General features: G+C 32.1%; 2 protein-coding genes and 1 long non-coding RNA gene across 5 annotated transcripts in view; all 3 read left to right on the top strand.

Moving 5' to 3' along the window:
- The first annotated feature begins 28,938 nt into the window (after nucleotides 1-28,938).
- Nucleotides 28,939-32,367, top strand: LOC112769791 (uncharacterized). Its single transcript, XM_072224851.1, has 7 exons — nucleotides 28,939-29,162; nucleotides 29,874-29,933; nucleotides 30,069-30,614; nucleotides 30,713-30,828; nucleotides 30,939-31,124; nucleotides 31,365-31,488; nucleotides 32,129-32,367. The coding sequence occupies exons 4-7, from the start codon at nucleotides 30,772-30,774 to the stop codon at nucleotides 32,365-32,367; spliced, it is 606 nt and encodes a 201-aa protein (XP_072080952.1). The 5' UTR covers nucleotides 28,939-29,162; nucleotides 29,874-29,933; nucleotides 30,069-30,614; nucleotides 30,713-30,771.
- Nucleotides 32,368-32,634: 267 nt separating this feature from the next.
- On the top strand, nucleotides 32,635-34,170 carry LOC140181567 (uncharacterized). Of its 2 annotated transcripts, none has more exons than XR_011876386.1 (5): nucleotides 32,635-32,953; nucleotides 33,035-33,127; nucleotides 33,262-33,403; nucleotides 33,506-33,820; nucleotides 33,925-34,170. It is a non-coding gene; the product is annotated as an uncharacterized lncRNA (long non-coding RNA). The 2 variants fall into 2 exon arrangements; XR_011876387.1 differs by having other exon boundaries at nucleotides 32,637-32,953; nucleotides 33,506-33,629.
- Nucleotides 34,171-69,877: 35,707 nt separating this feature from the next.
- LOC112769195 (probable hexosyltransferase MUCI70) overlaps nucleotides 69,878-72,089 on the top strand; it is a 6,216-nt gene continuing 4,004 nt past the window's right edge. The window contains exons 1-3 of one of the 2 annotated variants that reach the window (XM_025813646.3): nucleotides 69,928-70,643; nucleotides 71,706-71,757; nucleotides 71,839-71,996. In XM_025813646.3, coding sequence (XP_025669431.1) covers nucleotides 70,373-70,643; nucleotides 71,706-71,757; nucleotides 71,839-71,996 — 481 coding nt within the window. In that variant the 5' untranslated portion in view covers nucleotides 69,928-70,372. Of the gene's footprint in view, nucleotides 70,644-71,705; nucleotides 71,997-72,089 lie in introns of both variants that reach the window. The other variant, XM_025813645.3, reaches the window with a different exon arrangement.

Here is a 72,089-nt window from a genome sequence, read left to right as displayed (position 1 = left end):
ATAACTGCTCATTACTATTTACTAGTGATTTATTTAATAGGCAATAATTATCTATTACTAGTTACTCATTACTATTTATACGTAATTTATTTAATGGACATTAACTATCTATTACTATTTATAACTGCTCATTAAATGGTACAAAAAGAGGTCATGAAATTATGACAAGCAGGGTGATCTATCCAATTTCGAATAGCTCCGTAGGTGGTGGTCCCAAAAAAGGAGGCATTACTGTGGTGCCTAATAAAAAGAATGAACTCATCCCTACAAGAACTGCCACGGTATGGAGAATGTGTATTGATTATAAAAAATTCAATGAGACCACAAGAAAAAATCACTTTTCACTCCCTTTCATGGACCAAATACTAGAAAAACTTGCAGGACATACATATTACTGCTTTTTGGATGGATACTCAGACTATAATCAGATAGTAGTTGACCTAAGAGATCAGGAGAAAATATCTTTTACAAGTCCATACGGGTAGTTACTGTCCATTAAATAAATCACGTATAAATAGGAATGGGTAACTAGTAATGATAGTTACTGACTTACTACCCATTAAATAAATTACGTGTAAATAGTAATAAACAGTTATAAATATATTTTTAATTATACATTATTAATATATTTGTTTCTTCTATATTTACCTATTTTTTTTTTGTTGTACGGGAGTACATACAAATTTTATTTGTTGAATGGGAGTACATAAAAATTTGAAATATAAAATTTTTTATGTACATGTACAAATTATAATTTTTTATGTACTCTTTTTAAGTACTAATTGATCAAACCTATCCATTTTAAAAAATTTTAAATTAAATTATGATCCAATTGGATTGATTTAAATTAAAAAATAAGAGTAAAGGACAATTTCGTCCCTGACCTTTTTTCCGCAGACATTTTCGTCCTCGAAGATTAGGAAATACTTAAATGTCCCTGACCCCGTTAAAAAGTAGGCATTTTTACCCCTCCGTTTGAGTGTCTCCGTTTAGGGTTGACGGAAAACGGTGACGTGGCTCCGTGGCGCTGACCTGGCCGTAACGGGTTGCCACGTCGGCTGGGCTTTGTAAAAGAGGACAAATATGTCCCCAGAGCCCAAAACGCATCCGTTTCTCCCCAACCTTTTGAAACCAAGCACAACTGACCCACACAATACACATAACACCAAGACGATCAAAATCCCTCCCCCTGTTTCTCCCTCCAAAAATTGCACTACGTAGAAGAGCAATCGGCGTTCGGTGAGTAAGCTGTCGGAGGCAAGAAAGAAGGTTACCGTGGAGGTTAGCACCGCCGCCTACCTTTCAAGGTAAGATCTGCCTCCTTACTCCTGAAGTTTCTGTAGTTTGTAGTAAGGGTGAAGTGATCATGCATGCATGTTGACAGTGTGTGTAACAGAGGTGTAATGAGGGCAAAAAATGATTTTTAGAGCATGGTGTCTAGTAGTAGTCGTAGGAGGTACTGTGTTAGGGCAAAGGGGGATTTTGTAATAAATTTTGAATGTAATGTAGTACTCACACATAGTTGTTTCTTGGTAATTTTCAGATGGTGGATGTTTTTGTGGTGCCAGTTTTTCACCACGGTGGTAGCTTCGTGAGAGGTAGTGATGGTGTTTTTGTTTATCAGAATGGTAAAGAGGAGAGGTTCCCGGAGATGGACCTAGATTTTGTGAACTTCGGGGACCTTGTAACCTTATTTAAGGGTTTGGGATACCAGTCCTACAAGGCAGTATACTGGTATGATCGAACAAGTGGGTTGCTTGAGTCTGGGCTGAACGAGTTAACCGGGGACGCAGGGATCAATGCAATGCGGGAGAACTTAGTGAAGTACCAACAGAGTCTTGAGTTTCACATTTATTTTGACCACCCCATTGATGCTCCGGAGGTAGTGGATGATGCTGGCAAGGATGGTGACGATGAAGTGGATGTGGATGAAATATTAAAGGAATTGAAGACATCCTCTTCATCAGATGATGGGTATGAGAGCACCGAAGATGTATTATATAAACCTCCACCAGCTGGGTTGGAGAGTGATGGAAGTGATTCTGAGAGTAGTATAGGGGCTGTTGGTGGCAAGAGAAAAAGAGTAAGGGAGCCAAGAAAGAAGGTGATAACCCCCAAGAAGAAATTCACAAAGAGACAAGGGATGAAGGATAAGTATAAAAAGGGTAAGAAGAAGGTGCAAGATGGTAAAAGGGAGCATTCAACTGGAGAAGATAGTGGTCAGACTAAAAAGGGGGCAGCTGGTGAAGCTGGTTTAGGGTCTGCTGCTGGGTCTAGTGATGGAGGAGGTGGTGGTAATAGGCCTGGAGTGGATAATGCAGGGAGATACTATGTAAGTGAAGTCCCCACAGAGCCTGACGAAATCATGTTTGAGTACGAGTCGGAGGAATTGCACACACCTATGGGATCCGATGATGAAGGTGAAGGCCACAAGTTTCCAGAGTTTGACGATGACTATGCTCATGGTCAAGGCAGATTTGAGTTAGGGATGAGGTTTGCAAGTGTTGAACGGTTTAAAGATGTGGTGAAGGACTCATTCATTGCTGAAGGTAGGGAGGTTAAGTGGATCAAAAATGATAGGGAGAGAGTGGGAGTGGGCTGCAAGGCTGAAGAATGCAATTTCTTGGTTCATCTTTCTTACAAAAAAACTCTGCAATGTTACCAAATTAAGACCTACTAACCAGAGCATAGTTGTGCAAGGGATTTAGGGAGTAACGCAGCAGACCAGCATTGGATCAGCAGGAAAATTGTGAAGAGGATGGCTACCTACCCACACATGACTACTAGGGAGGCAACTGAATTCCTAAGGGAGGATTTTTCTCTTGCTCCCCATCCTAAAATGGTGTATAGAGCAGTGGTTGAGGCCAGGGATAAGATTATGGGAAACGAGAAGGAACAATACAAGAGGACAAGGGATTATTGTGAGCAGATTTTAAGTTCTAATCCAGGATCTACTGCAAGGTTGGAACTTATGACAATTCCAGAAGCTCCCCCTGTTTTCGACAAGATATACATATGCTTAGATGCCCGTAAGCGAGGGTTCAAGGAAGGGTGTAGGCCTTTGCTGCACCTGGATGGATGCTTTCTCAAGACATACTACATGGGGTGGCTTTTATCAGCAGTTGCCCAAGACGCAAACAACCAATTTTATGTGGTTGCATATGGGGTTGTGAGGGCTAAGACGAAGGATGCCTGGAAATGGTTCCTGACTAACCTTCAGACAGACATAGGAGACGACGCAAACCATGGCTGGAACTTCATTTCAGATCAACAAAAGGTATGATGTTTTATTGGTTCATTCTTGCACACTTACTACATATTTGCTGAGTTGTAAATGTTGGCTGCTCATGTTCAATGCAGGGTTTACTCCCTGCCTTAAAGGAAGTCATGCCAAAAGCCAGGCACAGGAACTGCGTGATACACATGTGGAAGAACTTTGTTAATAGATTCAAAGATCTATACATAAGAGAGGTTGTCTGGGAGTGTGCCAGATGCACAACAGTTGCAGAGTTCAAAGACTGTATGAAAAGGCTGAAGGCAGTGAATCAGGGGGCTTGGGAATATCTCTCCAAGTTTGAGCCAGAGACATGGGTTAAGGCTTATTTTTCGCATGGGCCGAAAGTTGATAACCTCACCAACAACATGTGTGAGGTGTTTAATGCCAAAATCGTTAACTATTGCTGCAAGCCAATCCTCACTATGTGTGAAGAGATCAGGTGTTACCTGATGAGGAGGATGGTAAGCCACAAGAGAGTGTTGGAAAATCACCATGGTAAACTAGCACCAGTGCAGCAAAAATGGATGGAAAAATTACTTACTCTTAGCACAAAGTGGGTGGAAGAGTGGGTTGGAGATAATGAAAGAAAAAGGTTTGAGGTGAGCCACAAAGGAATCAAGGTTGATGTGGACCTAATTAAATACACATGCTCCTGCAATCGATGGCAACTTACTGGTAATTGTTTGTTCACCTATAATTGTCAACTGTTTATTCACATGTAATTTACCTTTTCTATACTCTGAGTTAAGCCTGAATACATTTTTTGGGTAGGGATGCCATGCACACATGCACTTGCTGCTATAATGAAAAGGCGTGACAGGACAGAAGATTACGTGCACCCCTGGTTGTGTATGGAATCAATCAAGAGGACTTATTCACATTGCATCAAACCAGTCCCCAGCGCAGAATTCTGGCCTCGAACTGAATACTCACAACCAGAACCCCCATCATCAAGAGATCTATTGGCCGGCCAAAAGTTCACAACAGACAGAAAGATCCTGCTGAGCCATTGATGCAAGGAGGAAAATTGAAGAAGTCATTCTCCATGGCTTGCAGTAAGTGTGGTGAAAAGGGCCACAACTACAAAACCTGCAAAGGAGCTCCATCAAACCCCAATTGGAAGCCGAAAACAAAGAAGCCTAAGAAGAAAGAAGGAGGCAGCTCTCAACAACTGGTTGTGCTTCCTTTGTCACAGTCAGCTCCAACTGCAGGGGTAAGTTTGCATTCCCTATTTCTGGTTTGAATAACACACTCTTGTGGAATTGCTGATTTAGAAATAACTTTATCAGGGACTGATCTGTCTTACTATCTAATAGGTTAGGGATTAATGAGTATTAGTATGGAATTCCTAAAGGATCAATATGTCTTAGTATAGAAAACCTAGGGGACTCATCTGTCTTATTATCATGCTGATTGATCATGTTCATTAACTCTCCAGGATTCTTCAAGTAGCCAACCAAGCAATACAACACCCCTGCAACAACCAACTACTGTAACTATTTAGTTTCTTGTCTTTGTGATCAATTAGATATATGACTTGTTTGAAACCAGTTGATGTGCTTTATTTTTACCCCATTTTTTGGTCTGCTATTGTGTGCAGGTTACGAGTGCAGCTGCACCAAACCCTGCAAATGTTGCACCAGCTCCATCCAGGTTTACTAGATCCACACTTGTGATACCAACTCCGGGAGCAACAGTCACTCCATTCAGGCCACCCGCACCGACAACAACCTCTCCAAGTAAAGTTCCAGGCAAGGTTCCATCAATGGTTAACAACACTTCTCGCCCTAAACCTTCAAAATTTAGACCAAAGCAGAAGATCTTCAGGCCACCGGCACCACTGATTCAAGGACAATCTAGCACACCGCAAGTAGCACCAGCTCAGGAAGTCTCCAAAACAACAACACCAACTGACCAAACATCTAAGGAATCAACATGACTGACGGCTGACGATATTATGCTCTTTTTTTTTTGGTTTAGCTATGACCCAATGTAACTGATAACCAGAAATTCTAGATACTGTTTCCTTTTTTTTGTTTGGGTCTTTATTTTGGTTCAAACAATACTTGTGAAGTAACAAGATGTTAATGGTAGAAAGACATACTACTTTCCTTTTATTTTGATGTTAATGGTTGAAAGTTTGATCTCTTGTAACTTTGCCAACTTTATGTACATGTTAATGGTTGAAAGTTTGATTTTCTGTTACTTTCCCAACTTTTTTTTCATACACACATAATCACAAAAATGACCCAAACATATGTCAGATACACAAATGATTAATACATTTCATTTTCACCATTTGGCCGGTCTTACATCATTTCTTATAACTAAATAATGCAAATATCAGCAATACAAACATCACACATATGCTCCACCCAATTGGATTTTTCTTAACCTCTAACCCTTCTATCCTCTTCTCCAGCAACCTTATCCTCTTTTCCATATCTTTGTTCCAGTGATGCTCTTCACCATGCAAAATTTGATCATGCCCCTGGTACCTTGTAACACCAACACCAAGACCAGCTATGTGCTCGTCCAGCCACAGAAAATACTTGCACCATGGTTGTCTAACCTACACAAAATTAATCCTCAAAGTTCAAAAAATCAGGAATTGAGGATAAACCGCACCACAAATGGAGTTACACAGATTTTCATTACATACCTTATAAAAGGGACATCCCAGAAACAATCTCTTCGGATTTCTGGTCGTCCTCGACATGAACAAGATTGTGTTTTCTCCACAGAAGTACTTTGGTGACACGCACTCTTTTCCATCATTGGCGGTCGGAACTGGGCCTCTTCTCGAGCTTGAGGACACACCTTCGGATCTCATGGTCAGAATGCTCCCTTTCTTCCTTTTTCCACATCACCCTCCTAATACATTCGAAGCATTAGGGCTCCAGGATTTCATAGGTTGGGGATGACTGAGAAACGGCAGCGTTTTTGTGTTCGAGGACTATTTTGTCCTCTTTTTAAAACCACATCCGACGTGGCAGCCCGTTAAGGCCAGGTCAGCGCCACGGAGCCACGTCACCGTTTTCCGTCAACCCTAAATGGAGACACTAAAACGGAGGGGTAAAAATGTCTATTTTTTAACGGGGTCAGGGACATTTAAGTATTTCCTAATCCTCAGGGACGAAAATGTCCGCGGAAAAAAAGGTTAGGGACGAAATTGTCCTTTACTCAAAAATAAAAATAACTATTTGCCAATTGTTAAGAAAAATTGATGGGATAGTGGGGAGAGAATTGAAACATCTCTCACGTGGATAGTGGGAGATAACGTGGAATATAACCGTTTCAATTCTCTTCCCACTATCCCATCAACCTTTTTGAATACTAATTGATCAAACATATCCATTTTAATCTCTTTTACCAACTTTTTTATGTACTAATTGCATGTTAAAAGTTTGGATTATTGATAATATTAATATTTTTTATTATTTTCAATTTTTAAAAAAAAAAACATATATCTCGTTTACAGTATATATCTCGTTTATGTAAACAAAATACATGCAAAATTATCTCGTTTACAATGTAAACGAGATAAGAGAGGAATATTTATTTCGGTAAATATTTTTAAAATTATTTATATCGATAATTATTATAATTAATTTATTTATTAAAATAAAAAATTCTAATAGTTACCTAATTGGATTAGTATTACTAATAATTATAGACATATTTACTTTGGGATTTTCAAATAATTATACACATTTACTTTAATAAATTACTTAATTGGATTAGTATTAGTAATAAAAATTGAATTAATATTTTTATAAGATATAAATTTGCCTATTATCATTTGTGTCGTCTTGTAAATATATAATTTGGTCCCTAAAACTTTCAGGCTAGAATTAAATTGACTTAAAAAAATCTTTTGAATTAATTTGCTCTTTGATTTGTATTATCTATGTTATTAAAATTTTTTATTTTTTTGGACTAAAATATTATTTTAGTTTCTAATATTTGAGTTAAGTTTTAATTTTGTTCCTAAAATTTGAAGGTCTTATTTTTATTTAAAATATTTTATTTTATTTTATTTTAATTTTTTAGTCAAAATTAATTTTTTTAAAATATTCTTTTTTCAATATTTTTTTAAGTAATGACAAAAATCATAAATATAATAATTATTGTTGTGATTTAAGAGTAAAAATAACATAATTATAATAAAAAAAGAATATTTTTAGAAAAAAAATTAGTTTTGATCATAAAATTAAAATAAAATAAAATAAAATATTTAAAATATAAATAAAATATTTCAAACATTAAAAATAAAATTAAAATTTAATTCAAATATCAAGGACTAAAATAATATTTTATTGAACTTTCTTTTACTATTTCTATATTATATGGGTATACAGTTATTGATGTCATTATTTTTGTTTTTCAACCCCACATTAATTCAATTATTTTGTGATTTTTTCTGTTATATACTTTTTACTTAGTATTTGCATGAATAATAAATAATAAATTAAACTTAATTTAAAATTAAATATATTAAAAAATATTTTTTTATTAAAATTACTTTAGATATAAATAAAAAATTAAATATTTTTTGTGCATAGCACGAATACATATACTAGTATGCATATTTAAGCCAGATTAGTTATGAGTATAAGTAAACAAAATTTACTAAGTACTTTATATATAAATTTAAATATGCTATCATAGAGGACCAATTCTGACTGCTACTTCTAGTGCAGTAGCCGTTAACCTATGTCATTTTTATGCTGCTGTAGCAACCCAACCAACTTGCATAGGCAAAACAAAACAATACATTCAGTAACAAAATAAAAAATTGCAACTATAAAAAAAATCGATAACATAAAGACATAACTCGCAGCCAATAAAAAATTCACCACGTCCTTACCCTAAATGAACCAATATCGAAACTTGTGGTAAATCCAAAAAATCATAAGTGGGATGCATCCGACCAAGTCACCCACCTCTACATTGATAACCATACACAGAGTAGTAGCAGGTCCAGATGAGCACAGTAGAACTTCACGAGTACTGCCTGCATCTCTCGAAATCGACAATCAATGGTCCATCTAATATGTACCGTGGCGCTAGACTTATCTATCATCATCAGTATCCCATCGATCAATTTTAGAATGTAACAATGTGCATATCGATCAGCGGAGTACATCTGGTTTAGCATCAGTAAGCATCTGTCTCAGGTGAGCTTTCAACCATATTATCTTAATGGTGAAAGACTCGGCCTGCCGCGGCTCCTGGCGTGGTGGCAACACTCTATGTTCCTCCTCAATCATCTTCCATGTGTCATGACGGTAATAAGTCTGAAAATTATTGCTGTCGCCCCCTACTGGCTCCCCTGTCCCCATGCATCTGCAAGCCAAGGTGATAAGCAACATCCTGAATGGTGACGGTATACTCATCCCACGACATGTGGAACGAATGGGTCTTTAGATGCCATCTCTTGACAAAGGCCAAAAGGAGTGAGTTGTCAATGTAAAAATTTCTAACTCGAGCTACGTGGGCAAAACCAGTCTCCTCCAAATAAGGCAACGATGCATTAGAAGTATTACCTAATTAGCTAACAAATATAGTTTAAATAAACAAAAAAATTTTAAGTTCTAACTAGTCATCAATGTGACCCAGGATATGTATGTCATTCAAATGGTTGATGTCGTTACTCCGAGTCATCGCACCAACACCTTTTTTCTCTGCTTTTTCTTTTTCTCTTTCTTTCATTCTTTCTCACTCTCCGATATCTCTCTATTCAACTTAGTAAAAAACTTTTCAAATTGATTCGGTGAAATATGCAGAGGCTGTCTGTGTTGTTATATAGTGGTCCCAGCTATTTTGCAGGCAACACCTGCGCTATTGTGCGAGATATGTTTCGCTTCTATTGTGTTGGCAGCGAGTGGGCTATAATGCACTTCCTCTTTTGCATGGTCGTTAACTGCAAAATAGTTCTTGAATGTAAAATAAAGAAACAATGCCTAAAGCGGTAAAAAATTTTGAATTTTAAACAAAAGGATAAATATAATTTTTTTTTATAAAAAAAAAAACATCCACATCAAAACCGCTTCTATAGTCTTTTTTCCATCAAAGTAGTTGCGATTCAGCCCTATTAGGGATATAAAAAGCTTTGATTGAAGAAGATCAAATAATCAAACTCTTTCAAACATATTCAAGAATTTAAGTACTCTTTCGTTCTCACGTATTTCTTTCTTAATAATTTAATATGAATGATCTTAAACTCAAGGAATCCTTGAATTCCAACAAAGTAACATTGTGTCTAAATTGAGGATGTTTAATTTTGAGTAAAAGATTGAATGATATAAATGATGAGTTATATTAAAAATTTAGTGTATATAGTAAAATTGGTTATAAATTTAACTAAATTAAGTTATAAAAAAATAAATATAAAATTTAAATCTAATATATACATATATGAAATCAAATTCTATATCTAAATTTATAACATGATAAACTTGTTTATTCTTTATCATAAATTATATTACAAAGAGATGTCGAGGAATTTTTACTCTCTCTCTCTCCTTCTCTCCCCCTCTCTCTGTGCAAAAAAGAATAATTGAAACTCTCACTCTTTTCTTCTCTCTCTCTCTCTCACAGTTTCTTGCCCAATGACAACACTCCTTCGCACGTCTGCTTTTGCCACCACACTACAATCGAACCACCGCCATTGTTGTTCGTGGTCTCGTTGAAAATTTACGTCGTTCACCCTAACTCGTTTGCGTCATTTGTCACATTGCACTAGAAGAACGTCGCTGCAGTGATGACCTTTGTCAAAGCGTTACCATTAGCAATGGTCTATTATATATGTGGGTGGTCTTTTTGTTATGATTTGGATTTTTTTATTAGGTTTTGGATATTTTTTCTTTAGATTTTTTATTTTGGATGTTTTATTTTGATATAATTTTGGATGTTTTTTTTGCAATAGTTTTGAATGTTTCTTTTTGTTAGATTTTGAATGTTTCTTTTTCAATTATTTTAGTTATTTTTTATTAGGTTTTGGATGTTTCTTCTGTTTTTTGTCTAGCATTGTTGTTCCTCACCCAACGTCGTCGTTTTTCACCAGAATAACGCTGTTGCCGCAGCGCAAGAATCACCCCTTGCTGTCAAATATGTTGTTCTCGCCTCCAGCCATAGTTTCTCGCAGATCTAGATGTTTTTTTTCAATGATTTTGAATATTTTTTTTGTTAGCTTTTGGATGTTTCTTTTTGTTATAAAATTTGTTGGTTTATTAAAAAGTTGACTAGAGAGGTTGTTGGCTACCAGCTATACTTCTTTTTAATTATTATATGTAATTCTTACTAGTGTTAAACTCGTGCGATGCACGAATTTATATTTTAATTTGACGTGATAAATCGAAAATAATATTTTATAATCATAAATTTTTTTAGTTTAGTATAATATTATCACCGTCCTTATATAATAAGCGTATTGAATATGCTATTTTATCTTTATTCAAAGTAAAATGCAAATGGAACAGTTTGAAGTCTATAATATTCTTGAACTATAAGAAAAGAGACCTAAAAAAATAAGAACATATGTAACTATAATAGTAGCATGTCAATTTTACACTAAATTTTATATCAAAAGGATAATGAAAATTTATCGACAACCTAGTATTTTACTAAACTCATTAGGAAAGCAATTGGCATATGATGTTATGATCTCTATTACATATTTCATTTCAAATCTGAAAGTAGAGTTGCAGATAAATTAATTATATCTACAGTAAATATTTATACAAAAATATAAATCATAACATGTTATTAAAATGAAAATACTATTTTTCTCACCTAAATATTATTAAAAATTTCTTTAAACACGACATTTGTTGTTGAAGACTTTGGATTGTTGTTTTCGTCCAAAATGATAATCTTGAGGCCATTGTAATTTTTAACTCTTGACAAAGTAACTTAAAGTTGTCCATGGATTAATACTGATTTTGGCAAGTAAAACTTTACATGTGATAATGATTGACCCTGACTCTTGTTGATGGTCATTGCAAAGTATACTGTTAATAAAAATGGTCTTTGTTGAAACTTAAATAGAAATCTTAAATTTAAAGGGATCAAGTTCATTCTTAAAATGTACACTTTATCGCTAATATTTATTTTTATCGGTCACTACCATCGCTCCAATTACGTTGTTGTCAAGTTTATTAACTAATTAACCTTGTTTTGTTGTATAAACCTAAAATCTGATTTATATTTCACAATAATATTACAGCAATTCCTGATTTTAAAGTTAACTTGTAGTTAGGTAATCCTGGTCATATAAGATAAGTATCACACGTACATATATATAGACAAAAACAATCAAAGTTACTAACCAAAAACAACAATGCTTATTAAGGGAAATAAAATCTGAGAAATACTACGAAGTGAAAAACGATGCTTTCATCATACTAAGTATTAACAAATATATATGTAGTAACACCAACAGTATAACTGTCGCTAGTATACAAAGCGTAAAAGCAAAACGGGCCACTTGCAATTACCAATTATAGAGGAAAGCGAATTAGAAAATAATTTAATTAGTTTGCTCTTAGAATAGCATCATTAGCTTCAGAGACATTAGGAATTTTGAGCGATTTTTTCTACGTGGAAATAATTATGACAACGACGTTGAATAATTCTTGTAGTGTAAGCTTTTATATTTTGGGAACGGTGAAGTTGGAAGAAAAAGGGTCCTTTAGTGGATAAGTGAATAGTGATAGATTAACCATTAGAGTTGGAAATTAAACCTTATAGCATGTGTTTCAACTAAGCTTATGATTGCATGCAGCTTAATCAATCTATTTGCTCCTTTTTACTTGACCATCATTAAAACCTAACATTGAAGTTAGTTATTATTTTTTTTTATTTTAATTGAGAAAAAGAAAGTGCTCAGCCTTTTCTCCCCCTAGTCATGCCCAAATGATTTCCACCCCCATCTAAAATTTTTTATCAAGTTTGGCTGAAACCTGAAATTATCTTTCTTGGTTAGGACATAAAGTTGTCTTAACTTTTTCTCTGTCAAAAGACGCACCAACTACTTTAGTGTATAATTAAGGTACTCTCTATTTATAGATTATATGGGAAAATTACATGTTTACATTCATGAGATTTAGTGAAACTACTGTTTATTTAAAAAGTTAGTGCATATTTTAAAAAAAAAAAAGTCAAGTTTTAATTAATTCTAGAAATAGTTCATCAGTTGTAAATTTAGTAACTAAATATGATTTAAAAGTGTTTGTTAGGCATTTATGGTAGTTTTATTGAATGGATCTTTAATGAAATCTTTTAAGATGGAGAGAGAGTTGAGATAAAGAAATTCTCTGTAATCCTTTTGTTTTGTCCTCATAGTTAATGTTCTATACACGATAATAAAAAAGACAATAAAGAACGGGTGTATAACTCCATTATTGGTTAGGAGGGATAATATAGAATTGTCTCATTTTCAATTTGTAGATGACACTATATTATTCTATCTCCAGAAGAGGAGACTATTCAAGCTATAAAAGGCTGCTTCGATGTTTTGAGCTGATGTCTAGTTTGAGTATTAATTTTGATAAGTCCAACTTGATTCCCGTAAATTGCAATATAGAATAGATGCATCAAATATGCGGTCTACTGGGGTGTAAGGTGGCAATGTTACTAGTGAAATATCCTGGGATATACTTAGAAGTGAATCTCCGTCTAGCGAAAATTTGAAAACCAGTAATTGATAAGGTAAAAGAGAGGTTGAGTCTATGAAAAGCTAAGAGCTTGAATAGGGCTTGTAAGCTGGTGCATATAAAGTCGATTCTCAATAGCTTACCAATTTACTATCTAAGTCTATATAAGATGTCAAAGGCTGTTGCAGAGAAGCTAATTACTCTATAGCAAAGGGTTTACTGGGGCAATGAGGATGGGAGGCCTGAGATTGCTCAGGTTAGATGAGACATAGTTCAAGCTCCTAAGAAATTTAGGGGTTAGAGGTGGGCGATGCAGTAATTTGAAATACTAGTGGTGATGGAAGTTCTCTAAGGATGAGTGTCTATTATAAAAGAAGGTTGTATGCTCATGTAATAACCTGAATACTAACGAGATGTTATTGACTTAGACGCTTTTTGTTAGAGGTGGTCTATAGAAAGACATTTGTCGACTTCAGATTAAGAGTAGCAGGTGAGGAAGATGATCAATGGGTTGTCAATGGAATTTGGAGATGGGGATGGATTAAATTCTGAGAGGACATGTGGTTGCATGGTGATATGTTGAAGGATTCTTTTCCAAAAAATTTTTTCGGTTTTAAACCAAAAATAAAAAAATGTAGATTTTGGGATGGGATAAAATGAGTTTGGAACTTCTAATGGATAAGAGAGATATACCAATGAGAGTTAAAATTATTAAATTAATTTCATTGTGTCTTACAATTAACAAAGTTGATAAGAAAAAGAGAAGACACTATGGTATGAAAATATAATAAAAATTATATATTTATTATTAATTCTTTTGTGTAGGTGTTGCAGATAGACACATTTCAAAAGATATATCTAACTATAATTTTATTAAAGATGTATGAAAAAGATTAAATCCACTAAGAATTGAATTATATATATTTACTTAGTTTGCATTAGTTAGCATAGTTAATACTAAAAAAAATTGAGTAGACTGCATATTATTGAGCCAACTAATATTATCTATGTATTTTGTAATAAGGATATTGAAACTTAAAAGTGTGCACCACTTATTTGCTGCTGATGTGTTCTCCTGGAAAGTATAGTAGTGTACTTAGATATCTGATATAGGCGTTTTTGGACATACCAAAAACAATAAAAGAGCACTTAAAAAGTTGGATTACTGTGCTATTGAGTAAGAATCACCAAAAGAAATGGTTGATTAAAATTTTCTCTACCATTTGGTGTATATGGTTGAAAAGAAATTATTGGATTTTGCAGAACAAGATTATAGATGTTGCAGAAATTGTAGCTAGATCCTTTGAATGCTATTAGAAATAGAATTATCTAAATTTCTTTCATTGTTAATGACAATAATAAAGATAATGGAGGAATAGAAGTTACATTGTTGCTACTAATTCTTTATTTTTCTTTCCTTTTGTTCTTTGCTCCATCATATTAAGTTGAACTTTTGTACCTAAAAAAACATAGTTATACTTGCCCTCCAACCTAATGTAATTTTTCCTTTTCATAATATTTTGAAAGAAGTGTATATTTTCTTCAGTAATTGAATTTAAAGTCCTTTATTATACTACATAAACACTAATATATATGATCAAATAACACTGGTGATAATTTAAGTATACATCACACTTTAAAAAAAAAAAATTGGTTTAAAAGCTTATATGTTATAATTTATTTTTAGAAGATTTTATGTCAATTAAAATCGTTTGCTATATATACTTTTTAATAATTGATAATCAACTTAATATATTTGTTTAAACAACTATATTATGTATAAATAAAAATCAACCATCAATTAGCTATTGCGTACGTATAGAAATTAAAAAGGTATTTATGACACCTCATATCTAAAAAAATTTATTAATGAGAGGCAAAATATACACAATAAGACAATATATAATATTTATTATTTGTTCCTTAATAAAAATGTCATGGAATTTATCAACCAAAACAACAAACAGTTCATCTCTAAGACCCTGCATCATAGCTTTTGTTTTTTCACTTATAGTAGCTTTTACAATGTTCTTCTGAATTTAGAGTGTCACTGATTTAAGATTTTCATGAAAATTTTTAAAAGCATGACCAATCTCTTTATTATATTGTGCAAGAAAATTTAGAAATTCTAATTTTTCTTTTATTAACTAAACCATCTGATTCATCATTACTACGAAAAGCCAAATCTTGTCACAAGAGAAATCTAATGTAACTGTTGTCGTAAAATAAATTTGATAATTCCTTCTAATTTGCGCGGATTGCTTTCCAATAGCATCACTAATGTGTTGCTTCGACTTCATAAGTGCTTCACATGCTTTTCAAACTTGATTATGAGCACTATCATTACTCCTAATATGAATTTGTAGTCTCTTTTTTTTTTCAATTTGAAAAACTATTAGTTACAAAAGCATCACACCCTCCGCCTCAGGTTTTATAAGGTCATAATAAAGACAAAATAATAGCATATTTTGATATACTATACTCCAACCACACTACAAGAAATGCGTTTGATACCTTCGAATTTAGCGATCGAGTTACCGACGGATTTTCCAACAATTAAGAGTGAAAAATCATCATTCGAATAATCTACTGTCAGATTCAAAATTCGATAACTAAATCTGATGATATATAGGAGCGTCGAAGATTAATTTTATTAGTGCTAAATTTAGCGTCATATTTTATATAAAAAGTTTTTGATAGTAACACAAATTAATGAAATGCGGCGTTTAGGCAACAACCAACACTTTATTGTCATATTTTTCAATTGAAAGAAATCCGACGGTACAATTGCCCTAAATTCGAAATCAGAAACCTTCCCCTCACTTCTGCAGCTTCTTTCCTTCTAGTCGCTCTTTCTCTCTCGCCGTTTCCACCGTCGGCCACTGTTTCTATCCTCATAGCAATGTCTTCTCTCTACAGCATAAGAGTCCCTCTCCTGCATTGTCCTGACCGAGCCACTAGAAGTCCAGACGTTGCTTCCAGGGTCTGTCTGTAACACCCTAATATTCAAATTCTTATATTCGAGTCATAAGTCAATGATAATAAGGTGATATGACTCTCAACGTGAATTATAATACATATTTGAGAAAAGGATCCGCGTGGGCATTGGTGGACAAAATAGAAGCAAAAATGTCGGCTTGAGTAATGCAAATGTTAGTGAGAATCCAATGCCTCAAAAACCTAAGATTCCACCACAAGGTTTGTCTACGAAGGGTGAGTCAAGGCCTAAGATCAAGCCAAAAGGCGTAGTTGATGGACAATAGGTGAATATTCCTGTACTACCCTTTGTTGGTCCTGAAGGACGAAGGAGGCTAGGTTAGCCGAAAGATGATTATTGGTTCAAGGACGCAAGGTGTCCCTGTTTTTTCAAGATAAGAAGGGGTAGAGAAAATGCCTCGAGCCAATGTTCGAGTACCAGGCGCTACAGCGCTGAAGTAACCCATGCCATACTTTTAGGAAAAGCTCGAAAAACTTTTAACAAAATGATACCTATACCCGAAACCGACACCGGTGGGTAGGTAGAGAATATCTAGGGGCGCAAGACAACTCTCTCTAAGGAACTCGGTAAAATAGCCCCACAACTTTAGGAGAAGTGGTGCCTCCTCATAAAAGGGGTGCAATGACTAGGCCTGGGCGACTGTTTACCAAAAACACAGGTCACCGCAAAGTCGTAAGATCATGTATGGGGAATGACCCCTGCTTAGTGCCAAAAGATCCAAGAAGTTAGTGATCTGATGACAAGGGAGCCAACGACTGAAGCCCCGGTGAACAATGGCAGTAACTATAACGGTCCAAAGGTAGAGAAATTTTTTGTCGGGTAAATTTGACCTGCATGAAAGGCGTAACGATTTGGGACGGAGAGAGAAGTTCAGTGAAATAGATATCTCTGTAAAGATGTGGACTATCTTCACCTGAACAGAAAGATCCTATGAAACTTCACTATTTCCTAGGATTGGGTTTGGACTTTTCCTGCGTTGCTTAGCTGGAGGGCTTAAAAGCAGCAACATGTATACCATAGTCCTGATTTGAGTATCGCAATCGCGCCAGTGTAACATATATTCAATCTCTAATAATGTATCAATCAGTTACAACAATTTTAAGATGTGGGTTTTAGAATATTTGAATTATGAGTAATTTAAAATAATTTAAAATAAAAATAGAAATAAACTAAAATTAAATATAATTAGAAATTACTTTTCCTTAAAATAGGAGATTAGTTTTTAAAAAAAATTAATTAAATTAATTAATTAAATATAAAGGATGAATGAAAGATGAAAAATTAATGGATGAGTAATATTTCTCGAAAAATTATATGGTGCTGATAGTAAAAGTAAGAACGTGATGTTGTTATTATGTGTCAACCTGAGAGAACAACACAATGAAAATAAGAATGGTGTTTATATTTCTTAATAATAAATATGCTATTCAATTATTATATAGTAAAAACGTTTCGGTTAAATTGTTTTACATTATTTTAATTTTATATTTAATTCTTTTTAAATTAATTTTATTTTTTAATTATAAATAATTATTATAAATATAAATTTAGTTCAAGGATTAATGTGAGTTACGATTATAAATTTCAAGATCCAATTTAAGTTTATTAAAATTTTAAAGGTCAAATTAAATTCGATTTTAAATTTTAAGAGACAAATTAAATATTATCTCTAATAATAATAGTGGTAGTATGAAAATTATATTATTGTTTTATGTTAAATTATATGAGTAATAATTTAATTTGTTACCAAAGAAGTTGAATAAATATTTTTTAAAATATAAAATTTATGATAAATTATTAAATTAATTATAATGAACAAATATATTACAACAACAATATATTTGTCTTATATTATTTATTTTACTGTTATAATTATTTAATTACAATATAAAGTATATATATAACAATACTTTTATTTGTATTTTATTTTTTTGGTATAATACTTTTATTTACTTTGACTAGTTTATTACTAATTATGAAAGGCCCAACCACTGCAGCCCACCAGCACCAAATCTCCAGTTTGACCCAAAAACCTTTTATCCACTGCAGCCCACGTGTTGTTCTTCCAAGTTGGCACACAAGGACAAGATCCCATATTTATGTTTGTTATCAGCACCATAAAATTTTTCATGTAAAATTATTGAATTTTTGAATATCAACGGAGTTTATGATGATTTATTGAGATATAGGCCACCAATAAAATTTAAGTGGATATTATCATGAATGTATGAAGATAATTTTTTTTATTATTAAATAGTAGATTATACTATTTAATTTTAATATATTAAAAATATTATCTTTTTTAAAAATATGATTAAACAAATAAAATATATTTTTAATACAAAATTTTTTGTAAAAAAATATTTTTAATATTTTTATTTAAATAAATACCTAAAATTTATTGGAATAATTTTAAATACTATATTTGATCGATTGAAACCTCTAGTCTAAACACACTAACTTAACTATTTATACAATTGGAAAGACCTTGGTCTTTATTGGACGTTCTTCAATAATAGCATAGCTGCAGGGTGGTAAAGCACAAGGTTTTTTGACTCTCACAAAAATTACCAATTCAGCTATTCTTTAAAATGTAGGTAAAAACAGAAAAAAAAAAAATATATCTTTGATAAAGACTATGCTAATTTGGTTTTGGAGATATTTTAGTAGAAAATATTTATTCGAGCGTTGTCTATTTTCAAAGATTATATTTTTTGTATTAAAAGTTACGTTTTTAGTGTTTAGAATAGGTCGTACTTTTTAAGTGATATGCGTGAGAACTAAAAATTACGCGCTTGAGAATCAAAGATTACGTTTTTCAATGCACAACCTTAAAAATGTAACATCATTATATACCTATTGCTATTCTATATAAGTATAATCTTATGTCTCTCACTTTTTTTTTTAATTCTTATATATATATTCTAATAATCTTTTTTTTTTAAGTTAATATTTAGTAATATGATTATGTATATAATCCTGTTTTTTAATTAAATTAGTCAAATATTATAAAGTAAAAATAAATACATAATAATACAATACAATATTTTTTAAATAATAAAAATTATTCTTAAACAAAATATATTTATAATAAACCGTTACTTAAGTTTTGCTCTGAGTTTAGGGTTTGTTGAGTGCTCTGCTAGGATTTAGGAGAAATCCTAATTTTGTGAGTCATTCACTAGTCCCATCTGGATAATAATGGCAGCGCTTGCTGCCTCTTTTTCTTTAGGTCTGTCTAATCCTGGTTTGGCAGGAGGTGAGGAGGATACGGTAGTGAGATTTGACAATGAAGATATACAAGAAGGGGTGTAGAAATGTTCGAAAAGTCTTGTTGGCAGATTGTTGGCAGACAGAGGGTTCAGTTCTGGAACTATAGAAGCAGCTCTAACAGCCATCTGGAGACAACCAGATGGATTTAAATTTTTGAATCACGGGGACAATGTATTTCAATTCTTCTTTGATAAAGAGATAGATCTGATTAGATTCGAAAAGGGAGCACCTTGACTCTTTAAAACTATATTATGAACCTGAGAACATGGGAAGAAGACCTGCAGATTAAGGAAGAAGAGTTCATTCACGTCCCTATCTGGGTACAATTGTGGGGAGTCCCAGAGCATTGCAAAACAAAAAATCTGGGAAAGAGGGTGGGGGAGGCGTTGGGAAAGGTCTTAGATGCTGATTTGTTCATGATGCGAGGAAAAGACGAGAGAATTCTCAAGATTTAGGTTTTGCTGGATATCACAAAACCCTTGAGAAGATGTCTCAAAATTGCAGGCAACAATAATAAAGTGACTGAATTAAAACTCTGGTACGGGAGGATTGGAAATTTTTGTCACTACTGCGGATATATTGGTCATGAAATTAGAACATGCAGCAATTACCTGAAAGACTCAGTAGCTGGTGAAAATAGAGAGGAGATGTGGGGGGCATAGCTTCAGGCTGAGCAGATTTGGTGGAGAGTGGATAAGAAAAAGGAGAATCAAAACTCGAACTCTGCTGTAAAAACAAAGGAAGAAAAGCACAAGATTAAAAAATCAACTCCTATTAGCCTAATAAGAGGTTTTACTAGTCTATCAGTTCAAGATGACAACTCTCAAATTAGAGAAATAGAGAGTATTCCAAGAAGGGAAGAAACCCAGGAGGGAGAAAGAGGAGAAAAGGAGGATGGAGTGGATAGTATGGAAAGATTCGAGAAAAGAGGTAAAAAAGGTACTGCTGATGCAGAAAATTCAATCCAGCTCACTACAGAAGAATGCAAGGTTTTGAATGGTAAAACTAATAATACAAAAGGTAAGAAGACAATAAGAAGACAGAACTTGAAACACCTGGCAAGGAAGAATATAGTCAGTTCAGTGTTCGGGTCTAAAGAAGATCAGAGGAGGAAGGAAATAATGCAAGTAGTAAAAAGTTGTGCCAAGAAGTCAATACACCATCTGAAATGGGAGAGGGTACCACCCAACATATGGTACTCCAGGAGATATGAAAATGATGATGTGGAACTGTCGGGGTTGGGAAAAACCACTGACAGTTCACAACATACAAGGGATCGTTAGGTCTCATTCCCCCGATGTACTATTTCTATGTGAAACAAAAAATAGTATGTCAAAAGTCGAAGGAGTTATGAGGAAGATTGGGTTTCCCTCTTTTTACACAGTGGAACCAATAGGATTGTCAGGTGGATTAGTGGTGCCATGGAAGAAAGAAGTGGAGGTGCAAATCCTAAACCGTGACAACTTCTATATCTATTTTAGGTGCAGAAGCCAGCAACAAGAACAGATAAGGGAGGTTTTTGGTTTGTATTTGGACACTGATGAAGCAAAAAGAAGAGATAAGTTCAATCAAATAAACTAGTTAATTGGCATAAGCAGCAACAAAATGACAATTATGGGAGACTTTAATGCAATCACAACTCACCATGAAAAGGAAGATAGTATACCCAAATCAAATACATCTATCCAGGACTTTAATGACTTCATTAATTCTGAAAATCTAATGGATCTGGGATATGAAGGAGAAAAATTTGCATGGTGTAATAGGCAGTTTGGAGGGAACCTAATTAGGGAGAGGTTGGACCGGGTGTTGGTTAGTAGTAGTTGGAGAGAAGAATTTCCAAATGCATATGTAATTCACTTGGAAGATTTTGGCTCGGACCACAGGCCTTTATTATTGTGTAAGGAAAGACAAATGAGGAAAAATAAGAGGAGGTTCATATTTCAAGAAAGGTGGTGTGAGAATGAAGACGTAGTTAACCTAATCAAGCAAGCTTGGAAGCACAAAATTGATGGTTCCCTTATGTTCAAGCTTGCTGGAAAATTGAAGCACTGTAGGCACAAGTTAGTAGAATGGTAGAAAAATTCCTCGTCGAATTCACTAATCAGAATCTAAAGCATAAAAACCAAACTTGCTGCAGAATCTAATAAAGGAATTATGGCTGATCTGATTCATATTTGAATATTGGAAGCAGAGCTGGAGGATGAGTTGGTAAGAGAAGAACGGTTCTAGAGAGAAAAATTGAGGGTTCAGTGGCCAAAATGGGAAGATAAAAATACAAACTTCTTCCATTCCAAATATAAAGTAAGGAATAGAAAAAATAAGATTCACCACTTGGAAGATGAAGAGGGTAGCATAGCAGAAGATGGAGAAGGAATTGCAAATATGGCTCAACACTATTTTACTAAAATTTTTACCTCAAGTAATCCGCGAGATCCAGAAGGGGAAATTGAGAGCATTCCAGAAAAAAATTATTGTTGCCACTAATAGAATGCTTATCAGGCCTATCTCAGATGATGAAATCAAGAATGCTGCGTTCTCTATCAACCCGTTCTCTACTCCGGGAGATGATGGATTCACAGCAAAATTTTTTCAATTTTTCTGGAAAATTATACAAAAGGACGTGATTCTAGCAGTAAGAAGCTTCTTTTCGGGAGGTAAAATTCTAAAGGCATTCAATCATACTCATATTTGTCTTATTCCAAAGTTGATAATGCTAGGTCTATGAATCAAATTCGTCCTATAAGTCTTAGTAGCATTTTCTACAAAATCATATCTAAGATACTAGTGCATAGATTGCAACTGGTTATGAATAGGGTGATAAGCGATTCTCAGAGTGCTTTTGTTAAAGGCAGATTAATTAGTAATAACATCTTAATAGCGCACGAATTTATGCATTTTTTTAAAAATAAGACGTACAGAGAATGTGATTTTGCCCTGAAACTAGATATGAGTAAGGCCTACGACAGAGTGGAATGGTCTTTTGTGTGGGCTGTGATGAAGAAATTGGGGTTTTTGCGACAAATGGTTGACTTGGATCAAAGAATGTGTGATGACGGTCTCTTATTCTATTACTGTGGATGGACAACCTCATGGTTTTTTCAAACCATGCAAAGGGCTACGTCAAGACGACCCTCTTTTCCCCTACCTTTTCTTATTTTATGCAGAGGGTTTATCCCATCTGCTCCACAGAGGAGAAAGAGACAGAAAATTACTGGGCTGAGATTCAATCACATATGTCCTAGAGTGAGCCACCTATTTTTTATAGATGATTCGATTCTCTTCAGCAAAGCTTCAGAAGAAGATTGCTAGAGTTTAATCCAGATTTTACACACATACAAAGAAGTTAGTGGTCAAATAATTAATCTGAACAAATCGTCAGCGTTTTTCAGCAAGAACACATCTATTCCACTACGAGATCACTTAGCCAACATCCTTCAAGTTCCTCATGTAGGTAATCAGAATAAGTACTTAGGCTTGCCATCGGTGATACAGAGATGTAAAAGCATGACTTTCGACTACATAAAAGATAAGGTTAATCAAAAGCTTCAACATTGGAAGAGGGGTTTACTATCCACTACTAGTAGAGAGATCCTTATTAAAGCAGTGGCATCGGCGGTTCCTATCTACACTCTAAGCTGTTTTAAACTTCCATAGAATCACTCTTGGAAGAACTACAAAAGGCCATGCTATAGTTATGGTGGGGTCAAAAAGTCTCTGAAAAGCGGATGCACTGGGTTGGTTGGCAGATTTCATGGAGGACTAAATTTCAAGGATCTCAAAGCCTTCAACCTTGCAATGCTAGCCAAGCAAGGTTGGAGAATCTTGACGCATCCAAACTCTTTGATTGCCAAAGTTTATAAGGCTAAATATCACAGATTCTCAACATTCCTAGAAACGCAGGCAAGCCATAACCCATCCTGGAGTTGGAGAAGTGTGTTGGAAGGTAGGAAAGTACTGAAAAAAGGTATTCTCTGGAGAGTAGAAGGCGGTCAACTGATACGGATAAAAGAAGATTTATGGGTTAAGGACTTCCTAGTAATTTCTCCAATTACTAATACAGATTCAAGTTATACACCAGTTCGGGTCTTAGAGTTAATTCTACCAACTAGACAGTGGAACCAAACAAAAATCAGACAGTTTTTCAACATAGACATTGCAAAATCAATTCTCAACACCACAATCCATGAAGGAGAGGATTTAGTTACCTGGATGAAGGAGAAAAATGGTGGATATTCAGTGGAATCTGGATACCGATTGGCCTTTCAATTTTTTCATCCTCCAATCGAATTTCTTCCTGAAGTTTGTAGAAACAAATCTCTTTGGTCAAGTATATGAAAGTTTAAAAATCAGCCAAAAGTCAAAACCTTCATAGAAATTCATGCATGAAGGGTTATCTGTTCAGAGCAAGCTTCACACCAGGATTCTAGACATAAATCTAAAATGCCCAAGGTGTGAGGAAGAAGATGAATCGGTGACCCACTGTCTACTGACTTGTCCCAATTCCCTGGAAGCCTGACAAAAAGCCCAAATTCATGTTCTAGAAGCGTTGAATGAGAGCTGGCGATGGTGGGTCAGCACCATGGAGAAGGTTAAGAGCAATGCAGAGCCAAATGAGAAGCTCGAACTGGTGGCCAATTTACTCTGCTGGCAGCTTTGGAAGGTAAGAAATGAACTGGTATTTGAAGGAATTCGACGATCACCATCTCTCAGCTTGGAGCTAGCGCAGACAATAGTAAATGAGAGGAAGAGGACGACCTGATATTTTCCCATTTGCTTTTTCCCCAATTTGTAATAGCCATTATTCTTAGTTAGCTTCTGGTGGAACTATTCCAATTTTTTTTCGCCTGTTGTCCGAATTTGGACCTTTCCTTATTTTAATAAAACTTCCTATCTTAGACAAATATATATATATAATAAACCCAAAATACTAGGATGATCATAATTTTAAATATTCATACATCTCACATTAAATTAAGCATAATTGTATCAAAATATACATGAGACTACTTAGAGTTTACTACTAATAAACTAGGAAAAACTAAAATATTGTATCCTACATAAATATCTTTTAATAAAAGTCATTAATCAATCATCTTTCAATTTCCAACACTCTATCTTTATCAATAAACCATCATGATAAACATTTATATCTTCATTAATATCTCCAAAATTATCCTAATAATTATATAAAAAATAATTATAATGATATATATGTAAGCAAGCACGATGATAATTAATCCATATATAACAAAACTACTTTATAACATAAATATATTTTTCACAAAACTTTATCTATATTTCAAACAAATTTCGCTAGCTAGGTTCAGAGAAAACCTCAAATCCTAACATATATATCCATGGTCATCATCATTATACTTGAATTAATTAATTAACTAATTCATTGATTGATTACTCAATATAGACCAATAATCAAGCTAAGTAAGGTCAAAATTAAATAAAATCACTATACTTCTTAATAATAATCAACTTAAAATTGTTGATTTTTTCCCTTTTTACCTCAAGTCCATGAAATGATACTTGTAGTAATCATAAAAAAATTTCAGTGCATTTTGGCTGAATTACAACGTAATTAGTGTTGTCCTGGATTAGGTGTAACAAGGCCATAAAATGTTGTTGCAGTGCTTCTGGTATCATTTTGTGCATATTTGAATAATTTGCATGTATTTTTGTTTATGTTTGACCGATTTGCATATTTTGAACTCGGTTTTTGTATAGTAATCAATAATTACTTTCGGTGTTTTTTGTTTAAATTGAGGTGCATTTCATATTTGAATGTGTTTTTGTATATGTTTTTGAGAGGAGCACCACAAAGAAGAAAGGACCAAATATAAAGTAAGCATATATATGTTAGAACAATTCATTTTTGTTTCATAAATATAGTTATGTAACATAATTTTTATTTATTTATAGAAAACTCATGATTTGAGGTGCTATACAAGATTTATTTCTGATATATTCAGCAAGATGGGCAACAACAAGAAAGCTATTGTCGAAGAATTGGAATTTGCTATTATGAGGCATATCCTAGCCTTGAATGTCTCGCATAAGCTCCTGAAAGAATTGACATATTCATTTGATTTATACCATAGCATACTAGACACGCGGTACAATGTAATCAAGTTCACCCCTGACAAGATAGTGAATGCCCTTGGCTTGAATACATCTAGTAGAAGTCTATTTTGTAATTTATTCTGAAAATCAAATTTCGGTATTTTTTTTTTACATTACTTTTGTATTATTGAAATATTTTTGCTGTTGTTGTAGGAATTTTCTTTCCAAACAAAGTTGTATATAAAGAAATTAATGAAGAGCAGAAGTATGTTTATTGAAAGCTTTAAAGGCGATTCTTTATCACTTTTAACAAAGTCTTTAATTGACACAAGTGTTGATGGGCCAGAAAATCAGTTGAAATTTAAAAGAACATTCATCCTCTTTATCAAGAAGTGTTTCTTGTTGCCAATAACAATAAACAAATTTTTTTTGCAGTTCCCATGCCCCCTCCCATGCCCCCATTCTTCATGGGAACATAATACAAGTGAAATTGGGCTGCTCATGTGCTCAACTTCCTCGTCAAAAGCATCAGAGGTCACAAATTGCAAAACAAATTTGCAGTTGATGGCTACCGAAAAAATTTTTACCGAAATTTTTTATAATTACTACAAACGAACTCAGTTCAAAATATGTGAATCACTCAAACATTTACAAAAATATATTCAAAATTCTCAAACACATGCAAATAAATTTTGGATCAGAAAAAGTGATTAATATAGGTTAAATGATACGAGAAGTACTAAAACAACGTTCTTAAACTGGCCTAACACAGTTACCACAAAATAAACAGTATAATGAGAACAGTAATATCTACTTTATCGCGAGAACACCAAATAAATCTACTAAATAAACAAAAATATGACTATTTAGTGTTTCGCGATCTGAAATGTGAAAGAGAAAAGTGAAAAAAAACAAGGAGGGTTAATTTCTGAGAACCTTCAGTAATTTTTCATATCTGTTCAAACCTGATTTCACAAGTTGATTTCAAAAAAATTTGATCCAAATCTTTAAATCAGATCAAAGAGTATTGATTGTGAACGAAGATAACACAGAGAACAAAGAGAATGCAGAGAACACAGAGAAGGAAGAGAATGCAGAAAACGCTGAGAAAATTTGAAAAAAATAATGAAATCTGCATAAAAAAGACAGTTATATATAATCGCACGTTAAGTCAAAAGATTGTTAGAGATAGTGACGCGTAAAGCTGAATTAAGTTATAGCAACTTATTGGACTTACTTGGTTAGATAACTTAGATGTAGAGCTTTATTATTGTTATTATACCTTGCAAAGATAGTACATCAGTATCATCTTATTGTTAGAAGCATGAGTATCATTAAGCTTTTAAAGACTATCCAACTTGAATCCAATAATACAGTTCTTTAACCTTTGCAGCTAATTATTCACAATCAGAATTTTGTAATTTCCGTTTTTCATGCCAACAATTGTTTTTTTCCTCTTAAATTAAGTTAAATTGTAACTTCAAAAATAAGAAAACATGTAAGTTGGAGCTACACATGTTCATAAAGTGAAGAGAATGAAAAGTGAGTGTTGTTCTTTGCTATAAAGGCTTATTAACACTTTTTTTAGAATCAATATTTTTTAAACTCATCTCTCACAATTCTACAATAATTTAAGAACAAAAGTTAATTTTGCACAATCTAATTCTTTTTATACAAAACAGAACCAATTGAATGATGAGAAGCAATATAACTCTTTGTATACAACTTTTGAGTAAAAAATGTTATTAGCAATAATATTATTTTCCCTTGTGTAAAAAATAATTTCTAAAAGCTGTTGAGTCGCAATGATTAATATCAATACAACTTTTGAAATTAGACACCTATAAGTAGCTAGTTTCATCTTACTTAGATTAGTTGATGAAAATGTGCATTAGTATTAAACAATGAAGTAGACATGACATATATATAATAGTACAAATTAAACAAGAAGTAATATGAAAATGTCACGCAGCAGCTTAAGAAGGCGATGAAGTAGTATTAGATTTACATGAAAAGGGAGTAAACAAATATATATAGTCATATAGATATAGCAATAGCTAGGGCCCAGGGTCAGCATTCAGCAAACTCACTTAAACTATGGCGGGTTAATTCCCGACTCCGTATTCACTATTTCTGTCTCTTTCTCTCTGCACTCAAGCATGCATTTCTGCTAAATAGCAATACTAATTATTATTCATTCAATATACATGGATTACGTATTCTATTATGTTATTTCCAAATGCATGCATGCACTGCTCTATCTGCTATAACATAATATATAAGAATAATATTAATACTAACCTACAGAACCATATATATCATCAGCAGCAATATAATTCCTTATATAATATTCCTTTTATTCAAAACAGAACTAATATATATATATATATATATATATATATATATATACACACGGACGGTTCAAGTGTAGTATTGTGAGGGTCTATAATTTGAAATTTTTTTGAGTAGTATATAATAATAATATTTATTTGTTCCTATTAAATTATTAAATTTGACCCCACAATAATTTTTTATTCAACTCACTACTAGAAAATTAGTTATTACAGACGGATATTTCCGACGGATTTTATCCCACTGAAATACAGACGGAATTTCAGAGGGATTTTTTTGTCGGAAAACAAAAAAAATAGATTAGCATAAATTACAGACGGAAAAGAGAATCCGTCTATAATTCCGTTGGAAAAATTAATTTTTTTTCCGTGGAATGGTTACAGACGGATTTTTCGTCTGTAATTAAGTAGATAAAGCACGCGTTTTATTAAATTATTACAGACGGAAAATCCGTCTGTAATTTAAAATTTTCTGTCTGAAAATTTTAATTTAGACCTAACCTATACCCTCTTCTCTCTCCGTGGCAGCCCCCGTTCAAACTGTGTTTCGAGCTCCATTCATAGATCAAACACGAGCTTCTTCCTCTCTCCCTGGCACGAGTTACTTTTCTCTCCGTGGCTGCTACTTCTGCTTCTTCCGCCGTGGCCGTTGCCGCTGCCGCCGCTGCTTGCATCGCACAATCTCTCTGTCATCCCTTGCGTCCTACGAGATCCCCCCGCCGCCGCTCTCATCGCAGAGCTCTCTCTACCGATGCTCTCATCGCATCTGCTCCCTCTGGCACCTCTTCCATCTAATCTCAACTCGCTCTCTTAGTTCTTCTTGTAACCATCTCAAATTTCAGGTATATAAATCCTGATTTTGTGATTCTGTTCTTTGTGATAAACCTTAGGGCTCAATTTTTCTGTGCCAGTTTTAGGTTTATCATACTCTACTTTTGTGCTTCGTTTGAATCTACGGATTTACTCTGATTTTGATGAATTTTTTCTGCAATCGAAGCTTTCGTTTGAATCATTTGCTTGGACGAATGTTGAATCTGTTCTGTTCTGCTTTGTTCAAGTAATTTGTAATTCAATTTGAGCTATTTGTTTGATAATTATTTACAACTTTCATTGTTTGATAATCATTTGCTTGTTATTCAGTGTTACAGCTCAAGATCTTGTTGACACTATGCTTCTAAATTTGCTTCTAAATTTCTGATATCTTCACTCTTAACGATGGATCTGTAACGTCTCTACTCAAGGTTAGGGTTTCATGTCTCTAATTATATGCTAATTATGAGATTATGTTGATAGTAATTGAGATTGTGAATGTTGCAGAGCATGACAGTGCATAATATGTATGTTGGAGAGGGTTCAGACTTCAAATATAATATATAAAAGGGTGGCTGAGCAGTGGGGTTCTCTTGGTGACTTGACTACGTCTGTTATATCGATTCGATTCGATTGATACAGAAGGAATACTCAGGATCTGCTAGAACTGGCGATGGATCTGTTAGACGAGATCAAGTTGGTGGGGTCAAAATACTCAGGTTAATATTTCTTTACTTGATAGTTTCTAATTCTCTGAGTCTGAAACATAAAGTACTAAATTTTCAGAAATAGATTTAGCTTGTTAGAATGACGGCTGAAGAATGCACCAAAAAGCAGATCATTGACATCTAATCCACTAGCATCAAACATATTTAAGCATCAAGTTTAACCAGTTATTTTTCCACTTAACACCATCTTTGTATATATTTTGTAATTGAACCAATGACCACTCCGAACCATGGAAAAATAGAAAGCATTATTCTTTTCTTCTTTAATGTGATAACCATGTCTACCATAGAACGAAGATGAAAGTAGCAAGTAATCAGAGAATCAGACAACGATGGTAAAAATAAGCCATGCCGGGAAAACCATTATTCTCATTCAACAATTTGTAAACTGTAAACGGGAAAAAGTACACCCTAAAGAAAAAGAAAACTCACCAAACAGAACAATAGTAAACATCCAATTTCTTGTCTTCTTTTGTCACAACACACACATAGTAAGTGAAAATCTAAGGAGGAAGAAGGAATCCAGCTAATCTAAATGAATAGACTAGCATTGCATGATGTGTGATATCTGTGTATCTGTGTTAACTAATTCTAAGGAGGAAGAAGGAATCCAGCTAATCTAAATTTCTAATCATTAACTAATTCTTGCAATTCTCTTTATTTTACATTGGATAATTGTTGGTATGTATCTGTGTTAATCAGGTAAAACAAACTGCTGAAAATGTTGATGATGCTGTTAGAGAACTTCTAGATGCTAATATGGTAATTAATTATATTTATTTGGCCACTCTTGTTATTATTGAGTTCTCATAAATGTGTTTGGAAAAGTTAGAAACTTAACAGGCACATGCTTATGATAGTTGATAAAATATCTTAGTTTGTTCTTCTCTGTCTTAGGCATATGGAGATTCATCTTTCCGGGATTGCAAGCTAGCCTCTGAGGAAGCAATGGCTACATAGTTAAAAAGTTGCAGGTTTTGTTCCTTCACCTTTGCCAAGCCTTTGGACTTGGGCCAATCAAGCAAAACAAGCCTGGGGCCATCTTAGATGCATTTATCTATTTTGTTACTCTTGTGACTTAGTTTGATCTTCTATACCTCTATAATTTGCTTTATTTAAGTGTTAATTTGTGTTTCTCTGCCTCCCTTATCAGCTTATACATTGGCATATATAATGCCCTTGTTTATCAGCTTATACCAATTTCAGGGAAGTTGAAAGGCTTTCCAAAATCCTTTTTATATATACAAAAAAAGGTGTTTATTGCAATTGTTTCCTTGGTTGCAAACTAATAGTGCTATATGATCAATGAATAAACAAATTATTTGATTATACATACAGTGATAACTACGCAGAATCCACTTTTTAGGGACAGCTTTCTGATGAATGGTTATGTTCTAAATACTGGCCGTGCAGCTCAAGGAATGCCTCTAAACAGCTGGATTTGTGAGTTTTAGTTACTTATTATGCTGTCTTTCACAGAATTTTGGTAGTGCTTCTCTGGAAAAATTTGATCTAGAATTGTGATCTCTTGACATCTGCAGACAAATATATTATTTAGAGATATTTCATCTATCAAATAGTTCCTGGAGGATACATTTTGATGCAGAAACAAAATTTGGGAAAGGATTCTTCCTCTCAAACAGGAAGTGTTAGCCAGGTTTTATTCTATTTCTCTATAATTATAGGGGCATAGTGAGTATGGGAGAGAATTAGGGACAAAAATGCATACTCAAATGATTTTGTGGTATTCTGTATATGTTGATGCAGATTTATGACGAGTTCTGCCCAATCTTACTCAACCAGTTTAAGTCAAGGGATTACACAAAATTTGAGACATTTGATGCTTCCTTGGATGAGTTCTACAGCAAAATTGAGAGCCAAAGGTCTGAACAACAGCAGAAAGCCAAAGAAAACTCAGCTGCTCAGAAGCTGAATAAAATACGCCAGGATCAGGTTGGTATCCATGCCAGAGTCACACTCATGTTACTGGATTCTAACCCAAAAGAAGAACCTCTTATAAGACTAAATACACGTTTATGTTCTAATATTTGAAGTCTCTTTCGGATCTAATAAACAGGCATAGTTTTCATGTGAAGTTGAGAAAAAAGTGAAAAAACTTGCTATTCAAGTATTATTGATTTCATTGATGGTGCTAACATGTAAAACAATTATATCTATCATTTCCCTGTGTAGGAAAATCGAGTGCACACATTGAGGAAAGAAGCTGATCACTGTGTTAAAATGGCAGAATTGATAGAATACAACTTAGAAGATGTGGATGCTGCTATATTAGCTGTTCATGTAGCTCTTGCAAAGGGTATGAACTGGGATGAATTTGCTTGATTGAAAATAGAAGGATTCATGAACAGAAGGATTCATGAACCTTTATGCTTGTCTCTTTACTTCCTTTCTAATTCATGTAGTGCAATAACCAAATTGTGCTTTTGCTTCTGCTTGTGGGAGTGATATAATATGACATTAGGCTTTATATCAAAGTCCCTAATGAAATTATCCTTGGTTTTTGAGTGCATAAAGTTCAGTGCTAAATAATTATGAGCCAAAACTAAGAACCAAATGTTCATTTATTAATTTGAATTTGGGGAAAACATTTGCAATTGATATGAATAAGGTCACACTTTAGTAGGTTTTATCATTCAATTATTTAATAGTAAAAGGGTTTGTGCCGAATACTATCAAGCCTTTTCTATTTACTTTGATATGTTTGAAGTAAGAATGATTAAATTGTTCTCAGTGCTGAAGCTACTTATATTCAGCACCAAATTGAGTTCCACAGCACTGTTGATGATCACTGATCTTGAGAAAATATTCTAAATTGTCATGATACTTATATTTTCATTTCACTGTCATTTTCAGTGTATATTATTTTTATTGGAATTGTTAGAGCCAGAGTTTGTACATTGCATCATGTGATTGATTCAACTTTGGTCCCTTGATAGAAATTCTGGGATTGGAGCTGGCAGGAATTAGCCCTGTATTATATGGCAGAAATGATCAATTACATATATTCAATAACAAATTCAAAGCTATTCATAGTTGGGCATTCACAGGTAGTTATGATTCTGGACATCATCCTTTTCACTTGCTATTTGGTGGTTGTTGTAGTATGCATTTTATTCATTTCTCTTATTTCTGGGGAACAATTATATCTGTTTGGAAATACCTATTTACCTTTTGATTTTCTTTTTTATTACACAGTAGAAAAATGGTTGGTATGGTTAAGTGTGGATCTGTTGTGCTGTAGCGTGTTCATCATCCTTGCAATTTGGTTTCTTTTAGTTTTATTTGCTGCTTCATTCATTATTCAGATAATTTCTTTTCCTTATTTAACTCTGTTTATTCAGCTTTTCGTTTTTCGCTGTTTGAATCTACTTGCTTTATGGATTGAGATATATAAATTAACTCTTTTTTTTTATGTTGCTTGTTGTAGAGTTTTCTTCTGCTGCAGCAGATTCCATTCATTCAGATGAAGATCAGGTAACATTTTTTTTAAAAAATTCAACTTACTTTTGGTATTAATGTGCTTTCTTTGTCAGACATTACATCCCTGGTGCTTTTGTGTGTTCCATTTTCTTAGCTTAAGATAGAAGAGATTGTGACTGAAATGGGTGGTCTTCTACATGCTAAAGCATCACTGGATTTGAACTTTGTCATTGTGAAAAATATTTTGGCTGCAAAATACAAGATTTTTTTAGTATCTAAAACTTTTTCAGGCTTTGGGCCTTGCTTATCAGCAACTGGGAAGGTATACTGCAACCATAAAGGTACCTTCTGTTTGGGTTCCTCTTAAATCTTCTGGATGATTAATTCCTCAACCACCAACTTACTTTTGAATTCTCCATCAGTCTTATGGCCATGCCATTGAGTTGGATGATAAGATGGTCTTTGCTTTGGTTGAAAGCGGAAATATCTCGTTGACACTTGGTTCATTTAGGAAGGTACTCTTCGATAATAATGAATTCTATTTTTTTGCAAATCCTTTCATGAATTTCTGGAAGCTGTTCAACCACATCCAATGGTTTATATTCTATAACTATCTGTAAAATTGTCTTTGGGTTTTTCTACATGAAAGGGAGTTGAACAATTTCGACAAGCTTTGGAGATTTCAATCACAATGTGTGCCAGCACAATATGGGCTTGCTTTGGGGCTTCTTTGTTTAGCAAAAGATTGCATGAACCTGGGAGCATTTAAGTGGGGGGCTTCTTTATTAGAGGTTTGTTTTATAGAAATTGTTTGGATGCTGTGGCATTCATTTTTAAGTTCAAATAAAATCTTCAATTTCAACAACTTTTAGTAACCGTTGAAGTGACTGCAGGAAGCATCTGAGGTTGCAAGAGCAAGTGCTTATTCTGTTAGGAATGTCTCATGTAGGAAAACGCTGCCTTGATTTTCTTGAATAGATAATCAGAGCTTAATTCCTTGCCATCTGTGTGTTTCAGGTAGGAAAGGATGAATTCGGGTATATGTTATGTGATATTTTAAAGCAGAACTTTATTGATACATCTAGCGTGCGGGTTTGACTCTGAAGCTAGAATTGCATTAGCTTTTGTCACGCTTAAAGCCGATGGCGAGCGCGAGTTCTTGTTTTTCCGGAAATCTTTTAGAGGAGAAATTCTACAACTCTATCACAGTACCAAAATACATGAAAACAAAATTACAACACTGCATTATTTTTTCCCTCTAATTGAATTAGAGCAATAATGAATAATTACTTTTCAAAAATAATTATTTCAGGCCACTGTGTATGCCTCAAACAAATCATCAAGTTGCTTCTTGACCAATGCCAACACTACCACCGATGCAACTGTCTCATTTAGAGGAAGAACCTATGCAATTCTAGCATGATCTGTTTAGCTTGGTTTGGCTTGGCATGGCAAATATACACGCCAAGAGATTTTTTATTCCATAAGATTTGACTACATACTCTTTTAATTAAATATTTGTTTGTGATGAATTATAGTTGATGTATCAACACACTTTGATGTATAGTTGTTACTTAATATTATAGTTAATGTATTAATACACTTTGTTTATGTTTTGAATTATATTAATTTGCTTGTTTATAGTACTATTCTTTTAGTTTGATAATATGATGAATTTGTTTATTTTTTGAAATATTATAAATATTCGAATACAAAATAGATTAAAAAAAATTGTATTTATTAAATTTATATTTATTTTGTATGAAAACAGGTTTATTTTTGTAATAGAAAAATTAAAAAAAATATTTTACCTTACCGACGGATTTACAGACGGATTTTTTGTCTGTAATCAGAGTGCAGATGATTTTCTAAAGTTCAAATTACAGACGGAAAATCTGTCGGAAAATCCGTCTGTAATTACAGACGAAAAATCCGTCTGAAAATCCGTCTGTAATTACAGACGGAAAATCCGTCGAAAAGTTCGTCGCCTTCGAAAAAATGGATGCAGAATTTACAGAGGGAAAATCCGTCGGTAATTGATGAAAATCCGTCTGTAATTTTCCGACGGAAAAAAAATCCGTCGGTAAATAATTTCCGACAGGGCTTTTACAGAACGACAAAATCCGTCGGTAATTTCGTCGGTAACCAAAAATCCGTCTGTAATAAAGACTAAATCCGTCTGTAAATCTGTCTGTATTAATCAATTTTCTAGTTGTGACTTTTGATACTTAACCGTCAATTTAAGAATTTTATATTAGATATTCGTTAGAATCATCAATTCTCAGATTTAAACGAAATTAGTGTTATTTCTTAAAAATCAATTTAAAAAAGTATTATTTATCTTCTTTTGAAATTAGCTTTAATTTTTGTATAGCAATTGTATTAATTAAAATAACTTTTCTAAATGTGTTGGGAAGTGAATTTCTAAATAATTGTTTAGTAATATATATAAAAAGAGAGAAATTTTAATAGTAGTATTAAGAAAAAAATATTTAATTTTTTAAAAATATAAAACCTAAAACAATAGAATTCTAAATTATATATTATAATTTAAATAACTATTTTAGTGTTTTAATTGGTATATTAAATATTTTGAAGGCTAATCGTATTTTACAATAATAAAATATAATCATAACAATAATCATGCTACATGTACATAAAAAATAACTACCCATATAAAATACATATTAAAAATAAATTAAACAATAATATATTTATACACAAATACATAATAGTTATTAGAGAATTTAATATTTAATTTTTTATATACATATATTATTTTTATTATAAAAATTATTGTCATGTTATATAAATTTTGTTCTCATTATCAAAATTTTCTGGATCTGTCACTATATATATATATATATATATATATATATATATATATATATATATATATATCATCAGACTGAAATTTATATATATAAAAAAATATTAATGAACAAAAAGGCTAGATTTTCTTTTTAGTAACTAACATATATATAGCTAGCAAATTGATACAACCCGTCAAGCATAATCAACCAGTAATTAACATATATATCGCTAGCAAAATGATATATAAATCAATAAGGAGATAAGGGTTTGGGTATCATTTGAAAAGAAAAATCAAAGCATGACAATAATATTTAAGATAAAACTATGAATATAGTAATTCTATGATTATCAATAAAGAAAAACATAGAATCACAGAACCAAAGAGAAGTATACAGAACCAAAATTTGAATCATGGAGAAACATTTTCTCTTATTTGGCATGGATTAGGCAGACGACAACTGGAGAAGCGATAAACATGCAGCGAACATGGGTGAACAAGGAGCAACGAAGAAGAGAGGGTGAGTGGATGTAGAGCCAAAGAAGATGGGACAGTGGAAGGACTAGGGACTTAGGATTTTACCGTTCGTTGGAATTCTCAAAGTGTTACATCTTTTAAGAGTAGTATATTCTTTCTGCTGATCAATGATGATGACAATATAGGTAAACCAGTCATATATTTAATGTCATTCGGATAGGTTCTCTTCAAAATAGCAATATCTTTTTTTATGGCAAAGTATGAATTATGCCTTTTTTGTTTTGTTCTCAGAGACCTCAACTCATGAAGTCTTATTTCTATAGTATATCAATTAGTTAATATACTACTAAATTATTTTTTATTATTATAATGATAATGAACTTTTATTGTAGCCTGCGCTATTAAAGTTTAATTTTGGGATGTGTCCGGTATTTTTTTTTGTTTTTTAAGATAGGATATGTATGAACATAAAAGACACGTATGTCAGATAAATAATTATATACATTGTGTTTGAAATATATCTAATATATCAACATGATAACTCAACAAAATATTTCTACTTTATATTTTTAAAATATAAGACCTAAAAAAATTAAATAAAAGAAAAAAACTAAGATGCTAACAGTGACTCACAAAATATAATATCACTTTTTATTCTATTCCCGCATTTCTGTACACAAGGAACAACAAATATTACAAAGTAATGAAAAAATACAAAGAAATAAATATAAAGGGTTAGGAAAAAATCAAGAATAATAAACAAAAGATAATGTCCTTATCCTTCGAAATACTAGTCAACTCAAAAGGTGGTAAAACAAAACCATCCATCTGCATTTAAAAATAAAAAATCAAAGATAAATCATAAATCAACCGTCATCAATAGAGGTATTTGCGGTGCTGCGATTTGAATGTCAAAAACTCATTTGATCAAAATACTGATTTCGGATCCGATCAAAATTTAAATAGATTTGGATTGGATTAAATTTATGATTTTGTAAATTAAAAAAATTAAATATACAATAACAACTCTCAATATCAAATTTTAAATAATTAACAATGATATAACAAGTCTTAATAATATCTTAAAAATTAATAATAAGATAACAATAAAAATAAAAATATAGATTAATTAAAATAAATAAATAAATTTCATTTTAAATATAAAATATTTATTAAATAATAATAATATTTAAATAATATAAAAATATATAACAAATTAAATATATTATAAATAAAATTATAAATATAATAATAAAATAATAATATTATAGTATACTATGCGATTTGAATTGAATTGAATAGGATAACGTATAATTTTTTGAACCTGAAATCTCTATGTGAGAATGAAATAAAACATGAGAGGAAGAGAGAGAGAGAGAGGGGGGTGGGAAACACCGGGAGGGGTAGCACTAGGTTGTTGAATAGAGATCCTAGGGTTTGGAATCAAGAAGAGTACTTTCGTTTGTAGAACATCTCCCTGAGGATATATCAAAAAAGGAACTGTATCAGTTGTTCAATTGGACTGGACGCATAAACGACATCTATTTATCACGGAAAATGAAAAATGGAATGGCATACATTTTTGCGTTCGTCCGATATACAACAAAGGGTGGAGCTTTGAAGGCTATCGCGGAAATGAATAAGATGCGGCTACGAGGGAAGGTAGTTTTAGTAGGAGAAGCTCGGTACCGACGTACAAAAGAAGTGACGAAGGTCCAGAGACATCATGAGACATATGACATCCAGAACACTGTTAAGGTTCAACCTCAACAGGAGGCTAGCCGGAGGGCTTCAGACAGAAATGGGAAGGAGTTGAGGAAAGAGGAAAAAAAGGAAGACCCCCACGGTAACGAGTGGACGAAGAAGATGGAAGTGCCGGTGGCAAAAGAGAACCTGGCCTAGCTCCAAAGGAGTCTAATAGGTGGTACGACGAAAGCGATTGACTATAAGTCGCTAAACACCATGATTAGGAGGAATCTGTCGCAAGTTGTAGAAGTACGAGAATTAGGAGCATACAAAGCTCTCCTGACCTTTGATAGTATATTAAGTGCTGAAGAAGCCTACACCTTCAAGTTGAACAATATCTTGAAGTGTTTCCATAGCGTGTGGAGATTGGATGAGGAGGAACGGAGTGAAACTCGAAGAGTATGGTTAGAGTGTTTTGGTGTTCCTTTGCATACGTGGTCAGTAGAGACGTTCAAGCTTATAGGAAGTCAATGGGGAGAGGTTGTTGGGTGTGACGAAGCCACAGAATCATGCATCTCATTTAGTGTGGGACGGGTACAAATTGACACTTGTATCATGGACATAATTAACGAATGGATTCACATCACAGTCGGTACTAGTGGGTTCGACGTTCTAGTTAAAGAGGTCGGTCACGAGAGTTATGGGTCACAGTACAAGTTTGATGACGGAATTAAACCTTGTCTCTCAAGAACATGTGAATATTGGGTGCAAGCAGTTCGAGTTCCACAGCGCCGGTGGCAAACAGAGATCCAGTGGTTGAGATGGTGATGACGGTAACACGGGAGGTAGAAGATGATAAGGATAGATTGGTAATTCCTGAACACATTTTGAATGAATGGAATTATTGCAAATTAATTCGCATTCAAAATTCAACGGAAAGTGAAGATTCTGCAGCTAATGGAATTGCTAATTTAAAGGGAGATTATGCATTGGTTAACGCTGATGAATCAGAAAAAACGGTTACTTGGGATTATACTAGGGATTATGCTACTGACGGGTTGAATAAAGGATGTCTAAGGAGGGAGTTTGGGCTTCCTATCTGCAAGGTCGGGCCTAATTGCTGGCCCAACTACACACTGCAAGGCACGGGCGCTGAAGGAGGGAGTTTGGGCTGCCTATCTTCAAGTTCGGGGCCACTCAGCATTGAAGCAGGAAGGCTAGGGCTACTATTGAATCAGGAACAGGTTGGGCTGGCTAGATACGCCCCAGTTGCTGCTGGGTTACCCGCCGCAGCTGAAGACCTGCGCGAAGAGGAGAACCCTGACGCGGACAGTGCGGCTGACCTCCGGATCGGCGAGCAAGCACACGGCTGCATTGCCTACGACGGTTCAGGTCCGGTGACGGGGAACTGTTCGCCTGAAGACCTGCGCGAAGAAGAGAACCTTGACACGGACAGTGAGGCTGACCTCCGAATCGGCGAGCAAGCACACGGCTACTTTGGCTGCGACGGTTCAGGTCCGGTGACGGGGAATTGTTGGGCTGATCTGGGAGGGTACCACCGAGCTGGTGAGCAAGGAAGCGGCTTTGTTGATTGCGGCGGTTCACGAGCCATAGCGGGGAACCGAGCGTCTGAAAGAGGGACGACAGGCGGCTGTTCAAAGTATCCCATGCAATCTGATATCTCAATGAAAGTGAAGGCAGGGCTTGGCCCCTCCAGGAAGGAAGTGTGCGAATGTAGTACTAAGGAGAGGGGTACATCAAGGGGGGAGGTTGCCATAGGATATCGAGCTGGGATCCTTGAAAATGGTGAACATACACTAGAGGCCGATGCAACTGGGGTACTGGTAAGGCTTGATGAAGGAAGTGGCAAGAATGGGATGGATGGTGATTTTAGAATTGAAAAACAGGTTGCTGAGGGTGATGGCGCGAATGGGAGGAAGGTCAATATTGACTCTGGAAACCACGAGGTCTGTGGTGGGAATGCTTTGAGCAGAGAAGAACAAATGCTCGAAAATAAAAGGGCATGGGAACTGGCAGTTGAATCCGGAGCAGTGCAGTACAATGAAGATGATGATATAATGGCAATTTTGCAAGAATAGAATGAAGCACTAGATCAGAAGAGGAGATTGGCCAAGCAGAAAGAAAAGGCTCGGAGATGTAGACCGAAAAAGTTCAAAAAGGTGTGTAAAAAAGTTTTATTAAGATTTTTAGCTCTTGGAATGTTAGGGGGCTAGGAGGGGTTGGAAAATTGAGTATGGTTAAAGAGCTAAAAAAGAAATAGAAATTGAATATGCTAGGATTGGTTGAGTTTAAAATGCAAGTTGTGACTAAGTTTGATGTAGTATGAATTTGGAGAAATGATGCTGTGGGGTGGGAGTTTGTAGGTGCGGAAGGCATGTCGGGGGGTCTGCTATTGATGTGGGATATCATGCTGTTTAGAATGAATAACTGTTACAAAGGAGAGAGATGGTTATGTGTGGAAGGAGTCCTTTTGAAAAATGATTATCGTTGTGCTTTTTGTTTGGTATGTGGTGCTCATACTAGAGCAGGAAAACTTGCTGTGTGGAAGGAACTGAGCTTTATAGCTGGCTTATGTCAAGACTTGATATGTTGCATGGGCAACTTTAACGAGGGTACACATGTTGAAGAGAGGAAAGGTCAGGACCGATTAACAGCATCAACAGAAGATTTCAAGAGTTGGGTTCAAGATATGCAGTTAGTGGATTTACCTTTGAATGATCGCAAATATACATGGTTTAGAAGCAGCTCTTACAGTCGTATTGATAGAGTACTTGTGAGTTTAGAATGGACGGAGGAGTTTCCAGAGATTCGGCTAAAAGGGGGACCAAGAGGCCTGTCAGATCATTGTCCAATTATAGTTCAGAATACCATATGCAGAGATGGTCCGCGTCCATTTCGAAGTTTAGATTCTTGGTTTACCTATGAAGGTTTCTTAAGAATGGTCAGAGAGGAATGGAGGAACCTTCGTGAGGTGCAATTCACAGATAAGCTGAAAGCTCTTACGGTGCCTTTGAGAAGATGGCATATGGATAAATTTGGTGACATGGATAAGAAAATTCAGCACTTTGAGGAGGAGATCAGAAAGGTAGATGAGTTGGCAGGAAATGGAGTATATGATGGTGCATTGGAGGCTAGAAGGAAGGCTCTAGTAAGCTGTTGCAAGCAGTGGTATGTGAGAAAAGAAATACACTGGAAGCAGATGTCACGCTCCAAGCATGCGAAGGATATGGATAAAAACACTAGATACTTCCATAACTTGGCGTCGGCAAGAAGGAGGAACAATAAAATTGATCCCCTGATAATTAACGGTAGGTTGGTAAGGAATCAATGTCGGATCAAGATTGCTATCCGAGACCTCTATAAACATTTGTATCACCAGGAGAGATCACTGGTGGTGGGATTTAGGGATGGACTGGTAAATCGGATCGATGAAGAGGAATCCATAGCTTTGGAGAGATTACCGACATCAGAGGAGATTAGAGAGGCAGTTTGGGATTGTGAATCTTCCAAGGCTCCAGGAAGTGATGGGTATAACATGAATTTCATTAAGAAGTGTTGGGATGAGATTGGTGCAGAGTTCACCAAAGCTGTTATGGATTTTTTCCGATCTTCAAGGTTGCCTTCTGACTCTAATATTACTTGGGTGTCTCTCGCACCTAAGTACACAGGAGCCAAGGAGATTAAGGACCTCCGGCCGATAAGCATGGTAGGTTGCGTATACAAAGTGATTTCCAAAGTGATGGTCAAAAGAATGAGATCTGTCATGCCAGGTCTAGTGGGAGAGACATAGAGCGCTTTTGTCAATGGTTGAAAAATACATGATGGGGCACTTATTGCTTGCGAAACAGTGCAATGGCTGAAGACAAAAAGAAAGAAAGCGGCAATCATTAAACTAGACTTTCAGAAGGCTTATGATCGGGTCAAATGGAGCTTTGTGGACATTGTGCTACAGAAGATGGGCTTTGGCTGGAAATGGAGGGAATGGGTTAAGGAGTGTGTTGGCACAGCGTCTATGTCGATCCTGATAAATGGCTCACCATCTAAACCTTTTAAAATGGAGAGGAGTTTGAGACAAGGTGATCCTTTATCTCCGTTTCTGTTCGTTCTAGTTGTTGATGTTCTGCATCGGATGGTAGGGGAGGCAGTTAGAAACAGACGTATTATGCCGCTGTTAGTTGGTAAGGACAATATAGAGTTGTCACATCTCCAGTTTGCTGATGACACTATATTGTTCTGTCCGCCAGAGGATGAGACCATCAGAAACTATGCCAAGCTGCTAAGGTGCTTTGAGATGATGTTGGGATTATCCATTAACTTTGATAAATCAAGTCTAATCCCAATCAACTGTGAACAGCAGTGGACATCCAACATGTGCAACTTGCTGGGGTGCAAGGAGGCTTACCTTCCAGTCAGATACCTTGGCATCCCCTTAGGAGCAAACCTACGACTGGTCAAGACTTGGAAACCGATAATTGACAAGGTAGAGGAGAAACTCAGTCTGTGGAAGGCAAAGGTACTCAATAAAGCGGGTAAGCTGATCCTTATTAAGTCTGTGTTAAATAGCTTGCCGGTGTACTACTTGAGCCTGTATAAGATGCCGAAGACAGTGGCAGAAAAGTTGATATCATTGCAGAGAAGATTCCTGTAGAGTAAAGAGGAAGGTAGGAATGGTCTGGCGCTAGTTAAGTGGGAGGTGGTTCAAGCCCCTAAAAAGTTGGGGGGATTGGGGGTAGGTGATGCTGTGATTAGAAACGCTGCGCTCCTATTCAAGTGGTGGTGGCGTTTTTCGAAAGAAGAATGTCCATTATAGAAGAAAGTGGTATGTTCTTGTTATGATTTGAATCCTAGTGTGATGTTATCAGCTTAAACATTACCTACTAGAGGGGGCCCATGGAAGGATATCTGCCATCTGTAACTCAAAGATAATACTATAAAAGATAAGATGATTGCGGGGTTGTCTATGGAGGTGGGTGACAGAATGAGGACGCGTTTCTGGAAAGATGTCTGGCTACAAAGTGGTCCGTTAGAGTTGAGTTTTCCGAGGCTTTTCTCCATTTCAAACCAAAAAAGATCTGTCATAGGGGATTGTGGGTTATGGGATGGGTTAGAGTGGATTTGGAATTTTCAGTGGAGGTGAGCTTTATACCAAAGGGAGCTGGAATTAGTGGATCTGTTGCATGAGACCTTAAGGCCTATAAAGCTATCACATGATAAGCCAGACAGAATTTTTTGGAAGTTCGACAAAGAAGGTATATTTTCAACTAACTCGTTTGTGTAGGTAGTACAGTCAGAAATTCTTCCGGGGGATATAACCAGCTACAGTTTTACAAGAACACTATGAAAAGGTTTGGTGCCGCCACGAGTGGAGTTATTTATTTGGTTTACTCTGATAGGAAGAGTAAATACTAAAGAAAGACTCCATATATTGGGAATTATTAGCCAAGGTGATAACATGTGCGTCCTGTGTAACAAAGAAGTTGAACATATTCACCATTTATTCTTGGGGTGTGAGTTTACTTGGCAGGTGTGGTGTCAATGGCTAACTGAATTTGGGAGATTGTGGACTGTCCCGGGCTCACTGAAAGAACACTTTGAGAGTTGGACAGGTACTGCTAATAGGAAGGTAGAGCGCAACAAGTGGCTCATTTGCTTTTTCTCGGTTATTTGGAACGTTTGGCTCGAGAGAAACGGACGAATTTTTAATAACAAGGAGGCAACTGCAGAGGTGGTATTTCAGAAATCCTTAAATAGTTATAGAGAATGAAGTAGTTTAGATCCTTTCTGTTGTTGATGGCAATGCCGGAGATGACATGAAGGAAATTTTTGTCTTTATTTTCTTATTCTTGTTGAATTGTTGGCTTGTTTGTCGCTCCACTTTATTGTGTTGAGCTCTCTTATTCAAAAAAAAAGAATTGGATTGAATAGGTTTTGTAAAATAGATCCGAAACCCAATCCGATCCATATGGTTTGCAAAAATATATAGAATACAATCAAATCCAAATTAATGCAATTTTAATTGATTTTCGATTTAGATTAGATGAGCAGTTTAAGACTTGGTTTGGTAAAACTTTTCGAAAAGGTGTTTGTGCCTCATTTTGTGTTTGGTAAATCAAAAAGACCATGTTGTAACGGTAAATTTTAGAAGGTTAAATTTAACAGTGTTTGTATAGTTTTCTGGAGTGTTTGAGAATGCTCTAGATGGTTTCGGAACGTTCTAGAATATCCTAGAAGGTCCCGAAATACCCTAGAAGGTTCTAGAAGACTCTAGAAGGTCATAGAGTATTCTAGAAGAGTATAGATGTATATAGAACTATAAAGAGTGATATAGAATAATCTTGAAACATTTAGAAAGTTGTGGTAGGATAGATATTTGTAAAGAAGGTTCTGGATGATTAATCTGGACTGTTGATTATATTTAATCCTAACCATCTATTGAGGAGGTGAATGGCTATAAATAGGGGTGAGAGTTAGAGTTTGTGTGTGTGTGAATCATTTGTAACAAACACTTAAGCAATAAAGTGTTCTTTCCACCAAGCTTCCTTTCTCTTGTGTTCTCTTGTGTTCTTAGCTTTCTTGCTAAGTATTGAGGGTTAGGCTGACTTGGTCTTAGCTCAAGAGGTTGAGTAAGTCCGAGTGCCGACACGGTAGCGTTGGAGTGTGTCCAAGGCCGTGACAATTTGGCATCAGAGCAAGGTTCGAAAGGGAGCACAAGTCGCTTGTGGGTATGGCTTCTAGTATCACCATGGAGCATGTTGAGTCTCAAAGGGAAAGGAATGCTATTCCTTCTCAATGGGAAGGCAGGAATGTCCGTTCTTCAAGTGAGCCTAGAGGTAAGGACTCTAACTTCTTAGAAGAGAGAGTTTCTGTGTTGGAGAATGTTCTATCCTCTATGGATGAGCGTTTCCAAAGGATAGAACATGATAAGGAGACCCTCGAGGCTCACGTGTTAGGAGAACTAGATGCTTTCAAAGAAAGCATGCTCCAAATCGAAGAGAAGCTTGAGAATTCCTTAAAGCTATTTGAGGAAGTTCGAGTTTGGTTTGAGGAGGAAAAATCTCGACCAACCATTATAAGGGAGACGACAAAGATTGATCTCCCCAAGCCAAAGGAGTTCAAGGGCGTAAGGGATGCTTGCGAGGTGGAGAACTTCCTATGGAAAATGGAGAGGTACTTCGAAGGCCAAGGGGTGGTCGAAGAAGCAATAAAGGTACGCACTGCATCTCTCTACCTTTCTGATAATGCTACTTTGTGGTGGAGGAAAAAGTGTGTAGATATGGAAAAGGGTACTTGCAACATAGCCACATGGGAAGATTTCAAAATGAAGTTGAAAAGACAATTCTTCCCTGAGAATGTGGTTTATGAAGCAAGGAAGAAGTTGAGGGAGTTGAAGCACAAGAGTACGATTAGCGACTACATAAAGGAGTTCACTACTCTCACGCTTCAAATCCCCAACTTAGCATCAGATGATGCATTGTTCTTCTTCATTGATGGACTCCAACCTTGGGCAAAGCAAGAACTACAAATAAGGAATGTTAATGATGTCGATGAGGCCATCGTGGTGGCCGAATCACTCATTGAGTATCATAGGGGAGACTCTAAACCCAAGTCTTCCTCCAAGCCTAGTTCTGCTAAAGGTGGGGGAGACAAGGAGAAGAGTTTCTCAACCAAGAAGGAAAGAAAATACTCTTCAACGAAAGAGTACGAAGAAAAGAAGAAGGCTTTCATGCCCAAAGGAGGATGCTTCGTGTGCAAGGGACCACACCAAATGAAGGATTGTCCCAAGCTACGGACTTTGGCATCTATCGCTGAGGAACAAGAAGCTCAAACTCAAGTAACTGAGTGTGTTGGATCTATCCAACACATAAATGCTGTGAAGGGAAAAGAGGCAAGCACTACAGAAAAGAAAGGCTTGATGTATGTCAAAGCCTTTATCAATGAAAAACCTGTCATGGCTATGATCGACACTGGTGCTACATACAACTTCATCACGCCTGATGAAGCAAAGAGGCTTGGGTTGAAGATCACCGAAAAGAATGGTTGGTTCAAACCCGTGAATACCAAGGGTGAACCCCTTAAGGGAGTAGCAAAAGGGGTTGAGATGACTCTTGGTTCTTGGAAGGGCCTTGTAGATTTCTCAGTAGCACCCATGGACGATTTTAAAATAGTCATCGGGCTTGATTTGCAAAGGAAGGCAAATATAATACCTATGCCATACTACGACGTAGTATGCGTCATGGAGAAAGGGTCTCCATGCATGGTCCCTACAGTCTCTAAAGTTGGCGGACCACCGATACTGTCTGCTATGTAACTAAAGAAAGGATTCAAGAAGGGAGAGATTACATATTTGGCTCTATTATAAGAGGAGTCAACATTCGAAAGAGAAGACGTTCCTCCCAAAATCAAGGAAGTCCTTGAAGAAAATAAGGATGTGATGCCTCCCGAGTTCCCAAAACAACTACCACCTAGGAGGAAGGTGGACCACAAGATTGAATTGGAGTCAGGAGCAAAGCCGCCCGCCTCAACACCTTAAAGGATGGCACCGCCAGAACTTGAGGAGTTGAAAAAGCAACTCAAGGATTTGCTAGATGCTGGGTTCATCCGTCCATCGAAGGCACCTTATGGCGCACCGGTCTTGTTCCAAAAGAAACATGATGGTTCATTGAGACTATGCATCGACTATCGAGCACTGAACAAGGTAACCATCAAGAACAAATACCTCATTCCTTTGATAGCCGATTTGTTTGATCAACTTGGAAGAGCCAAGTGGTTCTCAAAGCTAGATTTGAGGTCAGGATATCACCAAGTGAGAATTGCCGATGGTGATAAGCCTAAGACCACGTGTGTCACGAGGTATGGATCGTATGAGTGGTTGGTGATGCCTTTTGGCTTGACCAATGCTCCTGCGACCTTCTGTACCTTGATGAACGAGATCTTTTGACCTTACCTTGATCGGTTTGTAGTGGCCTACTTGGATGACATTGTTGTCTATAGCAATACTTTGGAGGAACATGTAGAATACTTACGAACCGTGTTCAAGATCTTGCGAGAGAATAACCTATATGTGAAGAAGAAAAAGTGTTCCTTTGCAAGGGACGAAGTCCACTTCTTGGGACACATCATTAAATGTGGAACTCTCTGCATGGATCAAGGAAAGGTGAAGGCTATCAAAGAGTGGGAGCCGCCAAATAAGGTATCTGAATTGAGGTCATTCCTTGGGTTGGCTAATTACTATCGGAGGTTTATCAAGGGATACTCCGCCAAGGCTGCACCATTAACTAATCTTCTCAAGAAGAATGACTCTTGGGAATGGTCAAAGGAGTGTCAAAAGGCCTTTGATGAGTTGAAGGCTGCTATCACAGAAGGACCAGTACTAGCACTACCCGACTACTCAAAGGTATTTGAAGTCCACACTGATGCATCTGACTATGCTATTGGAGGGGTTCTGATGCAAGAAGGACATCCAATTGCCTTTGAAAGTCGCAAGTTGAATGATACAGAGAGGCGATACACCGTCCAAGAGAAGGAGATGACCGCGATAGTGCATTATCTAAGAACTTGGCGTCACTACTTGCTTGGTTCACACTTCATCGTCAAAACAGACAATGTAGCTACAAGCTACTTCCAAACTCAGAAGAAGTTAAGCCCCAAACAAGCTAGGTGGCAAGATTTCTTAGCTGAGTTTGATTTTGAATTTGAATACAAGTCAGGAAAGACTAATGTGGTAGCAGATGCACTAAGTTGCAAGGCTGAGTTGATGGCCATTTCTATGGTTGAAGGAGATATTATGCATACCATCAAGGAAGGGTTGCACCACGATCCATTAGCCAAGAAGTTGGTGGAGTTGGCTAGAGAAGGTAAGACCAAAAGATTTTGGTTAGAAAATAACTTTCTCTACACTAAAGGGAGAAGACTATATTGTCCCTAAATGGGAAAATCTAAGAAGAAAATTAGTGAGGGAATGCCACGACACCAAGTGGGCTGGTCACCAAGGTCAGCGAAAGACCTTGGCACTCATTGAATCTTCTTATTATTGGCCTCAAATGAGAGATGAAGTGGAGAGCTATGTGAAGACTTGTCTTGTGTGCCAACAAGATAAGATTGAAAACAAGACACCAAGTGGGTTGTTGGAACCTCTGCCTCCATCAGAGCGACCGTGGAAAAGTGTCTCTCTAGATTTCATCTCTGCCTTACCGAAGTCTGAGGGGTTTGGATCTATTCTCGTGGTAGTGGATCAATTTTCGAAGTATGCTACCTTTATACCCGCCCCTACTGACTACATTGCAAAGGAAGCAGCATGACTATTCTTCAAGAATGTGGTGAGGTAGTGGGGATTGCCTAAGAGCATCATTAGTGATCGAGATCCACGCTTCACAGGACGACTATGGACAGAGCTGTTCAAACTCCTTAGGTCGGAGCTTCATTTCTCAACAAGCTTCCATCCTCAAACCGATGGGCAGACTGAGAGAGTGAATACCTTACTTGAGTGTTACTTGAGGCATTTTGTAAGCGCTAATAAGAAGGATTGGACAAAACTCCTAGACATTGCTCAGTTCTCATACAGTCTGCAAAGGAGTGAGTCTACAGGGAAGAGCCCATTCGAGATTGTGACTGGACAACAGCCGCTTACACCTCACTCTCTTTCTTCTTCTTACTCAGGGAAGATCTCTGGAGCTTATCATATGATTAAGTCATGGGAAGAACAAGCAGATGTCACTCGTTCTTACCTCGACAAAGCTGCCAAGAGGATGAAGAAATGGGCAGATAAGAAGAGGAGGCATGCAAGCTATCAAATGAGAGACAAGGTAATGATCAAACTTCTTCCATAACAATTCAAAGTCTTTCGCAAAGTTCATAAGGGTTTAATCCGCAAATACGAAGGGCCATTTGAGATCATTGGACGTGTTGGGGAGGTCGTTTACAAAGTACAACTCCCTCCCTCTATGAAGATCCACCCGGTCTTCCATGTGAGTATGCTTAAACCATATCATGGAGACCAAGACAAACTGAGTAGAGGTGACTCGAGTCGTGTTCTGCCCGTGGTGATTAGATCCTTTGATAAAGAAATCGAAGAGATCTTAGCTAATCGCATCGTGCGACGAAGAGGGGTACCACCAAGTATCCAATACTTGATCAAGTGGAAAGGGCTCCCGATAACCGAAGCTAGCTTGGAAACTCGTGAAGATCTGTGGCAATTCCAAGAACACCTAGGGCGCTATCATAAACAGAATGCGACGAGGACGTCTGCGAATTAAGTGGGGAAGAATGTCACGGTAAATTTTAGAAGGTTAAATTTAACAGTGTTTGTATAGTTTTCTAGAGCGTTTGAGAATGCTCTAGATGATTTTGGAACGTTCTAGAATGTCCTAGAAGTTTCCGGAATACCCTAGAAGGTTCTAGAAAACTCTGGAAGGTCATAGAGTATTCTAGAAGAGTATAGATGTATATAGAACTATAAAGAGTGGTATGGAATGATCTAGAAACATTTATAAAGTTGTGATAGGATAGATATTTGTAAAGAAGATTCTGGATGATTAATCTAGACCGTTGATTAGATTTAATCCTAACCATCCATTGAGGAGGTGGATGGCTATAAATAGGGGTGAGAGTTAGAGTTTGTGTGTGTGTGAATCATTTGTAACAAACACTTGAGCAATAAAGTGTTCTTTCCACCAAGCTTCTTTTCTCTTGTATTCTCTTGTGTTCTTAGCTTTCTTGCTAAGTATTGAGGGTTAGGCTGACTTGGTCTTAGTTTAAGAGGTTGAGTATGTCCGAGTGCCGGCACTGTAGCGTTGGAGTGTGTCCAAGACCGTGACAATGTGCTCGTGCTTGTAGCTTATAAAAGATCGGGTACTTTAGAAAGCAACTAAGGTGGTAGGTGGAGTTTTTTAAAGTTGACTTATTTTTTTCAAAATTTAAAAGTCTAATATAACCTCATATATTAACTAATTTTTAAATTTAATGCGTAAATTTATATCTTTTATAATATTTTTAAATTTTAAAAACTATTTTACCAAACGTAATAGTTGTTACTTGTATTTATTAAAAGTCATTTTTAATTTGATTTACCAAACATAAATGCTATTCTTTTTAAATAATTCTCTTTTAAAAGCTACCTTTTATAAGTTCCTTTTAAAAAATAAAAAAATTACGAAACTAAGCATAATTTAGATCTATTTAAATTTAAATACCCCTAGTCATCAAAGTAAAATGACTTTAATCAAAACTTTTACAATACATCTTCTACGTTACATTTTCATTGACAAAACTGTAATAGAATTTAAACCGGCCAAACAAGTCTTCATTTTGCCACCATAAATGCTAGCATCCTTCAACTACTCAGTTAACAGAAATAAACATTACTTACATTAAGAATCTACGATCAATCAAATCATAAAAACTAGGATTATTAGGAGGTAAGGTGGGAATATGTTATATGCATATGCTTACACCGAATTTGGGGATGGTGGCCGGTATGTTTGCGTGTTTGTGTTTTTTACCGAAGATGGTAAGCGCACAGACGACGAGGGTGAGCGGAAAGGGTGAGTGGTGAATGAAGATGAGATGCGGTGATAATGAACAAAGGTGAAGTAGATGAAGTGCGGCGGCGATGACCGAAAACGAAGGTGAGTGGAGAAGAAGGAGAACGGCGTGAAACGCTTTCTTTCAGAATAGCGCAGTGCGTGTATGAGTAAAGAAGTGCACCAAAAAACATTTTAAGGTAAAACTCATATGCAGTCGACTTCACATGAAGTTGTAGTCAAATTAGTCAAATTATCTAACAATACTCTATTATCAACTTCATGTGAAGTCTGACTGCACTCGAGTTTCTACCTTTTACAAGTGATTTTTTAAATATTTAAAAAAAATATTTTTTAAATGATGTTATAATTATATTTTTTATTTTATTATAAAAATAAAAAAGTGTAATTTATTTTATGAAGAGATTATCTTTTTAAATATATATAATTTAAAAAAATGTTACTGAATAAATGATTTTTTTATAATGTTCCTATTGAATTTTAGTAGGGATAGGCACTATGGATGTTAATGGTAAATGAATGGAATGTACAAATTTGTTTACATGAGAAATCATGTTCATTGTCAATGGATAGATAAAAACAAGATTGTATGGTCATGAAAAGAAGATATGGGTGGTTGTTTATTTTGTTATAATATGAAATATATGAAAAGAAGAGATTTGTTATAAAGAATACGGCGGCTTCTAATTTTGATTTGTGCCACACTTGGATTAGACATCAACAATGTGGAATTCTGCTGGTAAGTCATTTGTTCTAGATGATAATGTCAATGAGATAACTCTAGAGGTGATAATAAACGGTGGAAGCAAGAGTTAATCAAAAGGAAAATAGCTGGTTCAAGAGTCTTAAGTTTTATTTGATGTTGTCGTTAAATTTTCATGCCAGGCTGATTGAAGTAGTTGTATATCTTGGATATTTTTTGTATGAACTTTGCATCATTTTTTTTTTATTTCTTTGAGTTTGATATTTGATTTATTGAAAAAAATACTCGAAAAAGTGACTCCAAAAATTATCACAATAAGTAATAGTTTTTAATTATATGATGATAATAAGGATAATTTACACATACAAAATAAATTCAATCCAAAATTACACTAATGTCCTAAATTAAATTGAGTTATATGTATGTATGTTTATAATTCTATGTAAATTAAATCTAATTAATTTGATTATATGTAAATTAAATCAAATTAATTCGATTATATTTTCATAGTATATTTAAGATGAATATATTTTTTAATCCTAAAATAATTTGATTCAATTATATCATTAAATTTTAAAATTATTTTTAATTTTGTCTTTATAGTCAGTTTTTTAATAATTAATCATTAGTCATTTTTTTTACAATTTTATTCTTCCCAACCCTAAATCTATCCCTAATCCAAATCCTAATTCTTAAAAAAAATAATTATTAAAAAAATAATTGTATCAACAAAAATAAAATTTATTTTAAATCATCAGTGACAAAATTAAATTAAATTAGATATTTATAATCTTTTTAAAAACTTAAATGGGCAAAAAGTTTACGTTGTCCGTATTTATACAATAATTCAATCACATTTATTCATTTTATGATTATTTATAAATTAAATATAAAAAAATATTATGTATATATTAAAATTATGTAATATATATATATATATATATATATATATTATATTATATTTTAATATATATTTTAGATTAATAATTAATTTTGATAACTGATTTTATTTTATATATATATATTATCACATGATTATATAAAAATTAGTCATTTTTATTCATAGGACAGTATCATTTAAAATGACTCACATGTTAAATCTTTTATTATTAACGCTCTATTAAAATTAAATTCTATTGTTTATATTAGACAACTTTTTTTTTAATTCAAGCAAATAGTTTATTTTAGTTATATACGTATAATATAATACAAGTGTAATTATTCGTGCCATGCACGTGATAAAATTAAAATTAAAATTTTAAGTTGTTTTGTTAAAATTAATTTGAATATATATAATAATTTGACTAATAAAAAAATAATGAGTTATGTATTGTTTATTTTTTCTTAATCTAGTATTAATTGTATTAACTCTAAGATCGTTATTAATCCATTTTAGTAATATACTTTCTTTAATAAATCAGACACATACACTTAATGTGACCATAAATAATTTAGTAATACTTAAATTTACCAACAAAATTTTATATGTTGATTTACTGTAAAGTAAGAACATATCAAAATCAGTTCAAAATGTACAACAAATTATTAGAGAATTCAAATGCAAAAAGTTTTCGAATAAACAGTAAATCATTTAAACCCACTAAATAACAACTCAACACTATCATTTGATGCCTGCAAAATATATACATCAAACAATATTATATTAATGTTAGTATAAAAAATTATATGATTAACATAATTTTAAAAGTGTTTATCAAGAGAATAAAATAATACAGATTTTTATGATAAATTTAATATTCTCAAGCTCTAAATGTACAACAATAATGTATTACCCATTAGCACCTAGAATTTGTCAATTTTTTTAATTGATAGTAATAAATTTTAATAATTTTAATTAAGAGATTTATAAATTACCTTTTTATTATAAGCTCTCAAAAAATTCTCTATATACCACATTCATCGTGCAGTTATCTTCTAAGTGTTCATGATCTTGCAGCAGCACTCGTAGACCATCTTTACTCATTACTATTGATAACGCAACATACAATTGACCATGAGTAAAAACTGACATTAAAAAGTATATTCCAATTTTTTATAGAGTTTGTCCCTGAGATTTATTTATTATCATTGTAAATGACATAATAATTGGAAATTGTCTTCTTTGATAATACAACATACAATTAACCATGGGTGAAAACTGGTTTTGGAAGGTATATTCCAACTTTGGATAGAGTTTGTTCCTAAAATTTATTTATTGTCATTGTAAATAACATAATAATTGAGAATTATCTTCTTTGAAACCTGACCAATAATATTTTGTTATTTGGAATTAGATTTAGTATTGGGATAAGAACAATACTTCCAGTTTTATTACCGTTAAAGTCTTGCTTTTTATCACATGATTTTTCATTCTTCTAACTTGCATTCTCGTTTCATTGCACAAACCATTAGTTTGGTCTATATTCCACAGCAACATAACAGGAGCGCCAACCTTCACAACCAACTTGTGTGGTGGTAGACCTGACAATTTATTCCATTTAGAATCTCTAGTGAAAAAGCATCTAACTCAAATTCTATATTTTCTTTCTCAGCACACACAGAGTCAGAACTTAAGTAGGCTCTTTCTTGTCCGGATAATCCTGCAATCATCTTGTTGTTGACATCAGTGATACAATCCAAAGTTGGTGCAAGAATTGCTCTATCCTTGAAATAATTTTCAATGGATAAATTGTATAACATACATATCTGGATACACAAAATCAATGAGGTCATCCAAAGCTATCTCAGAGTTCTTAACTAAAATGTCAGATGGTATATCTACGATTGATTTACCATCTGTTATATCACCAGCCAAACCATCACCAATTTTGAGTAGTCATTCTGCAAAATTCCTTGAGTTCTTGTATGTTTTTGTTTTCACCTAGTGACAATCTCATATTTTTTGTAAGTTTCAGAACCTTACATTTATGCCACAAATATGAAAAATTAATAGAAGATTGAATTACATCTTGCTTTGAGCCTATGGGAATCACAGGTAAAATTTGTTTAAAATCTCCTCCGAAGACAACAACTTTACTTCCAAATGGCAAATGAATATTATACAAATCTGAGTACCTCAAGATGTCTTTGAAGCATTTGTCTAGAGTCTCGTAACAATACTTACTTATTAATGGAGCTTCATCCCATGTGATTAATTTTAGTGGGTCATGGAATTTTTGCTCTATTTATGGTTGGGTTTCGGTGAGTTAGGAAGTTTTTTTATTAAATGGAATTTTTTTGAATTGTGTCTCATCTCAAAAAAAGAGAAAAGAAGCTCTATAGATGTATTTTTTGTAATAACTATTTAGGTTAATTTTTATTTTTTTCATATTTACAGTTATTTTTAATCTGTTTATTTAATATATCGTATATTAATATTAAGAGTATTTTTTAAAAAGATATATTCGTAAAAATAAATATAATATAATTACAAATATAACATAAATAAATATGTTAATTATAAAAAGTTAAATCAACATGCTTACCAATGTTTTTGTTAAATTATTTTTGCAAATTGATCCCATAGTATGTATCTTATTTTTTTTTCATTTCTAAATAAAAGCGAAAATTAAGAGAAATAAGCAGTAATATGTAATAAAGAAATAAAAGATTTTGCATATGAATGGATAATTGTTACAAAACAATTTCTTATTGCGAAATTTTAAAACTTCACATACTGCAAATCATGAAGATCAACCACAATGTAATGGCCATTTTTTTCTGCTTTTGACCATGATATAAGCTCCCATTTTCCGGTCAAAAGTCCAATAACATCTAATTGAAAAAAATCGAATTAAAAGAATGAAATTAAGGACAAATAAATGACTAACATAATAATAATACAAATTAACTACGTACCAAATAAGTTATTTACTGTAAATATAAAAAATAAAATAACTAATGAATAAAAATATGAATAGAAAATAAAATATCTACTTAATATATTAAAACTGAGTTTTTCCCCAACTAATGGAGGTGAAGTGTCAATTCCTCATAAATCCAATTTTTCTGCCAAAATAAATGCACTATTTTCTCTTTTAAATTTATTTTAGAAAAATATATTTATTATAATTATATTATAATTTGCATTTAAGTAATAATGCATAATTATACTAATTTAGAAAAATATCTTTATTATAGTTATATACAATCAATATTTAATGCATTATTAAACTATTTATCAATTATCAATCGAAAATATTTTTAATCATTTTAATTATATTAATAATAATAATAATAATAATAATAATAATAATATGATATAATAATTATATGATACTGACACCGGTTATTAATAACCAATTTATATTTCTCTAAATAAATTTATTTTAAAAAATATCTTTATTATAATTATATTACAATATTATAATTAGTATTTAATGAATAATGTCTAATTATACTAATTTAAGAAAATAATTTTATTATAATTATATAAAATTAATATTTAATGTATTATTAAACTAATTATCACACTCAAAAATATTTTTAATCATTTTAATTATATTGATTTTAATTATATTGATACAATTCTAATTCTTATTCATTATCCAATGATTTTATTAATAGCAAATTGTTACCTTAATAGTGATCCATTTATAATAATAATAATAATAATAATAATAATAATAATAATAATAATAATAATAATAATAATAATAATAATAATAATAATAATAATAATATGAAGTTGGCCCCGTTTACTTTATTCATGATAAAAAACAATGATTCTAATCATGATATGATATGATAAAATCATATAATTTTAACAAAACAAATATATGATGTATAACTAACGTAAATAATAAAAAATTACTTTAATAATAACTAATTTACATATTTATTTTTTTAATAAAGCCCATATATAGAGTTTTTTGTAATATATAGCCTAGATCGGAGAGTTAACTCCTTTTTTAAGTTATTATTCTTTTTTTTCTACTTCATAGAATGTATGCTTCGTTTTTCATCGAAGTTGATCTTTTTAAAGTACAATTTATAATTTTGTATAGTATTTTTTATATACTCATTTTATTATATTATTCTTTTGATAATTTAATGATTGTTCTTACTCTAGCTTATTCTTTTCGTCTAATGTTTCAGTGCGATTGTCTTTTACCATAATCGTTTACAATGCATCACATCCATAAAATACCTCATCGAGTTGTATTTATTGATTCGGGTTCTAACTACATGGATGTAAGCGTTCAAAGAAGAGGCAGTAAACTCTATTTTACCGAAGGATGGTTGTATCTATTCACATATTATGACCAACCTAATGGAATGTGGATAAAATTAGTTTTCTTAGGAGGAGCTCGATTTTTTTATTGAGGAATTGTTTTCACGGAACTTTGTAGGCCAAGTTCAAGTTCTATCCCCTCCATGCTTTCTACGTCTATCTGGAGATCTTCGAATTGGAGCACATAATGAGATTGAATTTCCTCAATTTAAGTTCAGTTTTGCTAAATTTGTATCAAACTCGGATATGCGATTTCAACGATTGATAATATATTTAAATTTTTTATTTTAAGATTTTTGTTATTAAAATAATTTTATAACATATTGTGATTTTTTTTAGAAATTGCCAATCTTCTTTTACATCAATGTAATGCCATTGAGGGGAATAAGAGTCAGTTCAGTTTTTCGGTGTGGCAATTTTATACATTTTCGTATTGCATGGATAGCAGATGATGAAGCTTATTTAACAAGGAAATGGTCTGAATAGAGAGAATAGCTAGTGCTTTCATTTTGGAGGGAAAATGAATTCATGAGAATTTGACACCTCACTTTTATTAGTTAATAATGTATTAAATATTGATTTTATATAATTATAATAAAGATACAACAAAACAAAAACAACAAAGCCTTGTCCCACTAAGTGGGGTCGACTACATGAATCAAATGATGCCATTGTGCTCTGTCATGTATCATGTCTACAGAGAGACCGTTTACATGTAGATCTCGTTTGACTACCTCATGGATGGTCTTCTTAGGTCTTCCTCTACCTTTCGCCCCTTGGCCATCTTCCATCTCATCCACCCTCCTGACTGGATGTTCTATTGGTCTTCTTCTCACATGTCCAAACCACCTGAGATGCGATTCAACCATCTTTTTCACAATGGGTGCTACTCCAACTCTCTCCCTTATATCTTCATTCCTTATTTTATCCAATCGCGTATGACCACTCATCCATCTCAACACCTTCATCTCTGCCACACTCAGCTTATGTTCGTGCTCCCTTTTAACTGCCCAACACTCCGTACCATAAAGCATAGTCGGTCTTATAGCGGTGCGATAGAATTTACCTTTAAGTTTTAAAGGCACTTTTTTGTCGCATATAAAACCAGATGCACTCCGCCATTTTGACCAACTTGCTTGGATCCTATGATTTACATCATGTTCAATCTCTCCATTATCATGTATGATGTACCCAAGATACTTAAAACTTTTAACTTTTCGTAGGATATTTTCTCCAATCTTCACCTCTATATATTAGAGTTTTCCCTTCTCAGACTGAACTTACATTCTATATATTCCGTCTTGCTATGGCTTATGTGCAGACCATACACTTCTAGAGCTTCTCTCCATAACTCCAACTTCTTATTTAGGTCTTCCCTTGACTCTCCCATAAGGACGATATCATCGACAAAAAGCATTGCATGCACCATGGCACAGGCTCTTGGATGTGCTCTATGAGTACTTCCAAGACTAATGTGAAAAGGTATAGACTTAAGGATGATCCCTAGTGTAATCCTATGCCAATAGGAAATTCCTTTGTCACGCCACCTTGAGTCTTTACTCTAGTTGTGGCCCCATCATACATGTCTTTAATTGCACGAATATATGCGATCCTTACTCTCCTCTTTTCTAAAACCTTCCATAAGACCTCCCTTGGTACCCTATCATATACTTTTTCCAAATAAATGAACACCATATGTAGATCCCTTTTATTACTACGATACCTCTCCATCATCCTTCTTAATAGGTATATCGCTTCAGTGGTAGATCTGCCACTTGTATCTCTTTTCTCAACCTCCGTTCTATCACCCTTTTCCATAACTTCATGGTATGACTCATAAGCTTGATCCCTCTATAAATTTCGCAACTTTGTATATCCCCCTTATTCTTGTAGATAGGTACCAAGGTGCTCTTTCTCCACTCATCAGGCATCTTCTTTGACCTTAAAATCTCATTAAAAATGATGCATTTTTCTCTAAGACCCTTCCAAACCTCAATCGGGATATTATCAGGTCCTACTGCCCTGCCATTTTTCATCTTCTTTAGAGCCTTTTTTACCTCGAAGTCTCGAATCCTTTGATAGTAGTCAAAGTTTTGATCTTCTTCCCTTGTGCATAACCGACTAAGGCTCGGAAGAGTCTTCTATCCCTCATTAAATAATTCGTAAAAGTAGCTCTTCCACCTTTCATTAATCTTCTCCTCTTGAGCCAACACCTCTCCATCCTTATCCTTTATGCACTTAACTTGATCCAAATCTCTCGTTCTTCTTTCACGGCTCTTTGCGATTCTAGATATACCTTTTTCTCCTTCTTTCGTACCCAAGGACTAGTAGAAACCCTCATATGCTCTTGTTCTTGCTTCACTTACAGCCACTTTTGTCTCTTTCTTAGCCGCCTTATATTTTTCCTAGTTATCTGCGTTGCAGCATAAAGACCACTCTTTAAAGCACTCCCTTTTTATCTTTATATTTTCTTGTACACTCACATTCCACCACCAGGACTCCTTGTCTCTTGGTCCTATTCCTTTAGATTCACCAAAGCTTTCTTTTGCTGTTCTTCTAATAACTTCTGTCATCTCCCTCCACATCTCTTCCGCGTTTCCATTCATATCCTACTTTGCCTCTTCTCCTACTCGTCTTAGGAAGCTTCTTTGTTCCTCACCTTTCATAATAAAGATATTTTCCTAAATTAGTATAATCATGCATTATTCGTTAAATGCTAATTATAATATAATTATAATAAAGATATTTGTCTAAAATAAATTTAAAAGAGAAAATAGTGATTTCATTTTAGAGGAAAAATGAATTCATGAGGAATTGACACCTCACTTTTATTAGTTGGAGGAAAATCCAGTTTTAGTATATTTCTCATTATTATATATTTTTCTCTAATCATATATCCACTGTTTTCTTTTCTTTATTTCAGCATTTTGACCATGGGTTTAACTTTTCGTAGTTCTCACTTCTCAGTCATTCTATTAGAGGTAGTTGATAACTATTGAAAATTTGAAATTCTTCGATTAACATAGGAGAAAAATATATTATTATATGATAAAATTAATATGAGTATATTTTGTTATTAAATAAATAAAGTTAATGTAAAATAAAATTACACATAAAAAAAGCAAAGAAAATAAAATTAAAATAGCAAAATGATAAAAAGATTATTTTTACAACTTTGTTTTGTCATTTTTATATTAGAAGATTAGAAAATAGTAAACTTCTAACTAAATTAATTTGTATTTGTTGTATTCAATTTAAATAAGTAATAAATGATCTTATTTTAATTTATTCCTTCAATTTATACATCATGAAAATCAAATCAAATAATTGATATACACAATTTTAAATTGTGTGATACTTAAATATCTAATCAAATTAATTAGTTGATATAATTAATTCATCATAGTGAATTGAAATTGATGAGTTAAGCAAAATAAATTAGGAAACACTCTTAGAAGCATACTACGTTGACTCTATCATTAAATGTAAAAATTCGATTTTTATATAATAGAATAGATAATATAATAGATGGCAAAAAAGAGAAAGATAAACATTTTAGATCCTAGGTTGTTTCATTTGGATGTTGCAATGTGGGTATCATATTATTTTACTTATTCTACCCTATGAACCATTTTGTAACTTTATTTCAGTATCAATAGAATTTCACTACCTTTGAGTAATAAATTAAAATCTAAAATGAAACTGAAAAAAGTAAAGAATATAAAATTATTGATTGAAATTTAATTTTATTTTTTGTAATTATAATAGGTATTTTTATTCAATATACCAACACGGTACAAAATTAATCATAAAAAAGTATAAAATATAAATAAATATACTGAATTAAGAGATAAAATTATATTTATTATCTCATTTTTATTTTTAGTAGCACAATAGAATATTATGTACTCAACATAATTTAAGATGCAAATTATAATTATTTATACTTTTTATTTTAAAACATTTAAAATTAATCTCAATATAAATAAAAATAATTTAATTTATTGAATAAATTAATAGAATAATATAAGTTAACTATTTTTTTTGATCAATTTCGTTGTTTTTTTACTACCTTTAAAATTACGACTTTTTTTTTAATTTGACCGTGAAATAAAATTAGAGTTGTTGGTCTATACCATTAAAAAAATTTAATACTATGCAATTAAATTTGTACATATAACATGTTCCTAAATTTTTATATGCAAAACTTAAGATTCTATATTTCTTTGTTTATGCCATAAATAAGTATTGTTTACAATAATCCGTATTGATTTAAAAACTTGAAAATTTTTGTACGTATTAATTTTATATTTAATATTAAAATATGATCATTTACTATATTATTTTACTATTAATGTATGTAGTATTACATTATAAAATATAAAAATTGAAATTATTATTATATAGCTTAGATGGGTTGGACTAAATATAAAAATATAAAATAGAATTATATTATTCAATTTTAGTAATTTTAATTAGTTAATAATATAAAATAAGATAGAAGTGACTATTCATAATTGAATAGTTTTGGTTGATTAAACTAAAAAAAATAAAAAATACTCTAAATAAAAAGCTAAATGAACTTTTATATTAAATTTATTAATACAATTTTAATTTTATATAATAGTTAGATAATAGATTAGTAAAAGCAAATGGAAGGATAGCTTTAATTAGTATTTGATAGAATATTCATTTAGAATAATTAAAAAAAAAAGTAAAAGTATGATATTATTAAAAATAATACATTGTTATGTTTAAAAAATTACATTTAAATAAAATATTTATAAAATATAAAATTTAGAGTGACATAGCTTCATAAATATTAATCATTAATTAATTATGAACTAACATAAAATTATAATACAATTTATTTACAAAAAAATAATCAACAATTAATATTAGTAAATATAAAAATCATCCAAACACTTTGATTAAAAGTATGAGTGGTTAATTATTATTCATTATTAATAATATTTTGTTCATAACAAAAACTAAAAATATAATTATTCAGATTTAGATTTTAGAAGAATAAACGTATAAGTAATAAATGATCCATTTTATCATGCATATTATAAATTAATGAATTAAACTAAATCATATAATGATGAATTATAATTAATTAATTGGTATAAACTATAATAAATTATATAATATTTAAAAAGAAAATAAAATGAATAAGAAGAAAATAAAAAGAAATAAAAGAAATAGAAGACTACAATAAAATAAATTGAATGTGAGAATTTTTTCTTTTACGAATTTTATATCACATCCGTTTCAATAATAATAAATAAAAATACATCAATTTGATATCTAAGAGAAAATGATGAGATAAAATCATAACACAATTCTAAAATAAAAGCTTAAATTAAATCATAATATCATTCCACAATACAAATTGAAAGTAATTTCACACTACAATATACCACACAAACAGATAAATGACTTAAACTTAATTACAGAATTTTTTTTATACATACATGATAACACCATGGTCTATAAATGTTTCATGGATAATATATTATATATTGCTCTGAATGATGAGCACTAGAGTTGAAGAGTGTGTGGTGGTTTGTATCCACAATAGTTACCTTCTTGCTCCATGCCTCATAGGAAGAAAAAGAATTGTTGTAAAAGCTACCCAATGAAAGAGTAATCGGTAAATAAATGATATTTTCTTCTAGCATATATAGTCTTTTATAGTAGTAAAATAAAAATAGAAGGAATAAAATTTTGTATTTTTATATTTGGAATAGAATTTGATATATTTATCCTAATAAAATTAAATTATTAATTAGTTATAATTCATGTATTTAAATAAACAAAAAAATTAAATAAAATAATTTTTAAGAATTAATCAAATCAACTAATTGATACAAATAATTAGTATAATTAATTTTATTTGATTTATTGAATTCAAAAAAATAAATTAGGAAATAGTTGATTGAATTAATTAGTTGATATAATTAATTTATTATAATTGATTGGATTTAATGAATTAAAAAAATAAATAGAAAAACATAGGAGACAATGATTTTTTAACTAAATTAATCTATATTTATTGTATTTAATCAGTATAAGTAACAAATCAAGTCACCAAAAAAAGTATAAGTAACAAATCATCTATGTTATTATGTACCTTATAAATTAATGAATTAAAATAATTGATATAATAAATTATAATTATTTAATTGATATAAATTATAATAAATCGTGTGATATTTAAATATCTAAACAAATCAATTAGTTGATATAATTTATTTACGGTAATAAATTATATTCAATGAGTTATAAAAAATAAATTAAGAAACACGGTCAGAAGTATGACACGTCGATCGTTAAGTGCAGAAATTTAATTTTTATATAATAGAAATATACATTCTTATATATGTTATAGAAATATGATTTGATTCCATTAACATGTCAAAATGTTTTAATTTGCCACGTATATTAAGTCATTTTTCTAAAATAAATTTAGAAGAGAAAATAGTGCTCTCATTTTGGAGAGAAAATAAATTCATGAAGAATTGACACCCCACTTTCATTAGTTGATAATGTATTAAATATTAATTTTATATAATTATAATAAATATATTTTCCTAAATTAGTATAATCATGCACTATTCATTAAATGCTAATTGTAATATAATTATAATAAAGATATTTTTCTAAAATAAATTTAGAAGAGAGAATAGTGCTTTCATTTTGGAAGAAAAATGAATTTATGAGAAATTGACACCTCATTTTTATTAGTTAGGAAAAAATCCAATTTTAGTATATTATTATTATTATTATTATTATTATTATTATTATTATTATTATTATTATTATTATTAAAAATATTTCCGATTGATAATTGATAAGTAGTTTAATAATGTATCAAATATTGATTTTATATAATTATAATAAAGATATTTTTCTAAATTAGTATAATTATGCATTATTTATTAAATGCATTCATTTTGGAGGGAAAATGGATTCACGAGGAATTGACACTTCATTCTTATTAGTTAGAAAAAAAACCCAATTTTAGTATATTAACAAGTGTAAAAATCCGTGCCATTTTAATTGAAATTATAATTTTAAATTATTCTATTAAAACTAATTTAAATTATAATAATTCAATTAATAAATAAATAATATGATGTGTATTGTTCATTCTTTTTTAAATATGATATTAAGTGTATTAACTCAAATGTAGCTATTAAGTGTATAAGAATTATGTTTGAATTATGAATTCTCTAAATGAAATTATCCCATTTAAAATATTTAAATTATGATTTCAATCATAAATTACAATTATGATTTAAAAAATAAATTGATATGATATTACATTTTTTTCTCCACTTTACTATTAATATACTGATATATATTGCAAGTCTACATTACAATATTTTACTGAATCTTGACTGAAAAAGAAAATAATTACGTGTTTCTATCATTCAATTTATTTAATACACCATGTGCTAATACTAACGATATTTTTTTTAAAAAATATATTGATAAAAATAGATATAATATGATTACAAATATAACATAAATAAATAAAATATATAAATAAATGCTAAACCAATATGCTTACCAATGTCTTTGTTAAATTTTGTAAATTAGAGAATAATTATGGATTCGGTTATTTGGTGATCACATAGATGATCAAGTAATTAGATTGTAAATTAATATCACGGTGTGCATCTTATTTTTTTTTTCATTTCTGAATGAAAGCGAGAATTAAGAGAAATAAGTAGTAATATATAAAGAAAAAAAAAGATTTTGCACTACAACACATAATTATTACCAAAAAAAATATTCACATTAAAATATTAAAATTTTACATACGTACTGCAAATCATGAAGATCAATTACAATATACTGGTCACTTCTCCTTATTTTTTTACCATGATATAAGTTTTTCTTTTCCAGTCAAGAGTCCAATAACATCTAATTGAACAAAAAAATTAAATTAAAAGTACCAAATTAAGAACAAATGAGTGAATAATATAAGAAATTATAAGAACAAATGAGTGAATAATATAAGAAATTAAATTCCGCTTGATTCTTCAATCTCAAAATTTGAGAAGACATAGACTTTCATTTATACCAATTCATTCTCAAAAATTTTTGTCAAATATTTCTTGATTGAACCATGAATTTTATCGTATTACAAAATAAATTAAATATAAAAGCTATTAGCATCTACAAAGCTATTAAAAAGAATTGTCTTTGACTTGTGAAATGGCGTACTTATAAAATTAACTTAAAATATGAATTAAAATATTTTTAAGAATTTAATTTTGCTACACTGACAGTGAAAGTAGTTTTCATCCAATTATATAATGACACATCAGTAAAAATAACTACCTTTCACATTGAATGCGTGAATGGTCATCCAAAAGAACGGATGTGATTACACAACTGTGTAAAAGATTTTACACTATCAGTGTATCAAAATTAAACTCTATTTATAAATTCAACTTAGCATTACTTGAAAAAATTTAGTAAAAGAATCAACTAATTTAGTAAAAGAACTATTTCTATGTAAGTCGTCCTGTTTTTGTCAAACTTAGATGAGACTTTCTATAGCCTTATAATTCTGGTCTTTATTTTTCATATTTTCTCTTCATATAATTTATTGACAGGATAGTAGATAGTAGCCATTAGATATGAAAAAGAAAAAAAATAGAATAAAGACTATGTCAAAATTATAAATTTTATAAATGATAAATATGAGAGAAAATTCACTATTACTTATTATATATATTAATAATATGTCAATATTTTAAAAAACATACTAATAATACTAATAGTTTAAAAATAATTGTATTAAAGTTATAATAAATTTAGTTGTTACTTTAAATAAATAAAATAAATAAAATATTTAAAAACTAAAGAAAAAAAGATTAACAGTAATTATGTTTGAAATGTTTCCATATTTTTTTTCATTCCTTTTTGCTTGCCATTTCTACACTTAATATTAGATTAAGAAAATTCTGAATTTGAAAAATAATAATTATAAATATGTCATGTGACAGAAAAAAAAAATATATATATATAGGAAACAGATACAAAAAGATATATTATCATAGTAAAATATCACACTATAAATAATTATATTTGTCAAATAAATTTATTTATACACTATATTTATTATATTATTTTATGTAAAATTAAAATATATTCTCCTAATTTAATATCATATAAATATTTGCTTCCAAAATTAAATTGAGATTATCTCTAAAGTCTTAACACTGTAAACGGTGTATAATTAATATATAATATTTTAATAATTAAATACCTAAAATAAGTTAATAAATAACAATAATTAATACTTAAAATATCATATATATATGACATTTGTTTCCGGTATTGCAATTGAATTGACCTCATGTTCAAAGTCTTAATATCGCAATTGGAGTATAATTAATACCTAAAATTTTAATAATTAAATACAAAAAATAAGTTAATTAAATAACAATAATTAATACCTAAAATATTGAAAAGAATTTTTTAATAAATATGAGAAATAAAAATAAAAATAATTAATAAATAATAATAGTGTTTAAATAAAAGAATTGATAAAGAATAATAATTATAGGTAAAAATAGTGTATTTATTTTGGAGAAAAAAAAATATGAAAAATTATTTAATAATTTATATCATGCACGTGATAATAAATTGTTCAATAACTTGTACCATGCACGTGATAAGGTTGAAATTATAATTTTAAATTATTTTATTAAAATTAATTTGAATTGTAATAATTTGATTAATAAAAAAGTAATATGTTATGTGTTCGTTTTTTCTTAATCTGGTGTTAAGTGTAACAACTCTAATGTAGTTATTAATCATTTTTGTTAATCTTCTTTTTTTTCTAAATTTATGATTAAAATAATAATTATAAATATTAATAATTAAATAAATTATTATATTATAATTATTTACGTTTTATTTCCAAAATAAAAAACGTACTATTTCTTTTTTATTTAAGAGTTTTCTTATTTATGCTACCGGTATATATTAATCGTTTTGTCAATGATTTTTTTATTGGTAGGATATATTTATTATTTTGTTTAAATAATTTTAAATTTTTTCTTATTTAAGCATACATGTATATTAAGTCACCTAAGCTAATTATTTTTTGATTTTTTTATTATGAATATTTTTTTTTGAGCCTACAATCATTCAATGATTTTGTTATTTCATTAATACCATCATAGGCATATATAATGATCTTCATAAATAATAATAATTTTCTTATTTATTTATATGTATATATTAATTGTTTAGTTAATAATTTTTTTATTCTCAAAATATATTTATTTTGTTAAAATTTTAAATATTTTCATTTTTAGTTTATACATATATATTAATTGTATACATATATATTTAAATCACATATATTAGTTATATATTAGTTATTTTCTGATCATAATTATTTTTTTAGCCTACAATTATTTGATAATTTTTTTATTCTTTATTATTAATGTCATCGTAGGTGTAATCTTCATAAATTATACTAATTTTTTTATAGTAATTTCTTTATTTATGTATACGTATATATTAATTTTGTTAAATAATTTTAAATATTTTTTTATTTATGTATACATATATATTAATTGTACATAAAAATATTTAAGTCACATATATTAATTTTTTGTTATGATTATTTTCTTATATATATGATTATTTTTTATTCTATAATCATGCAATAATTTTTTATTTTTTGTATCCATGCATATTTTTCAATTCCCTTTCATACGCATGATGGTTAACTATTTTTATTTTAAATGGTGATGCTTTAATTTTTCTTTTCTTTCATGTATTTTATATATTGGTAAGAAAAGCAAAATCACTTATCATGACTCTTTTTCTTTTTTCATGCTTTAATCTTAATTAATCAATCTTGTGTTCACATAATATAATTAAATTTTTAATCACTCTAATCTATTGATGAATTACATTTTTCTTCATAATTGCATTACTAATCTGAAATACAAAAAATAAAAAAAGGTGATACATATATCCAAAAAAAAAAAATAAACTTAGAAATAAAAAAAAAAGAAATTTCATATTAAAAAAATTTAAAAATAACATATCCAAAAAGAATAGTCATAATATATAAATTGAGGCAACAATTTAAATTTCTCTAAAACTAATTTAATCAAATACTAATATTAGAACTAAATTATTTAAATAATATTCAAACTATTCTAGTCCTTAGATACGTATAGATTAGAGTCATTCTAGTAACGACAACCAACCGAAATAACATCATAAGATCAAACATTTAGAATCCGTACAAATTCAGACCATCTTCTTGTTAAAATTGTCAAACTAAATTGACCTTTATTTTTCTCAATGGCATTGCATTATTGATGCACCTGAAGGCCGGTAGTTTTTGAAAAAATCACAGTATGTTATAAAATTATTTTTAATACAAAAAGCTTAAGAGAAAAAAAAAATTTAAATATAGTACCAATCTTTGAAATTGTATCTTCAAATTTGACACAAAATTTTTAAAACTGAATCTAAATTGAGAAAATTCAATCTCATTATATGCTCTACTTCGAATATTTTCAGACAAACGTAGAAAGCGTGGAGGAAATGAAACTTGAACTTGACCTACAAAGCTCCTTGGAAACAATTGCTCAATCAAAGAAGAATAACAAATTAGAAAAAAAAAGAATGCTTTGGCTGTTAGATTTAGGCTCACGAATTGCAAAAGAAATACTATATATAACCTAAATTAGTAGCACAAAAATAATTATAGAAATTAATTATTGATATCAATATCAATTTACCACTATCAACGTTAGTATCATATTTATGGCAATTAGTAGTACAAAAATAATTATAAAAATTAATTATTGATATCAATATCAATTTACCACTATCAACGTTAGTATCATATTTATGGCAATTAGAATTATAGAATTATATTTATTTTTTATTTTTAATTATCGATATCTTAATTTTTTTAAAAATATATTTTACTTTTTCAAAATATAACGTGTACTGTTTAGACCTTTTATTATTATTATTATTATTATTATTATTATTATTATTATTATTAATTAATTAATTAATTAATTAATTAATTAATTAATTAATATCAATTTGTCACCATTAATGTATGTGTCAATTTGCTACTAATTATGCTTGATTAAAAATAATAATTAAAAAATAATAATTAAAAATTATTAATGATCGACAATTAGTATTATACAATTAATATAATAATTAGTATCAACTTGTATCAACATGTATATCAACTTGCATAATGATTGAGGATTAGAATTATATTGAGAGGAATGACAGGGGCCAATAATTTTTGTGATTTGTAGCCATCAAATAGCCATCAAGATGGTTTTAATGGTGTGAGATTGGTGTAAGATTTTATCCAATGGCTCACTTTTCTTTGCTGGTTACATGCTGGCCAAAATTTAACAAAGTTGCTGGTCCTCTAGACTTTTCCTTATATAAATTAATATAATAATTAGAATGATTAAAAATATTTAATGATTGACAATTAGTATAATAATGTATTAAATATTAATTTTTATATAATTATAAAAAAGATATTTTCTTAAAATAGATTGAGAAGATAGTAAATATAAATATATTGAAAGTAGTGCTTTTATTTTGGAAAGAAAAAAATTTATGAGAAATTGACATCTCATCTTCAATAGTTTTAAAAATATACTAATATATCAATAATATTAATAGTTGAAAAATAATTGTGGAGACTTATTAATAATTAATATCTAAAATAAGTAAATTAAATAACAATAATTAGAAAGAAATTTTTAACAAAGGTGAGAAATAAAAATAAAAGAAATTGATAAATAATAAATGTAAATATATTAAAGAATAATATTTTTATTTTGAAAAAAAAATTTATCAGGAGATAACACCTCACTTTTATTAGTTAAAAAAATTTAATTTTAATAGATTAAGTATATTATTATTATTATTATTATTATTATTATTATTATTATTATTATATCATTAAAAAGACTTATAAATACAGAATAATTGAATAATTTGTGCATTGAAAAGAATTTTATTATGATTAGAATAACTCATGCCATTAGCATATTATAATCATATCACATCATATGTTTTTAATATAAATGGGTCACTATTAACGTAGTAACTTGCCACTAATAAAATTATTGTATAATAAATAAGAATCAGAATTGTATCAATAGAATTAAAATTAATATAATTAAAATTATTAAAATTATTCTTGATTGATAATTAATTTAATAATGTATTAAATATTAATTTTATATAATTATAATAAAGATATTTTTCTAAATTAGTATAATTATGTATTATTTATTAAATACTAATTATAATATAATAATAATAACGATATTTTTATAAAATAAAGTTAGAAGAGAAAATAGTGCATTTATTTTGGAGGAAAAAAGTTTACGAGAAGATGGCACCTCACTTTCATTAGTTTGGGGAAAAAATTCAGTTTTAGTAGATTAAGTAGATAGATTAGAATTAGAATTAAAATAATTAGAATAATTAGAATTAGAATTAGATAGATAGATAAGTAGATAGATATAATATAGTTTTAAAACGATTTATGACTTATAAATAGAAACTGAGGGAAAAAATAAAAAAGATAATATGTGACAGAGAATTTAATTGATTCAAAAGGGCAAAAAGCATTGCTATCCATCTTTTCTTGACCCACTGGTCACTTATTACTTACGTTAACTAGTAATTAATTATTGTAACAACAAAGGATTAAAATTAAAACTGCTGTAACAATAATTAAAAAATAAGCTAATTCCCACTTCCCTCCATTCACGGTCTACTTCTCAATCAATCAGCGTCTCCGAAATCCCAAATCCACATTTCCAAATCGGCCTCCGATTCGAATCCCAACCGCGACAACGTTGTCCACCGCCGAGGTTGTCGTTTCAAGGATTTCTCAATCGCATGAATCTCTAAACGGCAGCGTTCGACGCCCCCTCTCACATTTTCGATCAAGATGCCGTTTTGACGTCGCCACCACCCTCATCAACACAAATGAACCGAGGGTTTCGGTTCTCATAGCATGGTTCCGCCAAAACCAGTAATGGGTCACCCAATGTAGTGGAGAATCCAAAGTGGATTTGAAAATTTGGCGGGTAGTAATATATATAATCTTTTGCTTAAGTCTTTTTTATGAAATTTTCTGGTGTTTTGTTGAATTCTAGATTTGGATTTTGGAGTTTTGGGAGGGATTTTGATTATGAGAGGTAGGATCGAGTGTTTTAAGGTGAATCTGCAGCGATGACGGGAGTGCCATTGGCATTGGGTCTACGGTCCACGAGCTTCAACTCGCTGCAGCAGCTGCAATTGCAAAACGGTGGCGTTTTGACGGCTTCGCCGGCTGCGACGCTCCCTCGTAGGCCTTCGAAGGCGCTCCTTCACACGCCCAGGGAGAAGGAGAGGGTGTGCCTCTCGATTTGCCGGCAACTTGGGAGAGGGAAGGTGGCAATGCTGCTTTTGGTTGGTCTTGGATTCTTGGTTTTCGTTTTTGGTTGCTTTATGATTTACAGTGGTTAGTCTTTCAAGTCTCCCTTTTGTTCTTTTATGTTGAGTAAATGGAAGTTGGTTTATGATATGGCACTATAGAAAAGCTTTAGAAGTTTGTAACTTGACTAGACTAGATATGGTTTCCAATGGGACATCATGGCCCTGTTCGATAACTTCGTCGGAAGTATCTCAGGACAGAAATTCAGGGATAATGAGAGGCACAAACTTGTTTGGAGAACCAGATAGGTAGAGAAACAGGCAAAATGTGTCTTGGACCAAAATTTGCTCAATTTAAACTGGGGACAATGATAGTGGCAACTTTCGGTCATGTTTCAATCTTGGTCTCTCTGTATCTTTTTCTCCTGGGACACTTTCCAAACACAACCTATGTGCAAGTTTTAGATTTCAATGGATTAACTATAGACATGATTTTCAAGTTTCAACAACACACTATGAGGATGCCAATGCAGTCGGTTTAATCTATTAGGACAATACTCAACTGTTGTTATTGTTGTTTAAAGTAAAGTCGGTAGCTGTTTACTTGGAATTGGAGGTATTAAGGAGGAATGTCAATCTGTTTACAATTAGGAATGTATATTCATTATTGAGTTTATTTGAATGTAGTTTCAGCAGATAGTATTCCTTACTGAGTTTTAAGGAGGTCTGGGATCTACATTTCTTTGATTGGTCGCTTGCTTTAACCATTTAATATCTAATCGTTGCAACCATTCAATGCACTTTCTTTGTTGTGGTCTTGAGACGAACCAAAATCTTAGGCTTCAATTCAGTTATTTTCTTATGTAGCTCACTATCATAGTTATGGCCTTCTTGGAGAGTTGGTTTGTGACAAAACAATAATGGTGTCATTTACGTCTTGTAGAGGGTCTCACACACTCACCCATTGCCAAAACAAAGTTATGCTGTTGAGTTGTATTGGTTTAAATAATATACTTCAGAATAATGTGTTCTCATTTGGGACTATCACTGATTCTTAAGCATGTATTTGTCTGCATACATTTCTTTTTTATTATATGCAGCTCAAAATCTGTATGTTTTAAGGCGTGCTTTTGGTACTGTGATGAACTAGGTGGAAATATCTCTAGTGAAATTGAAGATACAAGATCTTATACCGTTACTAGGTATGAAATTGTAAAATCTGATGAAGTAGGAGATAAGTCACGAGATAGTAATTATTCTAGGGTGACCTCATTGACTACTAGGCAGCAACGCAAGTTAAAGCCACCACGAGCACTTGGGCCACCATCTTTGTCCAAGTCTAAAGGAAGAAAGGGATATTTTCCTACCTTGAGCCATCAATGTGACCATTTTGCATTCCCTCCTCCCCCTCCTGCTGATAGAAGACGACCTGGACCGCGTCGTAAGCTTTTTGTTCTTTTTGTCTGGCCTTTGATTTAAACATTTAAATATGTGAAGAAAGTGCATGTTTAATTATTATCAATGTAGAATTCTG

This window comes from Arachis hypogaea, chromosome 18, assembly GCF_003086295.3.
Source record: "Arachis hypogaea cultivar Tifrunner chromosome 18, arahy.Tifrunner.gnm2.J5K5, whole genome shotgun sequence".
Classification (NCBI taxonomy): domain Eukaryota; kingdom Viridiplantae; phylum Streptophyta; class Magnoliopsida; order Fabales; family Fabaceae; genus Arachis; species Arachis hypogaea.
Note: the sequence above shows the minus strand (reverse complement) of the source record. Positions and strands in the feature narration are given on the sequence as shown.

What these genes read in the sequence shown, in the direction of transcription:
- LOC112769791 (XM_072224851.1), top strand. Translation starts at nt 30,772, where the DNA reads ATGCAGAAACAAAATTTGGGAAAGGATTCTTCCTCTCAAACAGGAAGT. An exon ending in AAACAGGAAGTGTTAGCCAG is followed by an intron (nt 30,829 to 30,938) that starts GTTTTATTCTAT and finishes ATGTTGATGCAG; the next exon opens with ATTTATGACGAGTTCTGCCC. An exon ending in TCATGTAGCTCTTGCAAAGG is followed by an intron (nt 31,489 to 32,128) that starts GTATGAACTGGG and finishes GTCCCTTGATAG; the next exon opens with AAATTCTGGGATTGGAGCTG.